Raw genomic sequence first — 51,738 nt, 5'->3', positions numbered from 1 at the left:
GCTTTGTCCACTCGTGTTCTAAGGTCACTGTTCACAGGCTAGATAGCTGATAGCTGATAGGTTCTAAAATGATACTGGAGGGAGTGAAAAGCAAGCAATCCCATGTTCACATAAAAATGGCATATATACTATTGAGGAAAAATAATTTAAAAAAACTATAAAGAGAAATTTGTACCCTGAACCCTTTTTGAATGTTTGATTGGACTAGCAGTCCAATGCTAATGCAACACTAGTAACTGGGGGGAAAAGCTAGCTTAGTGTTGTATAAAGGCAATACAATCTAACTGTCAAGGCTCTTTAAAGCTGACATGTTATAATTGTATCAAAACCTAAGTGTCTGGTTATATATAAGGAATTTGTGTTTTTATTGACGACATGTTGCTCAAAGAGCAAGCCTAGCTGTGTCCTCCTGTTTTTTCCACTGTAGATTGAGATGGATGATACATCCCCAACCCCTCTACTGAGTCTGATCAGTAGAGATCAGCTAGTGAAACAGTGGAATTGATATTCCCACCACAACCAAAAGCACACATTTAAATTGCATACAAATCAGCAAAGATCTCTCGGACCAGAACGTAAGAGTTTGATGTGCTAATTTGAGAATGATAATCATGCCTATGGAAAGTTAAATGACTCTTGTGTTGGCACTTGTTACGTTTTTCACCATTCCTCCTCTGATCTGCTAATCCTGTGCACTTATGTGAAAATTAAACATTTGACCCAAGTCCCGTCTGTTTACAAGGAGGAGGCAGAGTTTATGACCTATGCTGCAGCTGGTTAGCATGGGGACGTCTATGTTTTGGCTTCCTTTTTGGGAAGCTGTTGTTTTGCCCTTCTTATACAGTCTGCACATGAATACAGAATAAAACAAAGGAAAAGATTGTATGTGCAGGGAGTGTTGGAGTTTCCCTTAGAAGTCTGAGTAGTATCATCATCTAGCATCTTTTAGCTGTTTAATAATCTTAATAAACAGCCATCAACATTTGAACAAGCTAACAGATGGTTCATAGACATAGTTTGTTTACTCAAAATTGTGTGCTAGTCAAACTTTAAACAACATAAGTAATGGTGTTGGATGTCTTGTACAACTACTCTGAGTAACTGTTGAGTACACCAGAAGTCCCTAAAAAATGTTCTTAGCTACAAAAGGCAATATTTGTTGTCAGTCAATGGCCCAGATTGCAAAAGAGGCTAAAAAGTGTGGACCTGCATGTTCATGTTAATGTTAAAACAGTGAGTGGAAAAACGTTAGAGATGAGCCCTGCATAACATCTCATTGCAAACAAGGGGGACAGCTAGCTTAGTGCAGTATAGAGGTAATGCAATCCAACTACCACTAGATAACATGGCATACCTTTTGTTTTTTTCAATACCTAAAATTAAGAAAGAAAAATAATTTGGGGCTTTTCAGGTAGGTGTATCACACAAAGGGCAAGCTAGGCTCAGCTAACTCGCTTCCTTCTGTGGCTGCATTTTCACCATAAAGACATGGATTCAATCTTCTCTTTTAACTCCCTCTGAGAAAGCAAATCAAAGTACTTTAAAAAGTGTGGAACTATTTCTTTCATTGTACTGTGAATACACTCATGTGAAGAATGGTTAGTAATTCAGGTGACTGTTGTTGATGTTTCACTGCCATGCGCCATACCTCTAGGTTTTCTGTGCCTTACACTATCTTTATGGCTGTGTGAACGAACTGATTTCTGTGATCAAAACAGAAGTCCATGCAAGAGTTGTTACTTACTTTTTAAAGTTACAGAATCTACTTGAGGACATTGACCGTGAATCTTCGTATGTAACTGTAACTCACTGCGGAAAAGAAGCCCACAATATGGAGACTGATGCTCATTCTGTTCGGATGGAAACACCTGTGGGAATGAACAGTAGAAGCATGTTAATGTGTAGTGAAAAAGTTGCATTTATATAAAAAAAAGTATAAATATGTTGATGTAGCAAAATTATAGTATTTAACAATTCTATTTTTATCATTACCCACCCATTGTACCCTGTTGCATCCTGATGTGTGGGTTTTTTGCCACTGTTACCTTTGTTCACTAGCATTGTGTTCACTGTACTTCACAGGCTGAGCTATGTGTGTATTTGTTATGTATGAAATCAGCATAGATTTTTCTCTGCACTTGAAAACCATGAAACTCAATAAAAGACAAGAAAAGAAAATTCAGGATTGTTTTGCTGCTACTGAGTGACAGTAAAAGCAGAGCTGTCTTTATTCTTTATTCATATTCTGAATCTTCTCTCCCTCAACAGGAAATCAAGAACTGACATCTGGTTTAATAAGTTCTTTCTGTTCCTGGTTTTATGAAGTGAGATATTAAAATTTTAAACAGCTGACAGATATCTTCCAGTACTTAAAGAGACCTTAATTACCTACCTTGTGTATCTTTGTTTTCTCAACTGATAAAGAACTATCACGTACATTTGTTAACCCTCCTGTTATGTTCGTTTCTAAGGGACAACAATAATGTTCCTGGGTCAACTTGACCCCGGGCATATTTAATAATTCAAAAGTGTCAGATGCCTAAAAAATCCCAATAAACATTTTTTAAATCTTATTCTTAACTCAATTAGAAACCATTTAAATCAATATTTAGTGCATTGGTGTTCTTTAATTCTCACAGATCATGGTTTAATGAGGATAACACACTCGTTTTTCATTAAAATTCATGTTAAAACTTTTTAATGTACATTGGAAAGTGATTTGGGTGAAGTATGTAACACAGTCGCAAAGAAACATTTAGTATTTGACACTTCTGACCCATTTTAGCCTCCACTTTGACTTCAAGGTCAAGTTGACCCACGAACAGTATCTATGTAATATAAGCATGCAGGGAGGGGTTGCAAATGTATGAAATGAACCATCTTCATTTTATATGTTGTTCACACTAATTAAGCTAAGAAGAAGAAGTTTCATAGCGAAAAAATACTTTTAACATTTATTTTTTTTAACTTTAAAATGGGTCAATTTGACCCACAACATAACAGGAGGGTTAATTATGTGGATATTTTTACGAACAGTTATATTTAAATTCATTAATCTGTGGGAATAACATGCAAAAAATTGTGTTGCTTGATAAACTTAATGCAGCAAGAAATGGGAGTAAAAAGAAGAAGAAGAAAGTTACCTGAATATGAACAAAATGACTTCCCTGTGCTGGAAGAGATTTACGTGTCATTTTGATAGATTTGTTTGATAAAAAGAAAACACCACTGTTCTTTTAACACAAAGCTTAGTTTGGGTGATCATTTTGCTGCATTTCATGGTTATAGATGTGTTTCCTGATTTGTGTCAGTTTTTTTTTTTTATATCAAACTGAGAGTTATGATTAAATAAATAGAATTACCACACCCACCAATATATCATATTCAAAGGTAATAAGTGGATGATGATGATGATGCAGGGATTATTATATACTCACAAAGGACACCTGCATTGTGTAATTAACAGCTGACACATTGTAAATCAATATGACACAAATGTTTGAATAACAGAAAATTTGCTCTGAGGTTTAAAAAGCATCCCAAGCATTTCTGTTTTTGACTTATGATCTTATATTAAAGTCAATGTTTTCTGTGACTGACAAACTGAAGATGAATGCACCATCTGATCTCGACTTTATTCCAATGCATGAATGATATTTTTTATTTCGCAGCAGGGGAATACATACCATTGTGCTCCTTTTTTCCTCCTTTTTTTCAACTGACACTTGACATTCACCATGAAAATTGGCAAAATTAAGCTCTTACTTGGTTTCCAATTATTAAAACTCTCTGTTCTGTTTCCTTTATTCATTTCCACCTTTGACTTTTACTGAAACTCTATAGTGTGGTTCACTTATTTTATTAAGAAGAGCCTTAATTTCTTCACAAATTGTAGAATGTGGTCAAAAATCAAAATCATTTTGTTGATTTTGTGTTCTGATGGACAAATCTTTGCAAAATACAGTGTGCGCATGTACATAAATGACAGTCAAAAAATTAATAAGACCTAAAACTGGTTAAAATTGGAATATGGATACATATACAGAGGCTTTAGTAAAATTAAAATATAAGATTTGAACAGTTTTTTACTGTACACACGTGCTTTTTCACATGTTTGGCAAATGTGTTAGGGTTGAGACGTCAGTACATTGATTTTAAAGTTACTGATGACAGTTACGTTGAATAATGTGAGCTTATATATCTGATATATTTAGCTGTACAGAAGCAGAGACAATGTATCAGTGTAAACTGGATGAACCAAAGGCTTGTTACTTTGTGGAAATCACAACCATTAATAATCAATCCTATGAAATAGAACAAGTTCTTTAGTTACAACTTTATAAATATTGGTTTGGCTCTCTGAATTGAAGCTTGAGGAGTAAGCTGTAACACAAATGTTAATTGGAGAAACACTTATTGTAAATGTGCACCTATGAGGCCGCCTTGTGAAAATGAAACGCTGGCTGAGGGAAGTTCTCACCTCGCCAGAATAAGACAAAGAGACGACTCTTTAATTAAAGGTGAGCGGTAACACTATGCCAGATGAGGAGGTTCTCGCTGAATGTGGTGCACACAAGAGGTTTGAAGAAGGAAGGATTGGGGGTGTGGGGTGAGGGGGGGTGTCTCAGCAGTGTCTCCCCCCTCACTGAGTCCCAGTGCTCCTCCTGGCAGATTCCAGAGTTAAGTTAATTGGACAGAGAGAGCGCGGCTGAGGAGGGAAGCGTTCAGCCCCATTAGCAATCCCCCCGACGAGGCTGAGCCGAGAGGATCACAGACTCACAAATAGGAGGATTAAAATAATCAATAGGCTTCACTCTGCCTCCTTCAGCACAGACGGGCTTCCAGGCACACGCACACACACACACACACACACACACACACACACACACACACACACACACACACACACACACACACACACACACACACACACACACACACACAAACACTGCTAACCAGATATGTACACACACGCACATGAGCAAATACAAACACAGAGACAGTCTGAGTAATACTTGTTCAAGGAGCACTGCTCTCTTAAATGTTCTCTGGACTTTAACAAATTAGCCTGGGTCATGTTGACACACACACACACACACACACACACACACACACACACACACACACACACACACACACACACACACACACACACACACTTATTCTGTATTAATGAAGGTTAATTTGAGTCTCCAGTAAAAAGGTCAGAGACATGAAAACAGTCTGATAGTTTGAAAAGTGTATTTAATTCTTTATTTGAGTCATCATCATGAAAGTATGTTCAAGAAAACTTCAAGTCCTTTATTGATAAAATGGATAAAATGTTTCGAGTATGATTACAGGACTGTAAATACTTCACTTCTATAATAAAATTAAATAAATGATATATGTAAATGTATATTATTGTTTGTCCAGGTATACTCATGTTTGGGCGTATATAAAATGATATATCATATATCATATATCAAGTCATAATATATGATATCATATTCTATCATAAAATATATAATATAAATTATCATTTCATACCATTTTGTTTCTTAACTTAAATCATCTTATCTCATCTTATTATATCATGTGACATCATTTCATATATCATTTCATGTCATATGACTTCATACAATATTATGCAGTCCAGTCCAGACATTGCTTCTCTACTCTGTAACAAAATGACCTTCCTGAATGGATCAAAACACTTTAAAACAACAAGAAATATAAGGTGAATGCTCCTCAACAACAGATTCAAGATTCCTGCCATCTAATTCAAGTGTCACATTGGTGTACTTTTTTTCTTGCCCTGCTGAGGGATGTTATTGATTAGCAATTGAAAATTCTAAAACCCTTCGATGTAAAAGTCTTTATTTTGGTGACTTAAATTTTGTTCTCTTGTAGTCTGTGTGAAGCAGCAGCATTTAATCAACATGTAAATCACTCTGAGCAAGGAAGCAGAAGGTGAAAGACTGAAATGCGTGAGGCAGCCGTGTCATAATTCATTTCCAAACAGACACTCTTCTTTCAATGGCCACTTTCAGAGCGCACTGACAACACAATGTGGTGCTTCAAACTACCTGCACAGTAAACATATACTGGAGTGAAGACCTACCCTCGACAGTAAAACATAACATAAATCTGGGAGGTGACTCTTTGATGATAAAACCTCACAATGTCTTTGGTATTTAAACTTGACTGACACAGTTTGTGACATTTAGTTCTGAGTATCAAGATAAACAGAACTGATATGTTATGGCTTATTCTTTTTGTGATCAATTTATTATTATTATCATTTTTTTAAGAACAAGTCAGGATCCAGAAGCTCAGGGTCCTAAGAAAAGATGTAATCACCCTTCTCTTTAGAGATTTGTTAGCTCTCAAGGCCATCTTTAGCACTGAACCTACTTTTCTGAATGTATCAGACCGCTTAGTCTCTAGTTTCCTATCAAACTAACATTTTAAACTTAAAATACGTAATTGCATTCTTGGCTTCAACTATATTCAGTTAATTAATTGAAAAACAACTAAATGCATTAAGATTGAAAGAGATGTTGGAAATTCTAAAACTAATAACCAAAATATTTTTTACAACTTTTAATTACAAAATATATTAGTCAACCCATATTTTGAATTTACTTTCCAAGCAAAAATTTCAAATATTCAGTAGTCCATCCTTCTTTGATGAGAAGATTGCCTTTTTTCTTGTTATTTATGTGGAAAAATTAATAGTTTGTGCATTTATGATTGTACACTAGATAAACAAATCAAGAGACATCATTGAGCTGTGAGAAATTGTAGTAAAAATGCTTTCCTTTTTTTATATTACTGGGCATATGATTAATGGTGACTTTAATCATGAGAGCAATACATTGTGAAAATCATTATATTTTGCAGACTTAGTGATTCTTATAGTGTATACTTTTAGAGAATACATTTCTCAGGAACTTAATCAGCTTAACCCTCCTGTTATATTTGTTTCTCTGGAACAGCAATAATGTCCCTGGGTCAATTTGACCCGGGGCATATTCAATTAGCCGAAAGTGTCAGAACCCAAAAAAACACATTTTTTAAAATCTAATTTTTAGCACCATTACTGACCATTTAAATCAAGATTTGGTCCATTGGTGTTCTTTAATTCACACAGATCATGGTTCAATGAGGATAACTCACTCGTTTTTCATTAAAATTCATGTTAAAACTTTTTTTAATGTAGGTTTGAAAACCCTCAATATAAATACAATAGTTTGACATGACTTAGATTTTTGTTTATTTTATTTTAAATTAAAAAAAAAATATTTTTATAAAGTGATCTTGATAAATGAACATGACTCCTCTTCTGTCACATGTTGCCCAGATTTTTATGCTGCATTTAGCTGGTTTGGAAGACATATATTACCTAAAATGGACTTTAAAAAGAGTCAATCTGACCCGCAACGTACCAGGAGGGTTAAGTCCCCCTATAGTTCCCAGCATCACTTCATCATGCCTTTTTAATGCAGAACTTTTCCTTTTTAAAAGAAATGAATTTTTACATTGGGATAGAGTTAGTTTTTTTTCCTCAAATATACAATCTGGATATATTCGCCACTACAATGCCTTCAAACCTCACATGTCAAAGATGCATTTTGAAAATGATTGTCTACACAACTTTGGTGTGAAGATTGTTATTTATGTTAAAAAATGAATAGTTTGTGCATTTATGATTGTACACTAGATAAACAAATCCAGAGACATCATTGAGCTGTGAGAAATTGTAATAAAAATGTTTTCCTTTTTTATTTTATTTAGCATATGATTAATTGTGACTTTAATTGTGAGAGCAATACATTGTGAAAATTATTATATATTGCAGACTTAGTGATTCTTATAGTGTATACTTTTAGAGAATACATATCTTAGGAACTTAAGCAGCTTAAAGTCCCCCTATAGTTCCTTGCATCACTACATCATGCCTAATTAATTCAGAACTTTTCCTTTTTATAAAACAATGAAGTTTTACATTGGGATAGAGTTAGTTTTTTCCCCAAATATACAATCTGGATATATTCAAAGTTCAAAAAGTTCAACATCTTCTTTATTGTCAAAAACTCCAGTATGCACCAGACGTATAGAGGATTTAATATTACGTTTCTCTCTCAGACCCTAGCAACGACAACAACAGATAAACATAGGAAATACACAAAAGATGAAGAGAATTTTGGATTAAAAAAAAGAGAGAAAAAAAGCTAAAAAAGATTAGCTAAAATTAAAAAGAAGTAAGCTAATGAAAATAATAAAATACAGTCTAAAACAGTGCAAAAACGTTGCTGTAGTGCAATTTAAAATCAAAGTGAGTGTGTGCATGTTCAGTCCTGAGGATGATTTTGAGGAGGGTCAGTGAGTGGTTTAAGTCTGTGAAGGGGGCACTATGGGAAGAGGGGGCAAAACAGGGAGAGAGTTCAGCATCCTGACTGCCTGGTGGATACATTTTTAATTAAAAAAAAATTGTATTCACCACTACTATGCCTTCAAATCTCACATTTCAAAGACGCATTTTGAAAATGATTGTCTACACAACTGCGCCACTTGCTGCACATTGGTTGTTAATGCAGCTCCTGTGATGCAGGACAGCTGCAGTACCAGACTTTGGCCACCGGGTGGCAGCCGGCGTCGACTAGTTGTCTGCAGGCAAAGATGGCGGTGCGGAAGAAAGACGGCGGCCCGAATGTAAAATATTTCGAAGCGTCTGACACCGTTTCTCAGTTTGATAATGTCCGCGTCTGGCTGGGAAAGAATTACAAAAAGGTACTGACGGCATGTTTTGTTACCATACACACTGAGCTCACATTCAGCCTGAAATGTGGGCATTTACCTATTAGGCAGAGGCAGTGACAAAGAGAGGAGGGAGGGTGCTGCTGAACATCCAGCTGTTTGATTCACTCGAGCCGGGATACAAAAGGATGCTGAGACAACAGCTGCACCACAAGCATCCACGAATAGCTTTTTCCACATAACGTTGCGTTATTGTGTCTAATCCGGTGTAAAGGCAGCGCATAGCAGTGCTCGAGGATGATATTTTTGATAAAAGGTTGACTTTAGCCGGCCAGCCAGCTAGCTAGCTTGTTAGCTAATGGGCTAACGGTGATGCAGCTCAGATCCAGATGTTGGCTCTGTGGCGCGGCGCTCTCTGAAGCCATGGCCCGTCTGGGATCAAACTGAGCGCTGCTCTGAGTTTATACACACTGATTCGCGATGAAAGGAAAATGCTATTCCCAAAAAATGTCTGAAAATAAAAACGAAAACAATATTTGCTTTTAAACCCCACATATCACAACTGTTAAAGTGTCCTGAAATATAAAGCAGACATCAATGCATCCTCCATTTTTTGAAACACTGACCAGAAATAAAAACCTTTCTGCAAATCTATGTTGTTTTTGTTTGCTTATGTTCTCTCAGCTCTTAACTGCCTCTCTGTGTTGTTGTCCTCTCAGTACATCCAGGCTGAACCCCCTACTAACAAGTCTCTGTCCAGCCTGGTGGTCCAGCTGCTCCAGTTCCAGGAGGAGGTGTTTGGCCGACATGTCAGCAACCCTCCACTCACAAAGCTGCCGGTACGCCTCTGTCACCTACATCCACATGTTCAAGAATTTACCCTTATGAGGCATGCTTCAACTATTGTGATTTGTGTCTGCAGATGAAATGTTTCCTAGACTTCAAGTCAGGAGGGGCTCTCTGCCACATCCTGGCTGCTGCCTACAAGTTCAAGAGTGACCAAGGATGGTAGGACTTTCTTTCTAGCTGGTTTCAATACTCAGAGTTAAGATAGACTGTGTGACATACAGTAACTGTCTAGTGCTTCAATGCATTTTGGTTAGGAAGCTGTTTCGTGTGTAACTCCAGTCTAATTTCCTGGTAGGCGCAGGTTTGACTTCCAGAATCCGTCGAGGATGGACCGAAATGTGGAGATGTTCATGACGATCGAGAAGTCCTTGGTGCAGGTGAGTTTACCTCAAAACTGGAACACTTATTTGTAACACACAGGCATAATTAAGCTGTACATTTTTCAAGTCTTATTTTAAAGCAGTGTGTTTGTGTTTCTACTTTTCATTAAGGAAGGCTTCTTTCACTCCACGAACAATCACAAAAAGCCCCCACATTTCTGCCATTATTACATATGTTATTTTTAAGAGATAAGAACTGTGAGCTCCAGCCAGAGTTGGGTGATGCATTTCTTTTTACCTCCTGCTGCTGCACAAGAGCTAAACGATTGCAGAGAAAACACCCTCATAAATGTTCCATATCTCCTCTGGTTACGTCATATTTGTGAAATGTGTGAGAATCAGGCTGCCTGAGCTTTACAGACAGAAATGATGAAAGGCATTCAGTCATGTGACATGACCAGTAATCCTACTTAATCAGTCCCGCAGTCAAACTACAAGATCATCCAGCTCTCTTAATCTGAAGAGTCCACAGACTGCGTGGCCGCTCATATTTAAATGGAGATTGTATGCAATTAAAGATGTGTATTCTTGTATGTTTTCCTGCATATTTGTGAATTCCTAAGTTTCATTTATTCACACATCTGTTGCATCATTTCAGAACAACTGCCTGACGAGACCTGTCATCTACCTGAGCTCTGACATAGAGCCTAAACTTCTTGGAAAGTTGAAAGACATCATCAAAAGACATCAGGTATGTTTTTTTGTGTGTTTTTGTCTATAACAGTCAAAACATTTCTCTGCACGTGAGGCTCTTGTTTGGATTTTAAAATATATCTTTGTTTGAGGCTTAACTTAACTTAAACCAAAGACTAGACTACATTTTAATTGAGTTGACTTTATTTTGTGCAGGGCTCTGTTACTGAGGACAAGGCCTCCAGCTCCCATGTTGTTGTCCCTATTCCCAGCAGTCTGGAGGAAGGTGAGATTTCAGATGTTGAGTTTTAGCACACTTGGTTTTTCTGTTTCAAATTTTGTTGCACTGATTCACTTTAAATATTTTTCTCTGTTCACTCCAGAGGAGTGGGTGCGTCCTGTGATGAAAAGAGATAAACAAGTGCTTCTCCACTGGGGATATTTTCCTGACAGGTGCTGATTTTACAAAGATGTGAACACCAGTCAATATTTTACACCCAAGTAAAAACTGTAGTCTCATCTTAATGTGGAAGTTTGACACAGATCCCTAACTCTTGAATACTGTATTCTTGAAGCTTCTTTTTATCCTATACACTATGCTTAAAGTGACACATTAGTCCATCTGCAATGTTTTAAGAAGCTCAAAGTTGTGTTTTCACATCGCTATTGACCTTTGACCTTGCTTTTTTAATTTTTCAGTTATGATACCTGGATCCCAGCCAGTGAGGTTGAAGCTGCAGTGGAGGATCCTCCCAGCCAGGAAAAGCCCAGAAAGGTATTTCAATTCTTGTCATGTTCTTTCCGCATGAGGTTGAGTGTTGTCTCTTTTTTCCACGATCTCCTCTTTGTTTCTAAAATTCAAATCCTCTCTTTCGACTTTTTAGAAACTTCTTTACATCAGTAAGAGTTCAAAATATTTTTTTGTGTACAACATAAATGTTAAAGAATGGAAGTAAATGTTGTGTCATTCTTTTCTTTGTTATGCTGACATAATACATGTAACTACATACTCCCTAGTATGGCAGCATTTCTCTTGTCTTCTTCCTGGGGCTAAAAAAAACACCTGAGAATACATCGCTCTGTTATAACGAGCAGCAGAGCCTCCTCTGGCATTTGGCTGAACCATAAATTCAAAGCTGTGCCCTCATTGAAATTCAGAGTGCCTCTCACTCAAGGCAGGACATGATAGACATGATAGGACAGTAAAGCATTTAAATATGTAGCACTGAATTCTCAGAGCCAAGGGTCATGTCCATTTGTTTACTCCCAGAGAGTTTGGAATAAAGATGTTACCTTTCACGCATGTATATAAAACACATCCCAGTTTTGCTCACACATTGTATTGTATGGTCTTTTCCACAGGTTCACGCAAAGTGGATTTTAGACCTGGACCAGTATAACGAGTGGATGAACGAGGAGGACTACGAGGTAGGCGAGGGCTGCCCCAAGAGGAAGAGAATCTCAGCTAAGACCCTGACAGATGAGGTGACCACGCCTGACGAGCGGAGGGACAAGAAGCCCGGCAGTGCCAAGAAGAGAAAGCGCTCACCGTCGCCCTCCCCGACTCCCCCACCGCAGGAGAGCAAGAAGAAGAATACTAAAAAAGCGTTAGTGACCTCTTATGTCCTTAAAAAACACATCAGCTGCTATAGATGTTTGTCTCAGTATCAGCTCCATCAGAGACAATAATGCAATGTAATGTCCTTTGTGTTGCTGTTTTTGTGTGTTTACAGCCCAACAACTCCATACACTAAGTCCAAAAGAGGACAAAGGGAAGAAGAGCAGGAGGATCTAAGTAAAGACTTGGATGAAGCGTCACCTATTCCGGCATCTGAAGAGGGAAACCCAGCAAAGACAAGTACACAAGTCCACATATGCTTATAATCCAGCTTAAAATAACCATTCAAATGAACATGAGTTGTCATCTTTTTGGGGCTTTGAAGTACCTGTTGACATTTTCTATTTTTTCAGATAACACAAAGAAGGACTCTGACTCAACTCCTGTCAAGGGAGGAACAGATTTGGGTGAGAGGAAAGTCTTTGTGTCTCCTCAAACATGACTGCTTTCATAAGAAAATACACATTTCGTTATGTAATACTACGACTGTTTTAGAATAGATTTGAAGCCTGCAGTCAGGATGCAGATTGTTTTTCTTGTTTGTTTGTAATGTGAATCAATTATTTTTAATTTTGAGCGCTCATCTTATGACAGCTCATTTTTGTTTTTGATGTTTTCTCTTATCAAGAAAAGTCCTCCACCTTCCCTGGTTTGATGAATAAACATTAACTTAATGTTGTTCTTTTTTTCTTTTGTTTAACAGAGGAGCCAGAGGATGAGTCCATGGAAACAACGGGGAAGGTAAGAATGTTTTTAAAAGTGCAAGAAATATGATAGAGAGGACAGTGCACACTCGTATATCATCGTAGGTCTGTGTTTTTGTCCAAACAGGAGGAGGAGGAGGGCTCACCCAGTGTGAAGGGTGAACCAGTGAAAGGCTCGGACCTTCACGAGGACAATGTGACCGAGCAAACTCATCACATCATTATACCCAGTTACGCTGCCTGGTTTGACTACAACAGGTACACATTTTCACTTTACTCTTTATATTGGAGATGACAGCCAGAGATCAAATTGGTGAAACATAGGCCCAATCTCAATGTCCACCCTCAAGCCCTCACCGACTTTGAGGCGCGTTCCTGCTAAATCCGTCAGGGCTTAGGGCTGTCCCACTGTCAAATCATCAAGTGTGTGAGGGATCTCTCACTGACTTTTTGAGCCCTTTATGTCCCCACTTCCGTAAGTGGTCATTTTTGCAGACTTAGCGTAAGGGAATTACCCAGAGTTCATAGCATTGTGGCGTGAAACAAAGGATTCCCAGGGGAAGCCCTCGAGCTTGGAGGGTAAACAAATGCCGTAACATGAAATAAAAAAAGTGCAACAGTAAAAAAGAAGCATGAAAGTTGAAATGAAATTTCAGGCAAAGAAGTTTGCCTGTAAGTATAAATAGAGACAACACCCGTTGTAACTCCCTCCAGTCAAGACACAGACACAAGGCGTTCCTTTTCTTACGGGCATTTATTTTGCACAATCTGTGCCTTTGAGCACTGTGATAAAAATCATAAAATCAGCTTGATAAAGCTTAAACACAAATTACATATACACATAACACACTACTTATCAAATCAAATTAATACACATAGAATATACATAGAAACTTTATGCTGTTTAACTTATAATCACATCAAATAAAAGAATTCGGCCACACAAACAAACTTTGACACATACCTCATTGGCCCCATGAACTGTAAGGGAGTAAAAATGAAATTTCTGGCTTCCCAGGTCTTCCAATGTGCAGCAGCTTTCTCCTCTGCATCAACCTTGCTGCATGGCAAGCATGAGTTGCATCTTGCTAAGCCCCGCCTCTTTCTCATGTTCTGGAAGCTTTCACTTTCTATGAGGAACAATTCTTATTAACTTATATTAAACAGCTATATATTTTAACCTTAAATTATTCTAGTCTTTAACTTAAATTATTATATGAATTGAAATGAATTAAATCTATAAACTTTAATCACTGGCAGCTACACCCATCATCTATTTATCTTCACATGTATGTATACAGCCTAAATCATACATTTATAGTTTTATAATATTTGTATATTTTAAATGTTGTGGTTAAGCAGTCTGTGCAGTAAGAGAATGGATCACATGACAATCAGGCAGTCATCCCTTAAGTGCCTTGAATTTGAGGAAAGTAAAAATTGTGCAATAATAATTCCTAATATCGCTAAGGTGAGCTGGTGACATCATGCAGGTCACGTGAGAAGTCGCAAAGTGCTGTCCCATTCCCAGTTCTAAAGTTTGAGCCCTTACAGCCTCCTACCCTCAATCACTCTCCAGGGGACTTCAGTTAAGTCAAGAAGGGCTGAGATTGGGCCATGGTGTGGTGACTTCCAGTCTCCATGAAAGCCAGTGTAGTTTCAGCTCCGAGGAGAAAGGAGCTTTAGATTATAGTTTTTCTTGATGCTTAAAATGTGGTTTCAGGTATTGGTGAGCACCTCTGTAACTGTACTGCTGATACCATCATTAATTGTCCCACCATCATTAATTCTACAACTTAGTTTGTGTGAATCATCATGTGATGACATCAAACAACGATGGTGCAGTGCTTGCAGTGTTTTGTCAGTCAAAAGTAACAAAATGTTAGTAATCATAGTTTTTCCACCCTAAATATTGATGCACTGTAATTGCACTAGTATCAAAAGAACAGTCTGGTATCCGTGGAAAAATTGATTTAATTTCTACATGACTCTACAGTAACTCAAGCAGATGTATTTAATCTATGAGTCCTTATCTTTCCCCAGTGTTCATGCCATTGAGCGCAGAGCCCTGCCAGAGTTCTTCAATGGGAAGAACAAATCCAAAACCCCTGAGATGTAGGTATTTAAACACTGCACAATACAGTTTCAGGTGTTTTTTCCAGTTCTGCTCTGAAATACATCGTACATCCTTTCTTCTTTCAGTTACCTGGCGTACAGAAACTTCATGATTGACACCTACCGGCTGAACCCACAAGAGTACCTGACCTCCACCGCCTGCCGCAGAAACCTGGCAGGAGACGTGTGTGCAATCATGAGGTGGGTGGATGCAGTATATTTTTAGTCAATCCAAAGATTCAACTCTGCATCCACACAGTCACATGTTTTAGTCAGACTTCACCAGTAAAGTATATTCCCTCTTTTTCTCTTGCTGCAGAGTCCACGCTTTCCTGGAGCAGTGGGGTCTCATCAACTACCAGGTTGACTCTGAGAGCCGACCCACACCCATGGGCCCCCCACCCACCTCTCACTTCCACGTCCTGGCAGACACTCCATCCAGTCTGGTGCCGCTGCAGCCCAAGACATCCCAGGTTCAAATATACAAGCACACACAGACAAATAGATACATGCACACGTTTTCTGGGTTGTTTTTAACTTGCTCCCTATGTCACTTTGTTCCTGCAGACCCCTGCTTCCCAGCAGATGATGTCCTTCCCTGATAAAGTGAAGGATAAACCAGCAGATCTGCAAAACTTTGGGCTGAGGACTGACATGTACAGCAAGAAGACTGGCTCAGCAAAGGTACGCTTCTTACATAAAGCATGACAAAATAATTCTTCAGCTGTGTTTTACAACTGTATGAACAGAGTGGTGTTTGATATTTGTGCACAGAGCAAGAGTGCCGCCAGTACTATGAGGGAGTGGACAGAACAAGAAACGCTACTACTACTTGAGGTACAGATTATCCTTCAGATCAACTCTTTTAATAGAAATCAAGCTCATAATCGTGAAACTAACAGAACTACAGAGCTTAATGCAGCTCTCTCTTCCCTCAGGGCCTGGAGATGTACAAGGACGACTGGAACAAGGTGTCAGAACATGTGGGCAGCCGCACTCAGGATGAGTGTATCCTGCACTTCCTGCGGCTGCCCATTGAAGACCCTTACCTTGAGGACCACTCCTCGTCCCTGGGGCCGCTGGCCTATCAGCCGATACCTTTCAGCCAAGCAGGAAACCCCGTCATGAGCACAGTGGCCTTCCTCGCATCTGTGGTCGACCCACGTGTGGCCTCAGCTGCAGCCAAATCTGCTTTGGGTGAGAAGAAGCTTTTTTGAAACTTAGACAGCTTAAACAACAAAATGTAAGCATAACTCTGCTCTGTTAAAGAATATGAAATCTTATTTCTCTGTAAGTTAATAACATCAATCCTTCTCTCTTCTTCTCAGAGGAGTTCTCTCGTATGAAGGAGGAGGTTCCTGCTGCGCTTGTTGAGGCTCATGTGCGGCGGGTGGAAGAGGCAGCAAGGGTCAGCGGTCGACAGGACCCGCTGTATGGACTGGAGGGGAGCGGAATAGCAGGTACCGGGCTGGAAGAGGGAGAAAGACCAGGTAGGACAAACACATACACATACACATACAGAGCAGTATAGTATAAAAACAGCATGCAAAAATATATGAGAAAAAACATGTTTGGAAGGAGAACATAAAAAGTCAATTAAAGTCTCTCGTCCATTTTGTAGAAGAAGGCAGTGATGAAAGCAAGAGTGACAGCCAATCAAGTGAAGACAAGAGGGACGCCAAGGTATGAAGCCTGTTTTACTGGATATAACAATTCATGACTTCTGCTAAGAAGCTCGCTGAGCTCTGTTTACTTTCCCATAGGAAAGCAAAGATGGGCCAGCTGAAGAAGAGGAGAAGCAGGCAGAAAATGGAAAGAAGGAAGAAGAAAGAGGAAGAGAACAAGAGGGAGAGAGGGAGGCAGAGAAAACAGAATCCGAGATGGGTATGAAAATATATCTCAATAAGATTCAGTAGATACATCTTGTTAATTATGGTAAAAATAACCATTTCTTTTCTCTCAGGTGACGGGGAGAAAGAGAAGGATGGAAAAGAGGGCACAGAGGAGGGCCAAAGAGAGACAGAGAGTGAAGGAGAAAGGAAGGCGAAGGTGGAACGTGACATGGGAGAGGGGAACCTGGCCACTGCTGCGGCGTCTGCACTTGCTGCTGCTGCAGTAAAAGCCAAGGTAGAGTTGATTATCTTTATCCTGCTGTATCTTTTTTTTTTTTTAATCTCCTCTAAAGTTTCTCCCTCATTTTCTGTGTAGCATCTGGCTGCAGTGGAAGAGAGGAAGATCAAATCCCTTGTTGCTCTGCTGGTGGAGACCCAAATGAAGAAGCTGGAGATCAAACTGCGACACTTTGAAGAACTGGAAACTATCATGGACAGAGAGAGGGAGGCTGTGAGTGATGGGTTCTGGGATTTGTAGTATCACAACCAAGAAGTCAATGTAATTATAGATCAGAACTTTTAACATTTGATGTTTTGTGTGTGTGTGTGTGTGTGTGTGTGTGTGTGTGTGTGTGTGTAGTTGGAGTACCAGCGTCAGCAGCTGCTGGCTGACCGTCAGTCCTTCCACATGGAGCAGCTGAAATATGCTGAGATGAGGGCCCGCCAGCAGCACTTCCAGCAGATCCAGCACCAGCAGCACAGTCAGGGGGGTCCTCATGCCACTCAGGCCCCCTCGGCCCAGCCAGCCCAGGGTCCAACTCAGCAAGCTCCCAGCACACCAGCGCCGCAACCGGCTCCCAGCCCTGCTCCTCCAACCTCTGCAGCCCCGCCTCCTGAGCCCCAGCCGGTTCAGGCTGCTCACACCTCTCCCCCCTGTCCTCCAGGCCAGACCCCAGCGGCCCACTCCAGCTCCAGCTCCAGCTCCAGCTCTGCTCCTGGACTCCACGGTGAGTTTCACATTACAGAATAAAGCAGCGGCTTTCAAAAAGTGTTCATGTTATGATTACAACAAGTTTTTTGGTTTGATTTCTTTGCTGATAAAAGGCTTTGTGTTCTACTGAAACATTTTCATGCAATATATTAATTCACTTTTGATATTTGCCTTTTTTCACCTTGTCTTTTATTTCTTCATTATTTTGGCAGGGTGCAAAAGAGACAAAAAACATTGTGTTTTGAGTGTATTAACCTTTGAGTCCCATGAAGATAATATTCCTCATTCTTGACTCTAATTTTAGTTGCATTTAAATCCTTTGTCCAGTTATCAGTAATTTGACCAGAGACTGAGTTATAAAGATTCTTAAATGTGTCTCCTCTTCCCTTGTTTAACTGGTCGTAGAGCCCAACGCCCCCCTCCCCGGGGAAACACTCCACCCCTCAGCTCCAGTCCCACCTCCACAGTGAGAAAAAAACCATCGCCTGAGGATCTGAATGACTCTGACCACTTTGAATCCTGCCTGTATCATCTGAAATGAAGAAGTCATGAATTGAAGGAAAAGAACACATTTTACATGTTCAACTCTTTTTGTGCATTTTTTTTTTTTAAAAGACAATTTGATGTGAGAAAGAAAAAAACACGTCCATGTGAAACTGCCTCTACTTTGACTATCAGTTAAAAAAAAACAAAGAAGTCTCTTTCAAATTGGTTCGGACTATGAAGAAAACGAACTTTAACAGAAGCCGTTCACCCTGCGTGGTCATTTTGACAGAAACATCTCACTGATTTGAAGCTCGACACCAGAGACCTGGTGACCTCAGAGGGTCTTTAAAACATGCTGGCACTTAAGAAGAAGAAGAGAAAAGACTCATCTCTTACTTTCAGTATTCTGGAAAATGTTGCATTTATTTCCTGCAGTTGTTTATCAGCTTGTGAAGTTTTATGCTTTATAATCTCTCCTTCCCCTTTGTACTGTAGGTACTGATGAAAAAAATGCACTTTTAACCTCGGTCTCATTGAAAGACTTGAAGCATCCATGAAATCAAACTCTAGCACTTATATTGTCCTTTAACTTGTCTTAAATAGTTTTCCATACTGAAGGTTTTGGAAACTTGATTGGGAATATTAATTTTTCCTCCTTATTGTATTACATGGGCGGATGGTCACTCTACAGGGTCAGACCAGAAGGTCACATGTCTAAAACCAACTTCTTTCTCCAGAGAAGTGAGAAGAATGTGTAATGAGAATTAAAAGCCAGTTAGAAATAAGAAAAAAAGCTGGTCTGATTGCAGAAGAAAACATGTACTGTAAACTGGAGTTTCTGTTACAAACAAGCTTTTTGTTGCCCTTCAATGACTGTATTTAAAAGTACTGACAGCATGAGGCCATCCTGAAGATCTCTCTTCAACTGTATCTCCAAAATGTCCCCATTTCAACAGCACTTCAAGAAAAACATGAGGCGCTTCATGTTTCGCAGATCTGGATGAATTTCAAGCATTCCAGGTTGTAGTTTTGTGAAGAATGTAGTTTTGTTCAGAAGGAGCGAATGAAAAAAAAAGAATTGAGATTATTATCCTACCAGCGACCGTGAACAGTTTGTGTTTTATTCAATATCTGTGTTTACTGCTAAACCAAAATGTTTTTATAGTCATGTTTATCTCACATTTATTCAGTGAGTTTTATTACGGTTGCTTGGGAAATACAGAGGATTAGTGTTCAAGCAGCTTGTTTTTCATCGGTGCATTTCAAGTGACATGTAGAGGAAATGTTAACGCTGTCAGAAAACAAGGGAGCTTGCACCTTAAACAGCTGACAACGGATGAATTGTGTCCTTAATATCGGCAACAGTATCCTCATTTTTTATCCTATCAATTTTTGTATTTTTTACTGTCTGTTTTCCATCTTCTTTATTTGATATGTCAACATTGTAACTGTATTATTACCTTTGTAGCCTATATTTACCCCCCTCCACTGTTGTGTATGATGCAGGCAGGTCAGCTGGAGCTGCCTGAGGTGTGACTGTGAGCATGTGTGTATGTGGACGCATGCCATTCAGATCTGTAAACATCATTACCGTTCAGTTTTATTTTCAATGCCATTTGCTGTCTGTTACAAAGTTTGAAGAATTGAAAAAAACCCTGCGTTGTTCTGCACACGGCACATCACGGCAGTGTCATGAAATATAATCCAGTCAGATGATGAAACTTTAACGTCCGTCAAGCCAGTATTGCAGAGCTCACCACGGCTGTGAGAAGAAATGGACTTCTTTTATCTGTGTTATTACTACATTGTGTGGATTTTGTGGTATGAAATAAGTGTGTGTTCAGTTTCTGTATGTTTTTCACTATGCTGGAGGTAGCAGCAGTTACATTATTATACAGTAGAAGTCAATTTTCCTCAGTAAATCATCACATTAGTGCTGACAGATACTCTGGCAGTTTGTATTAAAAATGATGAGGCAAAGAGGTTCAGGTTTTAATTAAAACATGTTCGGGGAAAAAATAAAGATTTGAAGAGGAGTGATCGTGTGGAGTTGTTTTTTATTTTATTTTACAGATGAGCACATTTCTGCAGCTGAATGAACCAGTTTTTCAGGATGCAGGAGAAGAGAATTACAGATTGACACACTGCTTTTATACAATCTGAGACTTCTTTTTGTAGGCATTGAACATGCTCTGTAAACCCAAGCAACGTTACTACAATGTGTTTTTTATAACTAAGAACACATTTTGAAGCGGCTAAGATTGAAATGTGCCGCAGAGACTAAGTGGGATCGTGTTTGTGACGCATCTTGCCATAAATCAAAATCAAAGTCCAAGGAAAGCTTTCTATTTATTAACAAACTGAACAGGTACTTACAGTTTTTTTATGACAGCATAAACACTAAAATCCAAAGTATTTCACAATTATCCACAAAACCCTCCATAAACTTCAACTGGTTCAAAACTCAGCTGCCCGTATCATCACACGCACCACCTCCTTCCACCACATCACACCCATCCTGCAACAGCTCCACTGGCTCCCCATCGCACACCGGATCAACTACAAAATACTTCTCCTCACCTTCAAATCCATAAACAACCTCGCCCCTCCATATCTCTCTGACCTCCGCCATACTGCCACACCTGTCCGCACCCTCAGATCCTCCTCCTCCATCCACCTCACTGTCCCCCCTGCTCGCCTTGTCACCATGGGGAGCAGAGCCTTCAGCCGCTCTGCTCCCCAGCTCTGGAACTCTCTCCCACCTGACCTCCGCAACACTGACTTACTCCCACATTTTAAATCCAAACTCAAAACCCATCTGTTTAAACTGGCTTATTCCATCTGACCACAACTCCTCTGTCCATTCACTTAAAACTTTTTAAATTGTGTTTTATTTACTGTTTGCTATTTAAACTCTGTTTGTTTTTTAATGTTGTAAGGTGACCTTGAGTGCCAAGAAAGGCGCCTATAAATAAAATGCATTATTATTATTATTATTATTATTATCAAAACCTTACACTCAAGGAGCGAAACATCGGCCCAGATCTGCACCACTATAAGCACAATGTCAGCCTCACACTTTTTGCAAAACAATACACACAGTGATTTTCAAAACACTAAACACACTTTTATACATTAGACACAGAAGTATATCATGATGTCACTTCCTTGCAATTCCAAAGCACTGACTGTCAAATTACCACACCTATGAGCCAATTGGTTAAACACAGCCATCAAGTGCACAAACACATGATTGCTTAATTGTAGACACACCAATCAGGTTTAAGCACTATACAATGCATTAGGTGAGTTCACCTGTCTTCAACTGGATACAGTATAGGTTTGTCTGATATTTGCTGAGCTTACAGTGTTATGCACACTACTGTAGTAGCATGAAAACTGGGATATGTTTTGTTGTGATTCTCCATGTTGTCATGTTGACTGATTTGGGTCTATAGAGAGAAATAAATGATATTTTAATCAGTCTGCAGCATTGGTCTTGTGTAGTCTGGTGAACTTGTTGTATATTTGCACTTTCTCTGTGTATTTCACTTACAGTACTCTTGTCACTGAGAGGTAGAATTGCTAGAATTGTAGGTTAGCAACAGCAGTGTGTAGCTGGTTCAAACAGAATTCAGTCATATGAAATGTGTGTGTTTCATATGGTAACAAAATATGGTTTTGATAAATTAGTGTTACGTTTTTTATAAGAGCGTTCTGCTACTTGTGTTTGTGTGTACTGTTTTGAAAAAATTTACCCCGTTTTCAAAATTGTGTTTAAGCAACGTAAAAAACTGTAAAAGGTAAACCACACCCATGAACCCAAAACCAGAAATGAAGTAAACCATAAAAAGGGAATACTCATGATTAACAAATAAGACATGCAAATCAACATTATGGCCCGACACATTTTAACAGCACTATATTACTCTGCCATTAGCATAAGATATACTGAATTACAACTGTCAACTGAATTATGAAGCTCCAGTGAGGAACTCCAGGTTTGTGTTGGTTTGTATCCTCTGGGAAAAGCGGTCTATGTTGATACATGTGCTTCTTGACAACAAAAAAAAATCAGATCCTTCACTCTTTACAGTCAAATGTATCATCCATCAGGAAGCTTTGCTGTGGAAAGTTATAAAAAGACAGCATCAGCAGTAAAGAGTTAATCACTTGGTCAACTACCTCTGGCCAGTGGTTTCAGACATTAAATGTGACTGTATAGAAACAGTCGCTCTTCTTGTTAAAGGTCTATTTAGGGTTTTTCATTAGGTCATAAATAGGCATCAATATTATTTTCAGTCTTTTCCTAAACCTGTAAATAAAACTCCTCACAGGAGCTTTAGGCATTACAAAGTCAGACAGAGATTCTATGGGTTTTTTACCTGCTCTTAAACACAAGAGAGAAATGTCAGACTTATATAATATATTGATTTTATTTTTTTTTTACTTTTGCCTCTTGGGGTTTACATGAAATAGAGTCTGAAAAATGAAAATAATCATGGCTGAATCCAATTTAGCATTGACAGTTTCAGGGTCATAGTTCGCTGGTAAACTTCTCAGAGTCATGACTTCAACATAACCCTTTCATATTGCCAGATCAAGGCACAATATTTATGCACCTGTCAAATCCCCCTCTTAAAATATATGCCTCAGAGGCAGGAGAGATTGGGGGACTGAATTGGCAGAGCAGGTAGCGTTGATTGTGTGTATGAGTGTTGTAACTCTAAAGTAAGATATAGCTAGTTTTAGCCAACCCACAACAAATTATTGTTGCTATTCTCGCTCCTTTTAATGTGATAATGTGTTAAGCAATAAAACATATTTGATTTCAGAAAAGACCCACAGCCTGAAAGACACTTTGGAAACAAGGACTTTTATTTAACACTGTTAAATGTTACATTTCACATTATCATATCCACCCAAACAAAAAGAAGTAACTAAAAACAAGACTGAAAACAACGGAGCACGTGAAATCATCAGGAGAGTGTACAGTTGTGCCTGTGAGATTTAACACTGTTTGGAGAATGAGATGAACGGGTTTATTCACATTAGACAGAAAAGGCACTTAAAAATGTAACAGATGTATAAAAAAAAGAGAACCAACACACAGACTTGTAGGAGGTAGGACAACTGGATGGAAGGAAATTTGAGACAAACAAAACAAAGACATTTAGGATTAAAATCAAAGCTGGAGATGTGTGAATCTGACATCCTCAACCGCTCATCACCATCCGGACAAGTTCTGTTATGAAGACACAAAAAACACAACATCAGCATTAAGTTTGAATACAAGCTGCTCACTCGCCAGAAGACAGCAGAAACTTTTTAATGTCAGCTCTTCTCCACATTCAGCCTAAAGACAGCAGTAAGCAGCGTTTCTACATTCACATTGATTGAATCTCTCAGTCTGGAAGGTGGTTTTAGATGTAAGTTGGGGCAGACTCCTGGAAACCTGCAAGTTTCCAGAAATCTTCATCCTTTAATTGCTAGGCTTCATGATAAGACACAAACAAAGTGTCTTTATTCCTCTTCTCTTCATACATGTATGCAATGCCTCTGTGCTGTGGTGAGTTTCTGAGCTGTTTCTCTTTCTGAGTTTGGATATAATCAGTTAGTGATCATGTGACCCAAAGACAATATGACCTCACAGACTGTATCAATTATGGATGTAGTATCCGTGAGTTCACCCATCTGTTCCTGAGCGCTGTTTTGAAGCAAATCGACGGCGGCAGCCATATTGGAAATGAGGAACTCAATAAGGCATAGTGTGATGTAAAGAGGCGGAGTTTGAGCCTCCTAGCCAACAGCTATGTGTTCCCGACCGGGAGTCAAGTCAGTCATGTCCTTATTTGGGCAAAAACTTGTAATCTTAATATCTTCTGAACTGTTGTGTTAGAAAAAAATCCCCCCCCCCCTGTACAGTGTGTGCAGATAGAGAAATTAACTACGTAGGGCCAAGCTGTTTTTTAGCTGTATTAATGCTGCAAAGATCGTCTTTTTTGAGTTGGTGTCTATGTGGTTTCTGGTGTTTCTGCAGCCAGCCTCAAGCGGATTCTCGATGAACTGCAGTTTATAACACTTCCGCATGGGCTTCACAGTTTAAGACCGGAGGTTGCTGCTTGTATAACCCTTATTATCATGATAAAGTCTGTAATACAGTCTGGTTTAGTTGTTCAGATTGTATGCATCATCCTCACACTGTGCAGTTTTACCTTCATAGTTTATGTAGCCGTTAGCGTCTTCATGCCCTGCTAGAAGAGTCTCCACCTCCTCCTCTGTCATCTTCTCACCTAAAAAGCACAGAAAAAATACTGAGTATTCATATGAAGCATTTATATTACTTTGGATATGCATAACAAGAGGGCAGACAGGTCAAACATGCTTTTAAGACGAGGATTAATGACAAATCTTTATATTTGGAAGGTTTTCTTTGACATACCTAGTGTAGTGAGTACATGACGTAGCTCTGCTCCCATCACGGTGCCGTTTCCCTCCTTGTCAAAGACACGCAGACCCTCTACTATGTCCTCAAAGGAGCCCTGATCCTTGTTCTTAGCGATAGCCTGAAGCATGGGCAGGAACTGTTCAAAGTCCAGCATCTTGTAGTTCATCTCTGCATGTGAAAATAAAAACATGAAATTAAGTTGCTCATTGTTAAAACTTCTTTCATAGGACACCACCATAAACAAAAGGGGAATTAATAATACAGGGTTGTTTGCTTATTTTTAATGGAACAGTGTGGGAGTAGATTGCAACTTTGAACACAGCGCAGCTTGTACACGGCTTAAAGAAACTACCAGTTAGATAGCATGATGAATATTATGTTTCATGTTATGTTTTCATGTTTTCAGGGTAAAGTTGTTTAACTTATCAGATCCAAAATTATGTTTGCTTATTGCTTCATGTTTATCATACATCTCTATAACTTCATCAGTTTGATACCATCAGGGCTGCAGCTGAACTATGGAGTATAAAACTGTCGTATGCACCACGAGAATAAATATGGGCAAAATATCTGCTTCACAGAATAAATGGGAGTCATTAGAGTCAGCTGTGTTCGAACACTGAAGGTGAGAAAGTGATATTATTTGCCATGCATTCAGTCTGCATTTTTTCCTTCTTTGTTGATTTTAGTCAGGACAATGCATTTGACTTGTCTTCATTTTTTCTCATATCATAGTGTTAGGGTTGCAAAGGGGTGGAAAATTCTCTGTAAATTTCCAGAAAGTTTCTGGTAAATTTCCATGGGAAGTTAAGCTGGGGAATTTTGGAAATATTAAAATTTGGAAACTGTCCATGGGGACTATTATGGGAATTTATGGGAAATAACTGGGAATTAAATGGGAATTGAGTGTAATTAAATGGAACAGTATCATATCCAAGCATAAACATTTGTTTTGTTATAAGCAGATATCCATCCAAAATAATACAATTAAACAGATTTATTTGTAAATAGAACTTTATCAAGTGTTAGAAATTGTATTGAACAATCAATTATTTCATTAAAGAACAAAAACATGAATGTTGAGTTAAATATTACCCATTCAAAAATTAACAAAAATTCAATCCCGACAAATGAAAAGAGCCCCTCTCCTTCCAAATAAGTCCCATTCAACATGCAAATAAAAAAGAATCTCCCCTCAAGCTTCTCACGCCTAGCCTCTGCATTTATGCTAAACCCTTTCAGGCCATGGGCTCTTCCTGGGCTCTTCCTAAATTTCCTATTAAGGGCCAACCTTCAATTTAGTAAAGTCCTGGTTTATTCTCGTTTACTTCCATAAATTCACGTTTATATCCATGGAAAGTTTCCAACTTTTAAAATTCCAGGAATTTTGCAACCCTACATAGTGTGCTCTGGGTTTGTAAAAGAATGAATGTGTCCATGATCGGTCACATGTTGCTTGCACCTTCCTATTCTTGTGAACACACTCACAGTACCTCTGCATTTACTGATGGAGGTTTTGATGAAGGATTATAATTGTGCACACAAACCTAACAATTAGCCGTTCAACAAACCTCACTATTAGCCAAGGCTGTGATATATCAGCAGGTTTAATCGGTTGAATCATTTTAGTTGTAGGTGTAGTTTTAAATTTAACACAAACCTTCTAACTTGGGGTTTCCCAGGACTTTGAGCACCTCAGCATTGATGGGGTTCTGACCAAGGGCTCGCATGACATCACCACACTGGCTGTACGTAATCTTCCCCTCACCCGTCCGGTCGAACAAGAGGAAAGCCTCCTTGAATTCTGACATGGAGACAAAGAGGCAGAGCTCAAAGTGGGCTCTATAGTAAAACAGTTTGAACACACTTTGGAGACACAAGGAAATAAATTCACAGAACCAAAAACTTTGCATAGTAGAACATCTGATATCACTGTATAAGTCATTCTACTGGAGACAAAACATGTCTGCAGCAAGAGCAGATCCAGACAGCTGATTCTTTCCTACTACCTCTACTTCTACAATTGTTGGAGCTCTTTCCTACTTTACAGTGTACACTCACAACTTTTAAAATCAAACAGTGATTGTTTTCTTACCAGGGTATTACTTGGATTTCTTAAAAGTCCAATTAACAAACATTCTTGAATGGAAACGCTGATTTTACTGTTTTTTCTAGCATCTAACCCTGATCTCAAATCCCCTGCAGCTAATCTGGTATCAGAGTATCAGTATGGAGGGGGGTTGGGGGGTTACTGGAGCTACAACTATACTTATAACAAATAAACAAGTGTTAGAAAGTCCAACAACACTGCTGTCATATGAATCAAGCCAACAAAGCAGCTTGTGTTCTGCACTAGTGTATGTCTGTGAACAATTTTAAACGGGCCACTAAAAGGTAGTTTCAGTGCCCTTTGCCACGCCTTTAAGTACTCAAAAAAATGTAGGCCAACACCCTGATCCCTCAGTTCTCTGCAAAGCACAAGTTGTCAGTCGGACACATGCCTACAAGCAGGGTATTTAAGGTGCATATTTGGGCATCAGCAAACAAACACACTAACAAGCTTTACTAAGACATTTACTGTATTAGTGGCAGCAGTACTGAGAGGTAATGAAAATGAAGTCACATTTAAAGATTGTTCTATGAAAGAGAGGGGGGGGGTTATAACTTAAGAGGGAAGTTAAGATTGAAGATGGTGAGTGTTCGGATCACAAGGAGAAGTTTCTGTATTTCAATCTGTGGTGTAAAACTGTGGAACAGTCTCAATATGGAGCTACAGCAATATCAGAACATAATCCAGTTCAAGAACTCCAGCGGCAACAGCTTCTACTACTCGTCTCATCACTATCACCTCTCTCTCTTACTCCCCTCTATCTGTCTTTCCAGACCCAACTCAGTCGAGGCATGATGGCTGTCTAACATGAGTGTAGTTCTGCCTGAGGTTTCTGCCTGTTAAAAGGAAGTTTTTCCTCACCACTGTAACTAGCTAAATACTGCGATGTGCAATGCTCATGATGGATTAAGGTGGGGTCAGACTGAGTCTTACCCTGTCTTGAAGTTGGGTCTCTGTTCATAATTTGACATAGAGTGGTCTAGACCTCCTATGTTTGTAAAAGCGTCCTGAGATAACGTTTGTTGTGATTTGGCGCTATACAAATAAAGATTGATTGATTGATTGATTGATTGAAGAAGGATTAAGTATAAAGAAAGGATTTTCATGGAGGTACAAGGAGGAAGACAAGCGTTGTATCATGAGGGGTTTACTTTTGATTGTAGTTGTAAATATGAAGATAATATATGAAGACTTGATGTGTGGGAGTGCACTAGTATAATGCCAGATAATAGTGAATAAAGGGGTAGGATTAGAGAAGTTTTCACTTCTTCTTACTCCTTTTCACACAGGTAAAGTAAAATGTTTCAGTGTTTGCTAATGGAACTTATTGATTTTGTTTCTTTTGTATAACTATTTCTTCTTTTCTACTTGTATGTTTTTGTTTTTTCTATTTTACTTTTACATGATCAAAATAAAGACATCAAATTAAAATGGTTAAAAAAAAAAAGACTCGGTTTGTCGACACCGTGTGGAGTAACATAAAAAGATCCAGCAGCATTTAATATCAGAAGTTAAGCTACGAGCCAGGGTAACGGATTTCAAAGCTATTGTTTTAAATGAATATATTTATTTAATTAGAAGAGTAAAAAAAACCTGGAGGAGTCCCCTCTGTAAATTAGATGTGAACTCACCCATGATCTGGTCCTCTGTGAAGTCAGACTGGTTGAGACAGGCAGGGTTAAAAGCACAACAGTTAGGTTAGATGCTGCTGACGAACAACACGCTGGTATTAGTGTGATTAATCCTCCATTAGAGCTCACGTACTGTCAGAAAGAAGCATGGTAGCTACAGGCTTTAACGCTGAAGCTAGCTGTGGTTAGGATGAGCAAAGCAGGCCAGGGGGGATAACGCTGCTAGCTTAACGTTAACTAGGTTAGATGATTTGGAAGCCTTTGGAAGCAGCACAGGCCAAAGCATTATACTGTTGTATTTAACTCTATTAAAAGTAGCTTCACAGATAGATTCAATATTATAATTACTTACCATGTCTGCGACAGGTTGTCGGATGACAAACGGGCGAGGGTATCTTCCCTAAACTAGGAGGAGGATGACTACCGGCCAGCTCCGGCTGCATTACATCATCGATGACGCCAACGCAGAGGTAACACCAGCCAATCACAAGGCTCGGTTTCACAGATGCATTTCTGGCATTTTTTGCAGGAGGGGGGTCTACAGCTTCAGGGCACCAAATACCTCACCCTCTTTGTTTCCACCCTCTCAGTGGTGGACAGTAACTAAGTACATTTACTTGAGTACTGTTAACTTAAAGGCTCTGTGAGGAGTTTTGAACTGGCTGAGAAACAGACTGAAAATGATACTGATGCCTCTTTATGACCTTCAATAGCAAACAAGTCCATCAGCAGCAACATTGACACCTTCTCTGTTGTCATTTTTAATGCCTGAAAACACCCTGAGGGGGTAGGCGTCACCAGATGATGGACATCTCGCTTTAGAAACAGCCTTTATTTGACTGTTTTCATGGAAAATAATCACATTGCCTGATAAAGTTGACTGTTGAAGACAACAGGATGAGGCTTTTGTTGAAAACACTACTTTTGCATGTATAGGACAAGCGATAAGAGGTTCCTCACAGCAGCTTTAAGTACATTTTTTGAGTATCTGTTCTTTACTTGAGTATTAATTTTAAGGGGGTACTTATTACTTTTACTCCACTACATTCAGAAGACAATTATTGTGCTTTTTACTCCACTACATTTCTATCAGTGCTCTAGTTAACCATTTCTTTTGCTTTGAAGCCAGCTCATGAATTTCCTTCTCTTTTCTGAAATCTGATCCCACGGTTGAACGTGGAGCAAACACAGAGCAAGTTCCACTCAGATCAGGCAGTTCATTTAGAGGTGGTAATGATGGCTTTAATTCTCCGCCTGTGCACCCATGGTCATATCTTCAGCCCGTGTTAGAGGTTTTTAAAATGAAGAATGATTTGTATCGTTTCAAATGTTCTCCTTGTTTTCCACTCTGCCCAAACATACAAAAACTCACAGTCCAACCTGAGAAAGCGTGTTGAGCTACATAACATTTGTTTTATTCCAGATGAACATTTCAAACAAAGTTGTCTGTGTTTGGAGTAATTTAGTTGATGTTTTTATTCCATGGTTTAGTTTTTAGAGATTTCAAGTCATGGTTTCTAGATATACATGGGGTGCGTTGGTTGATGGCAGCATCCTCACCCTGACATCTCTCCCTGAGCATGTTCACTGCATGTGTGTGCATGATTGTATGTATATACCAAAAAACTGTATGTGTAGCATGTCCAAAAAAAATTGCACGAGTGAAAAAATTTAATTTCACCCCTGGGGATTAATAAAGTACCTTTCTTTCTTTTTTTCTTTCTTCCTTTCTTATTCTTGACTGCACTCATGCTTTGTGAAAATACAAAGTTTTGAGATTTTTTAAGAAGTACTTTGAATACTTAATTCTTAAGTATTTTTTAAAGCAAGTACTTCAGTACTTTAACTCAAGTAATAATCTGGCAGAGCAACTTTCACTTGTATTGGAGTAATATTTGATCTGGAGTAGCTATACTTTGAAGTAATGAAGCTGTGTACTTTGTCCACCACTGGTTGTAGTATTGGTAATAGTTCAATTGATCAAACTCAATTTTTCTATTCTGCAGTTTTCATTTGGGCTCTGTAACAACCCCACATAACATTCAGTATTTGGTTTAAACCGACTGTAGTTTATGGCTGTAGTAAAAATGAGTCTACACTATGAGAATATCCTGGTGTACTGATACAACACAGAATATTTAAATATGAGGTAACAGAACTTAAGTGTTGGTAATCTGCTGAGTATGTATGGTAAGAAACAAGTAGGGCACCTTGACTCATCAGTATTTCTCTCACAGTGAGAACGAGTGTCAACAGGACTAGTCACATGCATCTGTGCTGTCACTGGCTCATAACACACAGTTAATCCCAAAACACTAAGTATCCTACACAAATAAATAAAGAATCATTTAAAAAAAAGGAAATATTTTATTGTTGGATTCATTATTTCATCAGGCATCAGTGTGGGCATGCCTACATATTCTGCTTTAAATTCATGTAATTGTTGTACTGAATGTCCAAGAATAATTAGTTAGTTGCACTTCATCTGAAATAGAAATTTGTGATAAATCCCTCTAAATGAATAATTTGTCCTTTCATTTTGAGTCTTCACTAGTCATCTCACCACACTGAAATCGGACAAAGTCCAGCACTCGAGCTTGTTGCCCCGTGAGGAACTGTGCCACAGTCCTGCTGGGGTCTCCCAGGAAGGTCTGAGGCAGCAGCCGGGTCTCACTTTCCCCACAGGGGAGGTCGTCCATGTTTCCCAAGGACTCAGGAGCTTCTCCAACTACATGCTGTCCCAGCTTACGCCCTAGAGTATTCTGCTCTCCCTCATTTCCTCCCTGAAATACAACCAGAGCACCATATCGACCCATGGCCACTTCAGTCTGGCCGCTCACACCACCATGTACGTATGAGCCGACGCCCCACTCAGCTGGGACACTCAGGGTCACTGCCCTCTTTATCGACATGTTCTCACCAAGACGACCTAAGAGTAAAGAGGGACACACGTTTTATCAATGAACAATGGAAAACAATTATTTCAGCCAACATGCTTCATTTTACAGACAGTCTGTGATTCTTTTTTGGGGCTTTGCGCCATTATTAGATAGGAAAGCATGAGTGAGACAAGACATGTGAGTGGGAATGACATGCACCAAATCCTGTTGGGACCAGGAATCAATCCTTCACCTACATGGGGCGCCTGCTCTACGACCTGAGCGGACTGCTGCCCCGATTGTTCATTTTAGCACTCAGTCAGTCCTTTTCTTACATGTAGATGTAGATAAGCTTGTGTTGGGGGTCAACTTACAATAAATGAACATGGTGTGCAATACAAGCTCTCCTTTTTGCACCATTTCAGATTTATGAATGCAAAATTGAATAGCTGGGAAAAAAGTACAAATACAAAACGAGTAAATAAAGAACTTTTAGTTGCGAGTTAATGGCTTTAGTAGTATTGCCAAAAAATGTTGATGCAAGTCTGAACCTGCTAAATTGATGCATTCCCTACACACAGCAACACTAAACTGTGGGTCTGCATTGTTCCCTGGTTGTGTCTTAACATGTCCAGAAAAACACATTTCTGCCAAGCAATGTCTTGAAACAGAAGTAGTGGACAACATCAAATTAAGTATGAGTTACTCTGCTCCAGTTACTTGAGGAAACCTCAATGAAAGAAGCAGAGGGCTGTGTCTTTCAATGTATAGAGCAGTCTTTTAAAGATATATTGAGTTGTGTCCCGTCAGGGAAAATCTGACCTATTGTTAGAGCCACACGGTCAGCAAGTGAAGCTCCTTCATCCACACTGAGTTTGCAAACCTCTTCACCCGACAGAGCACTCTGAAAATAAATGTTGCATGTCAATTAAAAATTGAAATAGAACAAGGGAAAGAGAACCAACATATTCAGACATCACACATCTTAGAGTTAAAAGTGCTGCTTAAGTAGCAATTTGCATTTTACAGATGTCAAAAAGAGAAGAAGAGGAGGTTAACTATCCTTGCAGGAAAACGCTTCTGTTGTTCTTTACTCATATAAAGGTGAACTAACTAACTGTACTGTATTTGTCAACAATGATAACTTCCTTTATAAGGATAGTGTTTCCAGCAACACCCAGAAGATACAAGTACGTTTGTTTATTTAAGCTTCCATAAGGGTGACAGCAGAGGTCTGGTTTATTATTCCCACACAACCTGAAGGATACATCACACAGGTGACAAAATCAACATGGTGATTGATAGGGATCCAACTTCATGGAGATCAAATGTACAGTTTTGTCTAGGGGTAGAACTTCTACATTGAATGTGTCCAAGTGGAGTTAAAAATGTGCTTTTTATGCACATCCAATAATTTATAATCACGTGTCATAAAATAACATTTGTTTTCATTGTGTTGTTTAATGAACACTACACTCCTCGGATCTGTAAAAAGTATCAATGTTGAGATCTGAGTTACAAAGATTAAACTTGGCAATTGACTGCCAATTCAATGTAGAACCCATGTTTGCAATAGTGTTCATTATCCATAAACCTCTTTTAAAGCAGGCATTTTCATTTCATAGTCATTGTAGGCAGTAGTGCAGGTATCACTTTACTGTCATCACCATTGAAAGTAAGCTTTCATTGATGATTCAGAGCCGCTGAATCCTATGCAGCCAAATGGAATTCAGCCATTTCTTTCATTGTTTTGATTTACACCCAAAACTTGTATCATTAATATTGTGTTGACTGTAAAATTAAAATAAATAAATATAACTATAACAGCCAGACACGTGGTGTACCTTTTTACACCCAGACACATAAATAAGATCAAACCATTATAATTTCAAATATAACAATATTGCTGCAAATATCCTGCCCTCACTATGTGGCCTTACCTTCACGTATCCCTGTTTACTTTGGGTTTTATTCTGGTGATGAGCCATGGTAGCAAACGCCACATCCTTCACCAGCTGTTGGAACTTCTCATTACGGGCAACAAAGTCTGTCTCACAGTTAACCTGCATTAAAAAGTACATAACATAGACAGGACATTTCAATAAATACCATCATGTTCAACAAACTGCAAACTGATCAACTTTGATTTCTTGTTTTAGGTACCCATGTACTGCTGGCCTTACCTCCACCATAACTGCAGCCTTTTCTCCTATGAAGAGCCCAATAAGACCCTCTTTGGCTTTACGACCCTCCAGTTTGTTTGCTTTGCTCCAGCCCTCTTTCTGGGCCTGCTCATGCAGCCATGTCTCTGCCTGAGAGTTCAATACATTTAATCAATGACATAGGAACATAGCTAGAAGTTTCAGTAGTCACAAAAAAACATCACTGCTTCACAACAGAATAGCAAGTGCAGGACAAGTCTGAAAGCAGTGGCGGAGCCAGGGGGTGGCCAGGGCCACTTCTGAAAACTGATTGGCCATCCCTGTGGCAACCCTGAAATTCTTAAACATGATTGGCTATTTGCCATGTCAGAGGCATTACTTATATTCAAATTAGCTATTGTGTTTCATCAAACTGCAGAGACAGTAGTTTCTGTGGATTTGAATATTATTTTTGTTGATGCTTTGACTTTGGACAATCATCTTCATTTTGAGTCCTTAAAGAGGTCAGTTCAGCAGATTTAAATGTTGACACTCTGTTGAGTTACATTTTTAATGTTAAAGTTAGAAATCTACAAAAATGTAACATTTGTTAAATTATTTTATAAAAAGAAGTTAAAGAAGATCATTGGAAGTAACCCTCATAGTTTTAGGGTAAGCCCCTAATGTTTGAAGCTGGCCAACCCTTCAACAGTCAGTGCCCCAGTTTGGCCACCCGAGTCAAAACTGTGTGGCTCCGCCACTGTCTGAAGGGGGGGGTTTACCTGTTTTATATCATTATCAAACTTCTCCAGTGCTTTTTTGCAGTTTATGAAGGTATAGCCGGTTGATTTGCGCAGTTTCATCAGGAGGGCTTTCTCAGCAGCCAGGAGCTGACAACCAGTGTGTAAAGACTGCACATGGTGGCAGAAACCGACCTGAGGATGACATATGAGGAAAAACGTTACAGACAATGTAAATAATATCTCCTAACATCCTATTGACCTTACTCTGAGGGCTGACTCTGTCTGAAGTATACAATCTCATGTACCCCATTAGATAACATTGCTTTTGAGTAAAACTTTTTGATGTATATTCAGCCCCAAATAAACATCATGTCAGGGAAATCATGTTAAAGTAATTTTATGAGGCAAACCCAGAGAGAATGGGAACATAGCGTTAGCTTACAAACCAGCTCGTGACAGCTGAAGTGTCAGGTAAAAAACACAACATGACAAAAACACAAGTGAGCTTAAAGTTGAATGCACTCACCTTTGCAACATCTCTTGTTATTGTTTTAAATAAAAGGGTTAACGACATCTTTCAGTCTGTACAAGTGCAGTGTCTTATGAAAGCTCAAAATGTCATTGAAATCCACGCTGCGTACGGAAGCCGCGTAGAGCCAAAAGACTCTGAGTGAGTTATCACTACTTAGCGCCCTCTACTGGACGGGAGTATAGCTGCAGTTTTTTAAAGCCACGTCATTTACATTGACAGTTGTTCTCGATTGTTTACAAACGTTTTCTGAAAGCATGCCTCATACTCTCAGAACTCTACACACAAATCAAAAAACACACACACGATGGGCAAAACCCCTCAGTTCTCCTGCAAAATGAAACATTACATTTAAAAATATGTTATTTCTTTGTTTTCAAACAACACACACAAACCACCATATGAATAGACATTTATAAGAACCAGTTGAACACTGATGTGCTCAATGTAAAACACTATGATGAATGGAAAACACTTCTTCTCCATTCATCATAATGACTTAGGCCTTTTTTTTGTTCAGTGCTTGTAGTTTAGCAGAATTGGTTCAGGGGGTTGGTGTATGGGTTACATGTTGTGGTCATTGTGTTTCAAGTACCAATATTTGTGAGTAAACAATTGAGAAAAACTGTAAATTAAAGCAATACTCAAAGCAGACTTTTAGCTTCAAATTACTTATATTGAATGAAGCATGCAAACGTATCTTGAGAATAAAAGCAGAATAAAGGCTTTAGACTGGTTAACTGAACGTTGTACCAAAAAAGAAAGATACAAAGTGATTCCTTTGTCTGTCTGTTTGATATTGCAAAACAAGACAATAATCAGAGATTTGTGCTTGTAACATAGACTGTTTAAAATAGGCTTGTAACGGTAAAACATTAAAATGAACAAATAAAATGAATTTCAGTTAAATTCATAAATGTCTCCAGAAAAAAAAAGTATTAAAAAATACAACATTGGTGTCCTGTTTTTGCACATTTTTAACCAACAACTGGAACCTAACTTGTAAGATCTTTGTGAGCACAAAAATCCAACAAGTTTGACTCAACGTTACAGTTGTTTGGCAGCAATTCCTAAGAGAACATGCAATCTTGCTCTATTGTTGAGTTCCTTTGGTTGTTTAGAAAGGATAATTACCATTTCAGTGTTTACCCAGGTCTATTTAAATGCAACTTGAAGCCTCAGAAGAAGCATTCTGTTTGTGTAACTAAGAAAGTCAACATGCACCTTTGTTGCATGGAATTTCCACTGGGAGCATGTGAGCGCGGACACTGAGGCAGGTGAGCTACTCTGTGTTATCTTATATGCGTCCTGTGAAATAAGGCAGCTGGTCACTCTGGCAACAGAAATTGGGAAAGCTCTGCTGGTGATAATGTGTTCTTAAAATATGTGTTCTGTATTTGACAAGGCATCCCAGTAATGAACAGGCTAAAATAGACATTTAACTGAATCATTCTATTCAATTGTTGAAAAAGGGAATAACATCTAAAAAGCAGCCATTATGACACCTCAAACCTTGATATTGTTTTATTCTGACACATTAAAGCAGTGCTGAAGTGTCACACAGGTGTTCAGTTTCACAGAGAAAAGATGGAAAAAAGGTATTGCTTGATTTCCCATTTTTAGGAGGTCTTGTCCACAGCATGCTAAACCTCAACCTTCAACAAGTGTTACTTTTAGTTGTGGGAAAAACAACAACAATGAAGAAATTAAATGTCACACGTGAGGATACATTTTGTTCTTGATCCAGGTCAAACAGCTGACCTCTTGACTTGTGGGCTGGCTGGGAATTTAGCATTGTGTCTGGATTGGTCAGGTTAAACCTGCTATAAAAAGGAGACTGTGATAAGAGCTGGAACACCTTGTTTTCAGGTTGTAGCTGAGCCAGGATGAAGATCATTGCTCTCCTTGCACTGTTGGTGACTCTGTTCCAACCAGGATACAACAGTAGGAGATATTTTCTGATCACTGCAAACTTTTATCTCAAGTTTATGTCTAACCATGTAGTACAATTATGTGTTATTGCTTGTTTTGACTGTTCGCAGACAGCCTGGACTCATGTGCGGATCGCTGTGGTTATGGAACAGACAATGATTTCTCTTGTCAGTGTAACCCGTCCTGTGAGCGTTACAGAGACTGCTGCTCTGACTACACTGAGCTCTGTAAAGGTGAGTGGCAAAGACAGACTTTCCTTATTTAAGTAACCACTGAAGCTCTGTAGAAATCCTTTATGTTTTTATTTAACACCACTTTGTGATTCAAGCATGTTTTATTACTTCTAGGTGAATCCACATCTTGTAAAGGCAGATGTGATGAGAAATACAACCCTGATAATGAGTGCCACTGCAACTCCAAGTGCCCCCAACACAACAACTGCTGCAACGACTACTCAGACCTCTGTGACAGTAAGACCAGACCAGCGTTACCCATACTTTACCCTGTCTAGCATGCAGCACAGCTTATTACTACTGTTAGTCTGCTAGCTTCTCTCTGCTTGTGTTACTCCTTTTGAACAGTGTCTCCACAGCTACACCTGCTCACTTTCACATGGAGGACACTGAGTCTGCTGACTGCTGTGGAAGCCGTATTATACTGTTCTGAAAAAGAACAGTTTCTAAAATAATTTACACTAATTCTACAACCTTAAAATTCAACAGCTACAACAGTAAAGTGGTGCTTACAAATTTATGCATGAATGGTCAAATATCTCAAACATGGGGCGACATTTACCTGTCATACTTCAAGTACATTTTTCAAGTAATGCTTCTTTAATTTCAGAGAAGTAATATTTTCAAAACAGGACTTTTATTTCTAATACAATAATTTAGAAAGTGTGGTATTATTGTTTTTATTAAAGTAAAAGTTCTTTCCCTGCTGCTGACTTGTCAAATTTTGACTTGGTTAAAATGTATTTCAGTGAATGACCAGCAGGTGGCACTGTTGTGCTTCATACAACACTTGAAAACTGTTAGTGGAAATGTTATAGGTGGCATAACATGTGTTACCATGTTAAGTACAAGTACCCCAAAACTGTACCTAAATATAATACTCGAGCAAATTTATCTGCAATACTAAATTACATTCCACTACTAGAAGTGCCATATGTGTGATAGAAATGCACAGATCATTTTTAAAGGTTACATAATAAAGGCAGTGTGTGTGTTGGTGATGGTCTACAGGTGATGGAGGAGGTGGAGGCGGTGATATCACTGATGCTGATATCAAGGCTCTCTCTGAGGCGCTCTACGCGATGGACTCAAACAAAGCTTCAGCCTCTCAGCTGATCCTCGATCCTCAAGCTCTGGTGCACGACTCTCAGACCGGTTCCCAGTCAGACCTCTCCTCCAGACGGTGAGGAGAAAACACGTTTATCAACACAGCTTGCTCTCATTCATTTCCTCATCTGTCTTGATGTATCAACTAGTGTTTGTCTTTGTTTCTCCAGGTTGTTTAAATACCTGGATGAGCAGGCTTTGTTTTCGAGACCTACCTTTGCTGCTCTGCTGAATGTGCTTGACAACTACAACAGGATGACAGGGCAGACAGAGGATTTTAGTTCTCAGCAGATGACTGAGCAGGACAACTTCCTGAGGCAGACCATGTCCAACACTGAGCTGGGCAGGGAGCTGTTTGCCTTCCTCTACACCAAGGGTAACTGAGTCCATGTTTAATAGTAGGTCTTCAAACTTGTTCAGGCACACATTGTGGTCTGATAATGCAAGTGCCCTGAGACAAGGGATTTTGATGTCTGACCTTCTGTCAAGTCTTAAGAATATATTTGGTTCGTATTTTGTCAAATTTTCACATTTAGAAAATAAGGTATCAGAATTTTTAGTATTTTTCGTACCTGAAGTTGAGAGAACTTCTTACTTTCTAGCAAGTTGAAAAGAACTGGTGGTTACCACTGCTATCTGTAAACCAGGAGAAGATAGCAATGTCTCTCTGTGCTAAAATGATCAATTCTATTTGAACTCAAGTGAGAAAAAAATCATGGCATCCATGAAAAGTTAAAGTGACATTGATCCTATGACACAAGTTTCTCGTGTTTATTTCAAATTCACAGTAAGTGTATTATGTCAAAGTTATGTCTAAGGATTGCATGATGCTAATTGCAAACCATTGCTGTGGGTTTCAAACTTTCGTAATTCTCTCCGACATCAAGCCTTTGTTTGCCTAATTTCTGATTCATCCTCCAATAAATCTCTTCATAGTTTAAAAAACCCTAAAGTTTTTTCTGATTTCTTTCTGTATTTCCAGGCGTCTATGCCTCAGAGGAAGACTTCATTCAGGACCTGAAGATGATGTGGTTCGGTCTGTACTCCCGAAACAACAACAAGATGGACTCCAGCGGATTTGAGCACATCTTTGCAGGTACGCAAAGAGCAGATTTTTTTTTTTTACAAATACCAGATGTCTTAAAATGTCATGATTAAGGAAAACATCTTTAATAGGTGAGGTCAAGGGTGGAAAGGTGTCTGGTTTCCACAACTGGGTCCAGTTTTATCTCCTGGAGAAAAGAGGGAAGCTGAACTACTACAGCCACAGCTTCAACGGGCCTGTACGCATCTACAGAACATACATCCATATGTTCATTTATGCTGTGACATGTGAAGTTTTTAATTTCTCTGTGTCCTTCTCCCATCACCTCTCAGTGGACCACTTACCCTGATGTTTTGGGGATGCAGTTCAAGTGGGACGGCTACTACAAGCAGGTTGGCTCTGCAGTGATCGGCTGCAGCCCTGAGTTTGACTTTGCCTTGTACAGCCTCTGCTACATCACTCGCCCAGGGAAACAGTGAGTGCATTTTCACACCCTGTGATATTTTTTTCATTTCTTCATTTAGGATTACGATATGATATTGTCAATCATCCACAGGTGTCGTCTGAGTCTTGGCGGTAAGGAGCTCATGATCCAAACTTACACCTGGGATAATTCTTCTTATGGTAATGGGAAGAAGTTCATCGGCTCTGCCTTCCCTGCAACCCCCAGGAACTGAAGCTGTCATCGGCAAACAATAAGAAACACACATAGGAGTCATGTTTCATTCAAAGCATTCCCACTATGAAAACTATTGTCAATTTAGAAATAAAACTTCAGAATATCTTAATTTCTGTCCAAAAGTTTCAATAGAACAGTCAGAAATAATCTCAGCAACAAGAACAAAAGTTCTCACATTCAGATGCTGCTCATTCTGACTCAGGCAGTTGCATAAATAAAACAGTCCAGCAGGCAGTGGATTATCTGCAGTGTAACCTTTCTACAGAACAAGGGAATGCGCTGCTCTCCCATGGGCACGATCAAACTGTGCCTAATGGGGCAAAAAATGGGCGTTTACACACCCTGAGTGGGTACAATACTGACACCAGCTCCTCTGTAGTAAGAGCATGTGTGCATGTGACACAATTACTTATTGTCTTTAAAGGGAGCAAAACAAAACAATAAAAAATACACAACCGCATGCAGTCTTTTGCAGTATGAACTATAGAAACAGAAAGACATTAACCGATTCTGTTCTGCTTGACCTGCTTCAAACAGTAGCCACCAGCTAAACCTGTTCTTATCAGCTGTCCATAAAGCTGTGTGTGTAACTCCCCAGTTTGGGGTTAAGTGTGTGTATGTGTGTGTGCGCATGAGTCTGAATGGGTGCATCTTTGTGTGTGTGTGTGTCCAGCTGGGATGGGGGTTGATTTTACTCTTTCACTCATCTAGGGTGACTAACAGGATAAATTTGGGTCTGCCGACTGAACAGGGGGACACACTTGCAGGGCTGTTTGAAGAAAGTATTACAGGAGATGGATCTGCCACTGATCCCATTGTCTACCAGTCTGCGTGCATTCATGCAAAAATAAGCGCACAAGACCAGTCAGCACGCAGGAAAAATGTGGCCTTGAGGGATTCATCTGATTTAGGCCTCACATGCAGCAACACAACAATAAAATTAGCCCAGGAAGGAACTTCTCTCACTTTTTTTGTCAGACTCGATCACAGTTTCTGAGCGGGTGGCTCCAGAAATTAGAAGAGTAAATCTTCTCTCTTTTCACACTGGCCCTTTTTAAAAGCCCCAGTGGAATCAAATTAAATCACAGTGGGGCAAATAAAAGAAAAAAATTCAATTGTGTCTTTTGTTGCTCACACAACTTCATAATCGAATTATAGCTGGCCACCCGCCAGCGTGTCCTCGCATCTCCCCCCAATGGGCTCCTCCTGGCAGATCTCGTGAGCCACCTGACTTTTGTTTTGTAATTATATTATCCCGCTCTCTCTTTAGCGTGTTGTGGCTAATGGCTGCGCGGGCTAGCCCAGCTGCACATGCAGAAACAAAGCTGCTTATGGGGCCAGACAATGGACCCGTGGAAAAGGGACGCCTGAAGGCGGTCAGCCAATGAGCACGCACAACAGGGGGCCGACAGAGGGTTTAGGGAAGGGTTAAAGGAGGTTTAGGGGTTGGGGGACAAGGAGGGAGTGTTTTTATTTTATTTTATCCAGTAGTAAAGTCCATCAACAAGATGGTTAGTAGGAGGACACATGGTCAACATCACCCCTGTCTCCTCAGGGTCAGAGCTGGGCTGGAGGGAGGTTCAAGTTTGGCTTAGATGCTGGTTATTTCTAAAGTTGATGGAGGAGCGTGAAATGCAGAACAACGTTCATTCTCTGGAGTTTTCAGAAAGCTTGCTGAACAATTTGATTGATCAATTGTCAAAGCTGTTACCAGTGGTTTCAATCCTGATGTTTTTGTAGACAAGTGCAGAGAGATTTCTTCTTGGTTGGTTAAAGTTATTTTTTCCCAACAGAAAATCTGCAGTATTTCAAGGTTGAAAGATATATTAGAAAAAATATAAATTCTAATTGCTGCACATTATTATGTATCCTGCTACACAAACAGAGACACACTCACACACATACTGCAGGCACATACACTTCATGCTGTGGTGTTGGCATCTCTCAGAGGACACCCAGTATGACAGATGGACAAAAACCCACTTTCTCCAACTGTCACACTCAGAAACTCTGGGGATTCAGAGGAAGGTTATGTCTGTGTGTACTGGAGTGAAGTTTTATCCAGCCTTCCTATTTCCATAATATCAAACTAAATTCCAATCTCTCAAACATACCTAGAGGAGGTGAGGGCGGCAGTGTCCTCTGAGCCATGTGAACATGCTGAGTGAGCTGAGCAGCCAGTGGAGGATAGATGAGCATCTGAGCCACACACCATTAAAATAAGAGATATGTTAGAGGGCCATCTGCAGCAGGACTTCATCGTGTGCAGTCAGCACTGAGGGACCTGGGGACATCATGGCATACATACAGTGTTAGACCTAAGCAGCACTTAAGGAACTTAAAGACTGGATTAATCCAAAAAGTTAGTCAAACTAAAACAAATTGATATGGAGGAAGAAGGAACAGTTATGTCATGAAAAATACAAGTAGGGAGTTTAAATGCATCTGACACAAAATGAGATATACAGTTTCTAGTTCCGTTAAGTGTCATAAGTGATGTTGTGTGTGAGTGTGTGTGTGAGTGTGTGTGTGTGTGTGTGTGTGTGTGTGTGTGTGTGTGTGTGTGTGTGTGTGTGTGTGTGTGTGTGCATGTGCGTGCAAAAGGGACATTAAGCCTCAGCTATCATATTCCCATGCTAGTTCCACTCTGGGGATGACCCGACTCGGCTATTCCCATTTCAGGCTGCAGGTGTGGAATAGGAAAAGCAGAGACCCGAGGGGAGGAGAAGTGGGGAAGGTGGTCCGCCTGGGAATGAACGGGGAATGAGAGGCTCGTAGTTTGGGTTAGCAGATTACCTTCTAACTGACCTCCCGACTCTCCATTAGAGCACCATGCTCTAATGGAAATTGTTCAGCTGTTGTATCTCTTCAACAAACCAGTTTAGGTCGCAATTTTTTTTCTTTAATACTTTTATGGATAATATTTTGCAGATTGAGATTTTAAATGAGTTTTATCAAGTAAGATGCCACAGACCTAAATACGGTGGCCCTGAAAGACAAAACAAATGTACAAAAGAGGAAACACTTTTACAAAGTTGAAGACAAATTTACATTTTAGAAAACATTTTTACATTTTAGAAAACAAAATTACATCAGCAAAACACTTTTACCAAGGCCAGAACAAATTTACAAAAGATGAAACACTTTTAAAGTTGGAGACAATTTTACAAACGATGGAACACTTTTGCCATTTCTGAAACAAATTAACATTTCATTTCTACAGAAAGGGAATGCAACAAATACTGGAAGTGATCCGGAAGTGATTGAGTGTGGGATCATTTAGTTTGTTTTGATAGAGAGAAACCAAGGGGAGCGACATGGTGTAGATATCAGGACATCCTCAGTTTATATCAGGTTTTCAGGAGATATGACAGAGCTTTTCTGGAGACATTATGCCTTTTCATCTGAGGTCTGACACCTCACTCTGAGACCTGAGGATGCCTAATATGTACACCATGTCACTCCCTTTGGTTTCTCTCCATCAAAACAAACTAAATGACCCCTCACTCGATCACTTCCAGATCACTTCCGGTAATTGGTACATTCCCTTTCCCTAAAAATGAAATGTTAATTTGTTTCAGAAATGGTTAAAGTGTTCCATCGTTTGCAAATGTGTCTCCAACTTTGTAAAAGTGTTTCATCTTTTGTACATTTGTTTCCTTAAGTGTAAAATTTGCTCCAACTATGTAAAAGTGTTTCATCTTTTGTCCATCTTTTGTTTTGTCCTTCAGGGCCACCGTACCTAAAGATGTTTTAAAAACAGTTTCAGCATAACTGGTTAAAACATGTAAAAGTGTTTTTTAAACTGAAGCATATTCAATGATAGTCCATGATGATACAAAAAAAAATAATTATTAGCATAATGAGTTTTAATACCTACAGAATTGATAGAAAAATCTTAATTCTGAACTTTTACATGTGATGCAGTGAGCTTTATTTAGCATTGTTGAGTTCTAAAATGTTCCCTCATTAAATAAGGTGGGTACAAGTTCTTCCTCCACTGTTAGATACTTCATAAAAAGTCCTACTCGAAAACTGAGTAGTGGTAAAATCCTGTATGCATGGACCTACATTCTTCAGAGCACAGAGACCATTTAATGAGACCCAGAGACACTTCTGTCCCTGCTCCACTCATGTGACCAAACATCCCCCGTCTGGTCAGAGCTGCCTCCAGGCTGACGTGAATTTGTTCAGCAGCCTTTTGGAAGGATGGAGGACTGGAGGAGAGGATGGAGCTAACACCTGCTCATATGCAACTTCAAGCTGTCACATACAGTTAAGCTCAGTAGGCTGAGCGCGTCTCTTCCTCCGCTCAATGAGAACGTGCTGCGGATTTGGCGGCCGACCTCGCGACGCAACAAAGGCCGGGGCCTCTCCTGTTTGTCTGCAGTGTTTCACTGAGCTTATGCGCATCTCTGTGACCCTACACGCACACACACACAAACACGCACACAGGCGAGCTGCAGGGGCTCGAGCCACGGGCTGGCCACGCGCGAGCTTAAGCGCGTAGACAGAAGCTGGATGGGAGGAGGGGGAGGAGCTTAAACTTGGAGGTTAAAACCCAGAGCCCCCGCAGAGTGACCCACGCTGAGACTCAGTGGGACGAGTCTGAGTAGGGACACGGCACGGAACTCTTCCCTAGTTTGACAGAAGACAGAGACACGGCAGGAACCCAGAGCAATTTATTGGCAAACTTCCTGAGAGGCTCGTGAGACAAATCAGCACGGGTAGGTTTTATGAAGGAACTGATGTTGAAAAGTTTGTGTGACTTTTTTTTTCTGCTTGTGTATATGCTTATCAGGAAAACAGGTCACAATCTTTACATTTAAATCAAGATCAGTCGCATTATTATTCGGCAAAAAGCTATCTAAGCAAGGAACAATTGTTACAACATCTATGTTTCTGCGTTTGCAAATGTCGGAATTAAATTCCCTCTGAGTCGTCTGTCACTGATCTGGGGACGTCGATCTTTCATTTAATCCCATGGTCGCCGCTTCATCCACGGTGCAAATCCTGCGATGGCCCAGATTGAAGTGCTGCCGGGGCTTTACTAGTTCAAAAGATGACCGGGATTACCCTGAGAGATGCGAGAGAGGAAGGCAGAAGGAATACAAATAGATAATGAATTTTTGTAAAGTCAAATTGTTACCACAAAGTAATCGTCAGTGTTCTCTCTCCATCCCTTGTTATTGATTCTGACAGCAACACCTGACAGGGAGGAGCTGTCCGGTGCTGAAACTGTGTCAGGCTGCTTTAAGAGCTGCTGGCAATCCCGTTTAATAAATAGTTGGATTGTATCATAAGTAGTGTAAAACAAAGCATCCTCACTTTTTCCAGGTAGCAAATCATATTAATCGGAATTTACTTCACTCTAAATTATATTAACCAAGAAGTTCAATTGGCATGGTTTCTGTTATTTTGGACACATTTCAACATGCTCAATTCTTAAATCAAAAATTGTGAAAGTAAATAAGGTTTTATTATTTCTTCTTTTTCTTCTCCTTCTCTCCTGTTTTACTATTTTGAAAAAAATATTTGATAAATTCTTCTGCATGGTGTTTAAAAACACATGACATTCTATTAAGTACAATTCTGACGAGATCTTAATAATCCAAATTATTCTTTTAAGTGGAGAATTATGAAATAAAGATATTGAAGTAATTCACAAATGCTCTAAAATTGGTCAGCAGTGAATAGTCACTTCACAGCACCGTCAATCTTCCACCTTGGTTGTGACAACAGTTTTTTTTTTTTTTTTTGTCATTTTGCAATGAAAAGAAGATTATGCTTAAGTCTGTCAAAATAAGTTTTCAATCATCCATTTAGTAGAAAAAACAAACAAATAAAATAAATGTATAAATAAATTGTCAGTGACTAGGTCTGGGTAATGAAGGCAATAATTCTAAAAGTATAAATTGCATGAAACAGTGCCGACATACCATAATTATAAAGGGGGTTTTCTGTTGAAGCAAATCAGATCTGTAAGACAGGAACTATATAACTCATGATTGAGTATCTGTACACCTTTGACTAAGATGTTTTCTGTCTCCACAGTACTATGATGATTAAACCGTATGCGAGACAAGGTGAGGGAGAGGAGGTGGTCAGTCCTCTGCAGTGGATGGATGGAGACATGAGCTCACCCGACAGAGAAGAATCCGGCTCTTCACAACACTTCAGAGCTGCGGGAATGCATCAAGAGATTGGGGAGATGGGGAGCGAGGATGCTGAGGAAGACGAGGAGGACGAGGAGGCAGGACTGGAGGAGGAGGAGGAGGAGGAAAACGAGTCCAAACGACGAGGGCCGAAGAAAAAGCGCATGACCAAGGCCCGGCAGGAGCGGTTCCGTGCCAGGCGGGTGAAGGCCAATGCCAGGGAGCGCTCACGGATGCACGGCCTGAATGATGCACTGGAGAACCTGCGCTGCATCATGCCCTGCCACTCCAAAACACAGAAACTATCAAAGATCGAGACTTTACGGCTGGCTCGCAACTACATCTGCGCTCTGTCTGAGGCCCTGGAGGGGGGTCTGTCCACAGAAAGCAGGGCCTTCATGGACACACTGTGTAAGGGCCTCTCACAGCCCACCAGCAACCTGGTGGCAAGCTGCCTGCAGCTGGGACCTGCTACTGGGCCTGGAATGAGGGCTGAGGACAGACACAGAGTCCGAGTAGCACCCACTCCTCTGGGTGGCATGGTTAGCTACTCCTCCCCCGGCCTGCCTAGTCCACCATACGGGACCTTTGACTCTGCTCACCTGCTCCACCTGAGGGCCATGAAAGGAGGAGTGTACGAGAACCACTCACCTACTGAATACAATACAGGCGGTGTGGGGACCCCTCCATATGATGGGCCCCCTACACCTCCTCTGAGCATCAGCAGCAACCTGGTGGCCAAACAGGAGCCATCGCCTCACTACCCACCCACACAGCACTACTCCCCCTCTCCTGTGGAGCAGGGCCTGTATCAGACTCAGCCCGGTTATGACGTACACTTAGACGGGGCATATGACTCCTACCATGCAGCACACATGCCCCCCCGACAGATCACCTCCGCCTACAGAGACTGAGAAAGATCAACACAACCTCACTGATCATCTTGTTCTTGATGGACACTGATGGACTGAAGACTGCTGAATTGTTCTAGAAAGATTGTTTAGTGAGGAACTGTTGATAAAGATGTTGATGTGTGGTGCATTTAGAGTCCTATAGTGAACATTTGTTTAAAAGAAAAAGAAAAAACTCAACTAAATGCATTTTCTTAGAAAACTAATGACCAAATGATTTGAGGACCTCAAGGACCCTGACAGGACCACTTAGATCAGATGTCCTGATACTGTTTTACAAGCACTTAAAACTCAGCTTTCGCTCCATCTGATATTCCACACACGCTTATAGTGTTTCTATTTATTCTCTAATTTAATTCTGTGTAGATGATGTGCTGGTGTGTGTCTCTTTCTGTATATATTTGTGGTTTATCTTTGTTTGCAACGTAGACTGATAACTTATCTCTTATCTTTTATTCCTGCCCATATTTTCTTGGTTCTTTGTCACAGCACATATACATATTCAGAGGTAGATTTCTTAGCGCATTGTAGCTGATGTGTGTTGTCTACTGAATGAAGATGTCTGGATTTTAAAACTGGTGGTTGTGGAATCAATGTGAAGAAGCACTAATGCCCCTCTCAGGTAGAAATTAATATTCAAACTAACTTTTCAATGGAAACCTTGTCATATTTTATTTCATTTTTCTTTTTGTTTCTTGTCTCTTTTTGAAGATGTGATTTATTAAAAGTAAAAAGTAAAAAAGAAAAAATCAGTTCTCCAACTCTGTGTTTGGCAGCATTTCAGCATCACTGTCAGAAGCGAAGGATCCTGATTTGTCTTTGTCTCTCTTTTTTCTCCCCGGATCTCGGTGGTTTAGCCCCACTAATCCTTGGTGGTGGTTTAATGAAAGGTTAGATGTGCGAGGCAGGATTGTGAGATAAAGATTTATGGTTAACATGGATGCAGACAGTCATTAACACTGACAGCATTATCCTTTCCTGACGTATTTAGACTGTTATTTAACACTCAAAAAACATTAGGAAGAGGTCTGTGTAAATATATATGTCTATATTTTTTTTTACCTTATAGGAACATACACATTTGTACTCCCCAAATGAAGATTTATAGGGTTTTTCTTTTGGTTGAGGGATGATAGAGAAGCAATGCGTAAACATCAGATGACAACAAGTGGTGAGGAGAAAGTAAGTTTGAAAAGAGAGACTGATCAGTACATTGAAGATGTGCTACAATAAACTAAAGATCTGATCTAAGAGCAGCCTCTTCTGTTGATTCATGGTTAGGCTGGTCAGTGTGGGGGCCACCCACTGAGAGGTCAACCAGAGAGGGTCAAGAGGCCACACAGAGTCACGGCTCTCTGGTGGGAATGGTCACTTTATCAGTTCCATGTTCACAGCGTCTCTGTATGTGGGACAGTGAGTGTTTGGTAAGTACGATTTTAGAGGTTATATTATGGATAAAATGTTCTTAATCCTGGTAAACACCATGAACCAACATCCCACGCTTGACCTGCGCTGGGAGAAATATATCACTTTGTTTTTACGCAAGGATTAGTATAAGCCCGTGACTGTGTGTGTCTGCATGTGTTTGTAGGACATCTGCACTTGTAACCAGAAAAAACAGTGTTGAACTTTGAAGAGGTAGCATGAATAACAGAAGAAGCCCCCCTCACTGCTCTATGAAGGCCAAAACTCTCCTTAAACGGGACATGTGACTATTAATATATGGGATATTCTTTAATCCAGATGATAGATGATAGACAGACGATAGACCAACGTCTCAGAGGGACAAAGGATTTCCCATTTGAAAAGGACTCTTTTGCACCCAAGATAAACGGAGGGCTGCAATGGCCCTTACCCTTTTGACCTTTGAACCCTGTGACTGTGACTCTAGGTTCAGATGAGCCCTTATGTTTTATGTGATATCTGGCCAGAACGCATCTTTAAATGGTACATTTAGATAAGTGAGGCAAACTCATTCTCTTAGTGGTAAAGTCTTATTAATTTTCAAATGAAGAACAAGTAAAAGAAAAAAATCCCAGAGACAGCTATGTAATTTGGTAGAAAGTACTGTGATAATAATTGATGATTGGTAATCCAACACAAAATATTTAACCTGATTTCTTCTCAGCTGAGCAAACAAATGAGAAATTTGTGTCAGTAGATGAAACAATTCATCAAATGCTGAATATAGTTTTCAAATACAAATGACAAATGAATTATTTTTAAAGCCTCCAGTGAATAGCTTTTCAGTTTGTGTCAACTCTGAAGCTCTTTAGTCTTTGCTGTTCATGTCCAGTACGTGCCAAAGCAATATTTTCTGGTAAAAAAATGTTTTTAACTCTTACTTTCTTATGACAGCCAAAAAGACCACTCATTTGTTGGCTATTTTCTGTGGAAAACATCAACAAAGGTTGCTTCTGCTATGAATTAATTTGTCTGACACCTACACAGCAGCAGCAGTCAGACCATCAAAACAAACTTCAGATATCATACTATATAGAAGTGATCAAGCTTGTTAGCTCATAAAGCGGCAACACTGTTAATTTCAGTTTGTTCCATAACCATATAACAACTCTGCACTGTACCTTTAAAAGGGTAGGAAGGAACACATATCTGTTGCACCCGAGATTAGTTCAAAAACAAATGGACCCTCTTACAGCTAAATAGAGTGTACATTCACGCTGACATTAGTGATTTGGTTAGAGTTCCTGAAAGTTAACTTAACTACATGGGGAAACGGACCCTGCTGTAGCAGTGGATAGTCTAGCTTGCGTGCAGGTTTACTGGCCGGTATCTTAACAGAGGCCCTGAGCTGACTGAGATCCTCTGTGGCTAATTCACTTACTCTTGACAAATACCTCATATAACCCCACTTGAGAAAAACGGAACTATCTCTTTAACCTTGGATGTAACGGGGAAGAAAATTCATAATCTTCCTTTCAATTTGTAGTTTGTAGTCAAAAACTGACACTATTAGAAAAGTGTTAGTGCTGACAAGCCTTATACTCAGAATGTGTTGTACTAACACATGTCAGAAAGAAGCTCCTGTTAGTTTTTATTTTACCTGCAAGTCAACTATTCTAAACAAATAGAAAGAGATGGATTTAGAAGGTTTATGTCTGCTTATAGACATGCTTTATGTGTGTACTGAAGAGTGCATATTATGTGTCTGTGCGTGGCTGTGTTATTGGGGATAAAACAGCATTAAGCAGCTGATCAGAGCTCAGTGTCTGAATGGTTGCATTAACTCACTAATCCTGAGGAGAGAGGGGCAGTCGGAGCAGCAGCTTCTCATCTCCTCTGCAGCACAACAGGAGGCAGCTATTGTGCACTCCATAACAAGGCAACTGATGGTGAAGAAATCCAATCAGGCACATAAAGATGTTTCTTAACTTAAGAAAAGTTCAGATAAAATAGTTAAATATACTGTATTAGTTGTAGGGACTGCTTTGGCTATTATGAAATCTATTTCTTGGATTAAGTCCAGAATTGAGGAGGGTTGATTGGAGAGAAGAACAGCAGTGCCACCCAGTGGTGAAGGCTTTTTCTTGAACTAAAATAATCAGTTGGATGGGAGAAATGCATTTTTCCACTGGGTGTCACTGTAAGACAGCCTCCTGAACAGTGAGCTCTGACTGCTGCCTACTGGAAATAATGTAGCAACAAAAAACATAAGCGTTCACTTCTTTCATTTTTCAGTCGGTAAGTGTTTGAAATTTGTATGTTTCACAATCTGCAGCACAATAAATACACAGCCTTTGTGGTGTGTATTTGACAGAAATGTTTCCCAGCAAAATAACAGACACCATTCACTGTGATTACATCTGTAAACACAGCAGAGTGAGAGGATTGGGAATAGTATTAACCTATTTACATGTAAACTGGCTGGTGGAGTGTGTTTGGATCAGAATAATCAGGCTAATGAAGGTACCTGGGGATTTGACTCAGTCAGAAATCTGCACGATGTCCTCTCAATCCAGCCACCGATCCTATCAAACTGTGTAATTATTTACCGTGAAAGGACATGAAAAGGGATTAATCAAGGAAATCTCACTGATTTAATCTTCAAAGGCTCCACTGAAGAGCGAGGTCGGATAGAGAAGAGGGTTGTGGACGGTGCTTTTATCCTTGAGGTGAAAAAGACTACATCAGACCATGCTCTCCACACTGTTTGCTCAATGTTCCACATAATTTCACTTTCACTTTGTGTTCATGTCTTTTATAGATAACAGTGCAAGTTATGAGTCAAAGATAACAATTGAGGTAAACAATGGACCAAGGAGTATTTAGATATTTACAGGAAAAAAAAGTGTTAAGTTCAAGTAGTTTAATTCTGCACTTTGTCAACACACAACACATCATTGATCCACATTATAGCTGGAGACAAAACTTTACAATTAATGACCCAAACAGAATTAAAAATATTCAATATCCAATTATTTAAACAGAAATGTAAAGACAAACAAACAGATGGTGGAATTTATGTTTAAATTCAAGGTTTTAACTTGACCATTTCTGTTCTGCTAGCATATAATGCTACTTAAAGCTGCTGTAGGTAGGAATAGTGTCAAAAACGTTACTTTTTTTCTGCTTGGTTTGGAGAAAAAGTCATGACACCCATCGATACTCATTGGTAAGTGAAGTAATTTGAGACTATTGCAAAATCTCTGTGTTTTCCAATGCCTATGTAAAAACAGGGTTCCCACGCATCCTGGAAAACCTGGAAAACAGTTGACCAGTTTTCCAGTACTGGAAAACACCTGGAAAATGGGAGAAACAGTCAAATGTCCTGGAAAATCACATATGGATTAGGGTTAGATTAGGGTTAGGATTAGGGTTAGATTA

The 51,738-nt window shown here is 39.6% G+C and overlaps 5 protein-coding genes across 8 annotated transcripts; 3 read left to right on the top strand and 2 right to left on the bottom strand.

Annotated features, from left to right (window-relative positions):
• The first annotated feature begins 8,645 nt into the window (after positions 1-8,645).
• On the top strand, positions 8,646-20,386 carry smarcc2 (SWI/SNF related, matrix associated, actin dependent regulator of chromatin, subfamily c, member 2). Of its 3 annotated transcripts, none has more exons than XM_034693774.1 (26): positions 8,646-8,775; positions 9,462-9,581; positions 9,665-9,750; positions 9,887-9,968; positions 10,570-10,662; positions 10,821-10,890; positions 10,988-11,057; positions 11,304-11,379; positions 11,967-12,211; positions 12,338-12,462; positions 12,576-12,629; positions 12,926-12,963; positions 13,054-13,184; positions 14,970-15,041; positions 15,129-15,242; positions 15,361-15,514; positions 15,609-15,725; positions 15,816-15,878; positions 15,980-16,238; positions 16,370-16,531; positions 16,663-16,724; positions 16,805-16,925; positions 17,005-17,168; positions 17,250-17,384; positions 17,514-17,880; positions 18,270-20,386. In XM_034693774.1, exons 1-26 carry the CDS (start codon positions 8,665-8,667, stop codon positions 18,332-18,334), a joined length of 3,156 nt encoding a protein of 1,051 aa, XP_034549665.1. In that variant the 5' UTR covers positions 8,646-8,664; the 3' UTR covers positions 18,335-20,386. The 3 variants fall into 3 exon arrangements, with proteins under 3 accessions (XP_034549665.1, XP_034549680.1, XP_034549670.1); XM_034693789.1 differs by having other exon boundaries at positions 8,647-8,775; positions 16,370-16,501; XM_034693779.1 differs by having other exon boundaries at positions 8,650-8,775; positions 9,893-9,968.
• Positions 20,387-23,205: 2,819 nt separating this feature from the next.
• On the bottom strand, positions 23,206-29,019 carry myl6 (myosin, light chain 6, alkali, smooth muscle and non-muscle). 2 transcript variants are annotated; one of them, XM_034692776.1, is made up of 7 exons: positions 28,892-29,004; positions 28,673-28,798; positions 28,540-28,567; positions 26,459-26,602; positions 24,793-24,966; positions 24,566-24,643; positions 23,206-23,595 (listed from the first exon to the last, which is right to left on the bottom strand). In XM_034692776.1, exons 3-7 carry the CDS (start codon positions 28,541-28,543, stop codon positions 23,567-23,569), a joined length of 429 nt encoding a protein of 142 aa, XP_034548667.1. In that variant the 5' UTR covers positions 28,544-28,567; positions 28,673-28,798; positions 28,892-29,004; the 3' UTR covers positions 23,206-23,566. The 2 variants fall into 2 exon arrangements, with proteins under 2 accessions (XP_034548667.1, XP_034548658.1); XM_034692767.1 differs by lacking the exon at positions 28,673-28,798 and having other exon boundaries at positions 28,892-29,019.
• A 1,867-nt stretch (positions 29,020-30,886) lies between these two features.
• Positions 30,887-34,966, bottom strand: tsfm (Ts translation elongation factor, mitochondrial). Its single transcript, XM_034694474.1, has 6 exons — positions 34,829-34,966; positions 34,342-34,494; positions 33,602-33,730; positions 33,359-33,481; positions 32,241-32,322; positions 30,887-31,468 (listed from the first exon to the last, which is right to left on the bottom strand). Exons 1-6 carry the CDS (start codon positions 34,874-34,876, stop codon positions 31,074-31,076), a joined length of 930 nt encoding a protein of 309 aa, XP_034550365.1. The 5' UTR covers positions 34,877-34,966; the 3' UTR covers positions 30,887-31,073.
• Positions 34,749-40,287, top strand: endou (endonuclease, polyU-specific). The gene is made up of 10 exons (XM_034694462.1): positions 34,749-34,773; positions 36,701-36,775; positions 36,874-36,996; positions 37,111-37,233; positions 38,008-38,179; positions 38,274-38,479; positions 39,086-39,199; positions 39,280-39,386; positions 39,481-39,623; positions 39,705-40,287. The coding sequence occupies exons 2-10, from the start codon at positions 36,718-36,720 to the stop codon at positions 39,823-39,825; spliced, it is 1,167 nt and encodes a 388-aa protein (XP_034550353.1). The 5' UTR covers positions 34,749-34,773; positions 36,701-36,717; the 3' UTR covers positions 39,826-40,287.
• Positions 40,288-44,066: 3,779 nt separating this feature from the next.
• LOC117817598 (neurogenic differentiation factor 4-like) lies at positions 44,067-47,713 on the top strand. Its single transcript, XM_034690356.1, has 2 exons — positions 44,067-44,554; positions 45,882-47,713. The coding sequence occupies exon 2, from the start codon at positions 45,886-45,888 to the stop codon at positions 46,894-46,896; it is 1,011 nt and encodes a 336-aa protein (XP_034546247.1). The 5' UTR covers positions 44,067-44,554; positions 45,882-45,885; the 3' UTR covers positions 46,897-47,713.
• The last annotated feature ends 4,025 nt before the right edge of the window (positions 47,714-51,738 follow it).

Source organism: Notolabrus celidotus, chromosome 1, assembly GCF_009762535.1.
Source record: "Notolabrus celidotus isolate fNotCel1 chromosome 1, fNotCel1.pri, whole genome shotgun sequence".
Classification (NCBI taxonomy): Eukaryota; Metazoa; Chordata; class Actinopteri; order Labriformes; family Labridae; genus Notolabrus; species Notolabrus celidotus.
The sequence above is the reverse complement of the archived record's forward strand: the minus strand, read 5'-3'. Positions and strand labels throughout refer to the sequence as shown.

Bases quoted from the DNA above. Each gene is read 5' to 3' on its own strand.
- smarcc2 (XM_034693774.1), top strand. From the start codon at position 8,665: ATGGCGGTGCGGAAGAAAGACGGCGGCCCGAATGTAAAATATTTCGAA. The intron at 9,582-9,664 runs GTACGCCTCTGT...TTGTGTCTGCAG, and splicing joins CTCCACTCACAAAGCTGCCG to ATGAAATGTTTCCTAGACTT. The intron at 15,515-15,608 runs GTTCAAATATAC...TTGTTCCTGCAG, and splicing joins TGCAGCCCAAGACATCCCAG to ACCCCTGCTTCCCAGCAGAT.
- myl6 (XM_034692767.1), bottom strand. The intron at 24,967-26,458 runs GTTTGTGTTAAA...TTTCACATGCAG, and splicing joins GGGAAACCCCAAGTTAGAAG to AGATGAACTACAAGATGCTG. The intron at 23,596-24,565 runs GTAAAACTGCAC...TCTTCATAACAG, and splicing joins CGGCTACATAAACTATGAAG to AACTTGTCCGGATGGTGATG.
- tsfm (XM_034694474.1), bottom strand. From the start codon at position 34,876: ATGTCGTTAACCCTTTTATTTAAAACAATAACAAGAGATGTTGCAAAG. The intron at 33,731-34,341 runs GTAAACCCCCCC...TTGAACTCTCAG, and splicing joins TTGATAATGATATAAAACAG to GCAGAGACATGGCTGCATGA. The intron at 32,323-33,358 runs GTAAGGCCACAT...ATTTATTTTCAG, and splicing joins GTAAACAGGGATACGTGAAG to AGTGCTCTGTCGGGTGAAGA.
- endou (XM_034694462.1), top strand. From the start codon at position 36,718: ATGAAGATCATTGCTCTCCTTGCACTGTTGGTGACTCTGTTCCAACCA. The intron at 36,776-36,873 runs GTAGGAGATATT...GACTGTTCGCAG, and splicing joins GTTCCAACCAGGATACAACA to ACAGCCTGGACTCATGTGCG. The intron at 39,624-39,704 runs GTGAGTGCATTT...AATCATCCACAG, and splicing joins ATCACTCGCCCAGGGAAACA to GTGTCGTCTGAGTCTTGGCG.
- LOC117817598 (XM_034690356.1), top strand. From the start codon at position 45,886: ATGATGATTAAACCGTATGCGAGACAAGGTGAGGGAGAGGAGGTGGTC.